Source organism: Rhodotorula paludigena, assembly GCF_050403205.1.
Source record: "Rhodotorula paludigena JCM10292 DNA, Rt_paludigena_JCM10292v1_ctg87, whole genome shotgun sequence".
NCBI classification, from domain to species: domain Eukaryota; kingdom Fungi; phylum Basidiomycota; class Microbotryomycetes; order Sporidiobolales; family Sporidiobolaceae; genus Rhodotorula; species Rhodotorula paludigena.
The window spans coordinates 1-55,139 of record NW_027481371.1 but is presented as its reverse complement, the minus strand read 5'-3'; the positions used below and the strand labels follow the sequence as shown (position 1 = coordinate 55,139).

Below are 55,139 nucleotides of genomic sequence, written 5' to 3'. Positions count from 1 at the left end.
CCTTGGTGGTTTTTTTTTCCCCCACAATTGGCCCAAATCGGGGGGGCAATGCCCCCGGTGGGCCCAACCCGCTGTGGGGGGCCTCCCCCCCCGGGGGTCCCCAAAACCCCCGGCCTCCCCCCCCCCCCCCCCCCCCCCCTCCCAGCTGACTTGCCCAACGGTATTGTTGCAGCATTGTTGCCGGTTGCACGCACAGCTACGAAGCGTGTGGGCAGCACGTCTTCATCTACAATCGCGACCGTCGTGCCAAAGCTGTCCGCGGCCGCATCCTCAACTCGCTCTTTGAGACGCACCCGACCTGCCCCTGGGAGTGCTTGAAGTCCAAGGCAATTTAGGCAACGGGCAACGTTGAGACGGACCGCGCGACTGCGTGTGCTACGTGTGCTCACTACCACGGGCACGCGGCAACAGCAGCCTCAAAGAAGACCACGCTCACGTGCGGCATCAGCAGCTGCAAGTGAGTGCGTCCTGTATGCTTCTGCAGGTTCTTCTCCCTTCTGAGCCGGCTGATTCCGACAGTGCCGGGCCGTTCAATGATCCCGCGGGCTACTTTGTCCACCTCAACTTGGCGCACCGCATCCCCGTCGGCAGCAAGAACCACGTGTCCAAGAGCCTCATTCTCTACTGCCGCAAGTGCAAGGAGTGGTCAGTCGTTTTCACGGGCCCGGCGGGCCTCTCCAGCGCGGCGCAAACTGACGCAATGGAAGCGCAGGGTGGAAGGTCACGGCGAGTCCGCGCAGCACCTCAACTTGCATGCCAGCCTTGTCCTGCAGCGCTTCTCACGTGGTCCCAATGCATCGCTGTGGCCAGAGACCCGCAGCGCTCTTTGCCAGCGCCCAGGCTACTGCCCGTGGTGCATTGTCAAGGAGGACCTCTTGCCCCTCTGTTGCTTCAACCAGTGCGCTCTTGTCTTCTGTGGTGGTGCTCGCAAATTGGCTGTTGACCCATCTCTGACAGGTTCCACAAGGCGGGCAAATTTTGCCATCACGCGCAAACCCACACGTCGTCACGCGACAAGCCTGACCGTCGTCACGCGACAAGCCTGACGCGCCCGTTTTGTGCCCGTTTTTGGCATGCACAGAACCCTTCTTGACGCGCGCCAAATTTGGCCGTCACTTTGTCTTTGACCATGGCTGCATGGCATGCCGGTCGTGAAGGGTTCAACAAAGCACAAGATCCTTGACTGGGACGGCACGCGCAAGGGTCTCAGCGGCGGGCGCAAGAGGGACCGCACCTCAGGCAAAACGGTGGACAGTGCCAACAGCAGCCGTTCCAACACAGGAAGCAAACTGGCAGATCAGCCGCGGCAAAGAAGAAAGCCTTGGAGCCCGCTCCTTCAACACTTGCAGCTGCGCAAGATGGTGCGCTTCCCTTCTTTGCTTGTCCAAATAGTCTTTGTGACCTCAAGCTGTGGCGTGCAAGCAGCTCACTGCACCATGGCAAGCCAGCTCTCCCGCCTCAAGATCTCAGACCTGCCTAAATTCTGCACAGAGGCCGGAATCCCGACCAAAAAGGTTCCAGAGCGCAAGTTTGCCGCAAAGCTGGACGCTTTTGTGCACTTGGCCTGCCATTTATCTGTTGTGCTTGCTTGAGAACTGATCCTATGTTGCTCCTGCAGTTCAACGGCGACAAGGACAACAGCGATGACTGACTCAATAGCCCTCTATCTGCATCTCCTGACGCTGCAGCGCTCTCCTTTGACCCTCCTGGCTTATGGAACTTGCATGGCTATGTCTGCGTGCACAGAAGAAAGCCAATGTCTTGAGTAGAAGAAGAAAAATGGAGCAAAAATAAAACACCGTGCTTGAAGCGAAAGCAAAGTCCAGTACTGTGGACTTCATGGTTTGAACCTGCGTCAGCCTTGTTTTTGTTTCAGTGCAACAGGTTTTGGCTCTTAGACTGCAACAAAGAAGACCTGGTAAGCCCCTGTGGCATCCAAACCTGCTGAGGAAAGCGTCAGTTGATGCATCTGTACACCCCGTCAAAAGAAGCCGGACTGTCTCTGTCTTTCCTCCTGTGCAACTGGCAGGAAGCTTGCGCATCTCTGAAGCAGTGCAAGCACACGTGAGGATGAAAACAAGCAAGCAGAAGCGAGAGAACCGGGCAAGGCAGAAAGCTGGAATTGCTAATGCTGAGCAGGCGGACAGGTTGGAGCAGCATCAGTACTCCAAGGAAGAGTGCAGCCGGTAGCGCATACTGGCTGCAGGAGTTCCTGTTGCGCAAAGGGAGCAAAGGAGTTAGCAGTCTGAGCAAGGTGTGGTTGCTGCGCTGAGCGCAAGAAGGTGGCCAGACTGCGTTGTGAGGGTAGAGCTGCACCACTTGTCAGCCATTGCATTCACCGTGTGGCTAGACCTATTTGGCCGGGACGCAGCTTTGCCTCTGTGATGCGTCAAGAGCCTTTGCGTCAGCAAAACAAATTCATCCGGTTCTTCCTGCTGCGCAGGCGTGCTTGAGCTTGCTTTGCACGTCTACAAGGTCTGTTTGCGCGCTCTGGGTGCAGGTAGAGATTGTCAAGTGCGCAAGGTGAGCAGACTCACACGTTGGGAAGGGTGGAAGGGTGCGCGTTGATTGGTGGCTGATGTCAGGGAGGCCAATTTGAGCAGCAAGCGCTTCAAACAGTGCAAGCCAGAGCAAGAAGAGCAAGGGAGATCAAGCCGCTCCTGTGTCCGCTTGGCTTGCCCGCAGGATGCTCTGCCTGGGCTGCTTTGAGAGCTGCGGATGCATGACTTTGTGCTTCATAGGGTATTAGGAGTGCTTCAATTTCACGCATCTCCAAAGCAGTACAAGCATGCGCAATGACGGTGTGTTCAGAGGCGGGCATGAGAATTGCGGCTGCTCCCAACTCTAGGCCTCTTGGTGGCGTTTGGTGTTCAACGCAAGGGCAGACGGAGTGAGTTTCCAAAGTGAAAACTGCAGGAAACTGCCAGCAAGCCTCCCTGCGCATTGGGAGACAAGTGTGCACCAACAACTTGGGACGGCTCCCTCCCGTTTTCTGCCTTGACTGGCTTTCTTGGCTGACTCACGTACTCGCCTTTCACAGTATGTGCTTTGCTGCTGTCTTCCCTGGCCAGCCCAAGCGCCAAGTGTCTGGTGCGCTTCCTGCCACGTGCATGCTCGCTAGCCACTTGCAACCCCAACTCCAGACTTTGTTGACCTGCTTCAACTTGCTGGCCTGGCCAGCAGGTCAAGACCAGCCTGCCTATTGTGCACACGGCGCGCACGGGTGCCACAGAGCTTTTTTCTGCAAAAAACCTGCTCAACTGCCCAATCTGCAACTGGGACAGCAAATGAAACCTGCAGGACCAGTCAACACACTGTGCATTGGGCCTGTCCTGATCCTCAATATTGGCAAATGGCCTGATATACCAGTCAATTCCCCAATGGTGTGGGTCCTGATGATGAGTCTAACAGCCTTATGCGCACGTCCTGGACCATGCTCTGCAACTCAATCTGGCCAACAAATGCTTAGGGCTGGTGCCTTTTGCTCTCAACAGCATCTCCTGAGGCGTACAGGGTGTTTGCAAAGGAATTGTCCTCCCTTGCCTTGCTCCACACAAGCATTGCAGTCCTCAGTCCTGACTCGCTCCCAAGTACCCAGACCATGCAAGCTTTTGCAGAGCAAGCCCTCCACGCAATATTGCATTGTTGTCTTTTGCACTGACTGCTGCTGGGTGCCGTCAACCTCATTGGCAAAGCAGATGCAGCAGGTGCAGTGAGTGCAGTGTTTGACGAGGTCCAGGCGCGCAAGTTCATGGATCTTGTGGAAGCGCGTGCAGTCCAAGCCCCAATGTTTGCCAGATTTTTGGGTCACCTGGCTGTGTCAGAGGAAACAGCTTGCAAGGGTGCAGCCATGCACCAGAAAGTGTCCTATTCTTTCTTGTTTTCTTTGTAGACTCTGTCAGTGGGGGAAAGGGCCAGAAGAGCAGCAGGACAAGGTTTGGAGAAGGAATTGGCAGAATCCTTTCTCTTACCCCGCATCCTGGCGCTCACTTTCTATGCACATCCTTTGCACTTCTATGTTGCCCTAGCTTCCCTGTTTCAGAAGCACTACCATTTCAGGCCTGTACAACCCCCTATCTGTGCCTACTATCTGCAGAGCCAGGCTTCAATCTGGCTTTTTCTGGCCAAGAAGGACATTGTGACCGGGAAACCCCATTTCCCAGCAAGAAACCCTGGCATGCAAATGGGTGTCCCTGGTCCTTGTCCTGGATCGAATGATGAGTTTGACAGCCTTACGTGCGCGTGTTGTTCGAGCAATCTGCAATGTAGTGGCTGAAGGCAGCTGTGCATGGGACAATCATTGACGTGACAGCAAACTCCTGTAATTATTGCCATTCATTGTTCAAAAGTTGCCTGCCCTTGCTCCCATCCCCGAATTGCAGTGAGGCGCTTGGTATGACACGAAAGGCCGGTGCACCAAACAATGCGCGCAACTGGATAGCCCACATTTTGTAATTGTTGGTGCCACAGAGTGCCACAGAGTTGTGAGCCACAAGGGAGGCAATTGGGCGTGGCAGGATGACAACGGTAGACACAAGCGCACCCTTGAGACTTTGCTGCACCTCCAGAGGCACAAGCATAAGCTGCCCTCCAGTTGTCCACTCCCATTCCCTGTGCTGATGGTGTGTCCTCTCTTTGCTGCTAGCGCCCCTCAAGACTAACAGCCCTCTCTCCCCTTGTTGCCCTCTCCTGTTAATTCAATTGCTCCCTCTCCCTTGCATGTCTCTTCCAACAGTGCCCAGGAGCAGCAAGCAAGAGCTCATAAGCCCAATCAAACTTTTGGCTGCCCACTGCACGCTCCCATTTCCCTGCTGCGCCTCTGGCTGAGATAGTGTCTATGCCTACAGACATCAAAGGTACGCTTGCTGGATCTGTTGTGCCATTGCGCTCAATGCCGCTGCCCCTAAATGGCACCTCCAGAGTGCAGACAATCTACAACTCCTGGCCAATCCAGATGCATGTGCTTATCTGCGCGCCTGCCTGCCGCCTCACGACAGGCGCAATGCCGCAATTTGCAGCTGGCGGCAAGGGAGAATGCCTGTCAATTGATCAGGGTCAAGGAGAAAAAATTTCCGCCTCATTGCCCAATTTTGGTCTCCCTGGCATCCCTCTGCGTTGCCGGAGGCGTAAGAGACCTTTGTAAAGGAGTACAAGGCGCACCAGGCAACAATCAAGGCGGCAACAATCACTGTGTCAAACCCATTCTCTCTCCTGAACAAGTGCACCATCCTTGAGCCTGTGCGCAACAAGATTCTCTGCACAAGCATCTTGTATCATTAATGTCATTGTCCAGATAATTGCTGCCTTTGTCTTGCCCCATCTGTCAAGGCAACCATTGGCGCCGCCGGTACCCTCAGCGCTCAAGCCGCCGCTGCTCCCGCCACCGGCCCCTCCGCCGGCCTTGCCTCCCTTGCATCCATCCTTGGGAGCAACAACGGCATCAAAGGCTGGCTCAGCGCTGTTTGCCCCGCTCCGCCCCTACCCTTGTCACGCTCAACAGCGGCGCAACGCACATTGAGTGCGGCAGCCCTTGCTTCTTCCTGTTGCTTGCAGTGTGCATGCCTACGCTTGAGGGGGAATTGACACACAAAGCGCTCTGCAGATGACGGCATGGGCTCGCTCCACCTCCAGCTGAAGGACGGCTTGCGCACCAACCCCAAGCGCGCACTCCTTGTGCCCGGCGTTACAGCAACACTCATCTTGGCGTTGCAGCTCTTTGACAACCACAGCATCAAACATGAGAGCCATCTTGGGCAAGGCGGCCCGCCTTATCTGCTACAACGGCCACCGGCTCGCGCACCCCTTTGGGACTATACACGCTTGATGGCGTTCTTACCGCGCCCGCACCCGGTGCGTCCATTATTGCTTTGCCCGCAATTGAGCTGACAATTTTGACCAACGTCTCGCCCATCTCTCTCCGCGTGCTATCACCTCGCTCAGTCAATCTGGGGAGGATGCCGTGGACGCAAGCACTTCCTTCCGAGTCGTCGGCTGACATCCTTGCGGCGTTTCAGCGCTCCAAGTCGCGCGCGGAACTCAAGTGCGGGCGCCCAATCGAGCGACTGCGGAGCGACAAAGATGACAGAGACACAAGCATCACCTTTTTCAACTACGCCGCTGAGCACGGCATCTTCTTCAAGCCGGCGCGCCGCTACTTGCCGCAGACCATTGCTGTTGCCAAGCGGGTCAATCGCACATTTGTTTGAGGGCGTCCCTGATTTCCTCAAGCACTTCTCCGCCCCTCGGCATCTAGGGGCTGAAGCAATTGCCGGCTTCACGTATGTGAAAAACCGGTCCCCCACACTGCCAAAGTAATTGTCTGAGTGGATCACTCCCAGGACTGGGGCTGCCGAGCGTGGCACACGGTCGGGCACGGCCGCGCCAACTTTGATGCGCTCGTATTTGTCAGGTACAACGGCGATACGGCGGGGTACCGGCTGTTTGAGCCGGGCAGCGGCCGCACGTTCCGGTTGCGGACTTCAGATTTGGCAAGCACCAGTTCCTTTTTGGGACCCCATACTGACGGCCGCTCTGAGTGCGTCACGGATGCCCTTGTTTTCTTGTCCGCAGACTTCCGCAACAAAGCGCAGCCCGCGCCGCCAGCAGCGGCCCCTGCAACGTGAACGCCGGTGCGCGCTCCGCAGCCTAGCGCAGCAGCACTGTTTGCCATGAAAACTTGCGTTGTGTCCGCCCGTGCACGTCCGTGCCCTCGCTCCGTCCCCACCGCCTGCAACGCTGCCGCCTGCCGCGCAGGACCCGCTGTCTTTGGCGGACCCGCTCAACTTCCTTTTCAATTTCTTCATCAATGTTGCCGCTCTCGGCCCGCTGCGGACGACGCATTCTCGCTTCAGACATCGGACCAACGCAGCCACGCTGAAGTGGTGCGCAACGTCGACGCCGCTTCCTGGTGGCAGGGCAAACACGACAAATTCACGTTGTTGCAAAACACGACCAGGTTGTTGACCGCAACTTGCTCCTGCATGGCACCAAACTTCCTAGAAACCGCTCTGCCTACCGCTGGAAGAAGGATCTGCACACTCAGGAAAATCTGCACAGCAAGGTCACCGGGCATAAGGTCCGCCCTGTCACTCTCCCCAGCAATCCAGCATTGGATTCCGCAAGACCTTTGCCTCAATTGCCTGAGTCACTTGATTTTCTTTCAGAATGCCTTTGTGGCGCGCAGGTGGTCTCCTGTGTTCAGACTGCTCCTCAGCAACAGAGACAATTGCTGACTCATATTGCGGAGATGCCGGACCAGACAGAGGAACACAACGGACCTGCTCCTCAGCAACGGAAATAATTGCTGAGGGGACTAGAGAGGCGCAAGCGCCCAATAGGCGAGCACCCGCCAGAGGAGAGGAAACAGGCAGAGAGAGTGACCAAAAGGAGAGAGACCAAAACAAGCGAGAGAGTCAGTCAAATTGGCAATTCAAATGCCACAGCTCAGTGGCTTCTTGACATGGGTGCAAAGCCGCTTGTCCGTGACTTGGAGGTGCATGCGCTGAGAGCAACTTCAGGTGTCACCGGCAACCTGTGATGCAATGACATCCTTGTCCACCAAACCGGCGTGGACAGGGCTCACATCCATGGCAAATGCAACAAAGAGCTCTACAACCCCAACAACCTTGGTGATCCATCGCTTGCAGGTAGAGTGCTCAAGCTCAACTGCGCGCTCTACGGCCTCAAGCAGACCGGCCGAATTTTGGAACCACCGCGTCCACAGCTTGCTCAAGCAGCTTGGTACAAGGGCACAACGTCTGATGCTAGCATTCACGTCTTCACCTTGCCGTTGTCTGTTGAGATCAAGTGAGTCAAAGAGGGGCACAGGGCTAAGTATGGAAGCAAGGACCTTGGCAAGGCCAAGTTCATCCTTAGCATCCCTGTCTTCCTGGCCCAGCGCGTGTACTCTTGAGGACGTCTTTGTGCGCCTCAGCCAATCCGGCTGTTTCGCGGTGCCTACGCTCATGGTTCCGAATCAGCAGCTCCGCCCTGCTGCCAAGGACTATTAGCTGCTGTCTGACCTCTGCCGCCGCTACCTGCAGGCTAGTGGTGTACGCCGCGCTGGGCACTTGCCTCAACCTTGCCCACATGATTGGCGTCCTTGGCTGCTACCCTGCACGCCTGAGCCAACATCATTGGGCGGCCGTTGTCCGCGTGTGCCAGAACATCAAGGGCACACTCGACTATGGTGTCAAGTCTGTCATGGACAACTTGCTCCTCCCCAGTATAAAGGCGTTGATTAGGGTGCTGCCCTGTGAACAATGTTGGGCTTCGTCTTCCTCCTCTGATCCTGCGCCTTCTTGTGGTCCTACCCACTCCAAAACCGTGCTACTGCCTGATCCATTAAAACCAAGTACATCAGGCTCCTGCACGCTGGCAAGGAGCTTGTCCTCACCACCTGATTGCTTGGCAAGCTTGGCCATCCCAACGCCGGTCTGCCCTGCCTGCTTGGTGACTATCAAGGCGCCAACGCCCTGGTGCACAACACCCAAATCCAGAAATGCCTGGCTCACCAAGCACTTTGTCCAGGAGATGGTCAACAACAGTGTCCTTGAGGTCATGTACATCCCCACCGCCAGCATTGTTGCCAATGCAGTGAGCAGAACGCTGCCACTCTCTGCCTTCCTGTCCGCGCTCCGCCATGGACGTCTGACTGTTGCAGGCAAGGGGAGGTGTTACTGCAGTTCCAAAGCCGCAGCCATGAGCTTGCCCTCCAGTTGTCCACTCCCTTTCCCTGTGCTGATGGTGCAGTGGTCTTTGCGCGGTAAGGCCGGCAGGGTACAATTCCCTGTGGAGAGTTCTGCAGCTTTACCTTTTGGTTGCAGGTTTGAGTCCTGCTACCTTTCCTCTTCTGCCACTAGCACCCCTCAAATTCTAGATTTTTACATCCACTTGTTGCCCTCTCTTGCCTAGGCGGACCTCCCTCTCTCCCTTGCGCTCCTTGTCTCTCTGCGCTTGGGAGCAGCAAGCTGATACAGTAGGGACTCTTTTTGCCTCATATCTTGAAGGACGGCTGCAGAGCTGAACAAGTGTGCCATGGACCTTGAGCAGGAATTGACTGGTGCGCTCCTTTGCAATGCTGCCCGGCCACCTTTGCAATTCTGCAACTCGCACCTGCAAGCCACGCTCCTGGGCAACAAGGCCGGTCCATTGCTTGTTCAGGGCACACTGCCTTTGCTTCAGCCCTTTGCACTGGCCTCTCTCTCCCGGCAATCAAAGCCATCTTCTCAGCGGCTCTCAAAGCTCTCAATGCACCACCAACAGTGCCTTGTCACTCAGCGTCAACTTGCAACTGAACAGCTCAAGGATGTTGTTGCATTACCGGTCACCGGTGACATCTGAAGTTGCTCGCAGCGCACGCACCCCCAAGCCACTTGGCTGTTCATATGGCTTTGCAGTCATGTCACAAAGCCACTTGGCTGTCTCTTTTAGGTTGCCGGTTTGATTCTCTTGTTTGTTTTGCTCTCTTTCCTTTTGTCACTCTCACTGCTTGTTTGCCCTCTTCCGGCAGGCGCTCGCTTACCGGGCTCTTGCGCCTTTCTCCTGTCCTCTGTCTCTGTCGCCAAGGAGCAGGTCCGTTGTGTCTGTCTGTCTAGCTTGGCATCTCCGCAATCTAACTCAGCAATTGTCTCTGTTGCCAAGGAGCGGCTCAAACAAAGGACTGGTCACGGCTCTTGGCCAAGTTGTCCCACTCATCCTGTCCAGCCTGTCTTCTACCTCATTCACTGCAACCTGGCTTGCCCGCTTTGTCACCAAGCCGCCGCATCGCTCAGTCAAAGGCTCTGTTGACAAGTCGCTGCTTGAGCAGTGTGCCGCAAACCTACACGAGAGAGTTGAAGAGCTTGCACGATTGAAAGGCGTGTCTGCTGGCAGCGTTCAGCAAGATTGCAGGCGGCAATGCAGTCTGCTCTCTAAGACTGTTGGCAAAGAGACGGTGGAGAATGCCAGCGCCGTCCAACCTGAACCACGCTTCTCCAAGTGCAGTTGCACCTGGTGTGATGCTGCTTATCTCTGATCTGGTGTGTCTTGCCCAGGTACTATACTACAACCACGTCTGATGCGTCTCACTTACTCTTCCCTAGACAAGGTGTCGCACCTGTATGTTCCACCTCAAGATGTCACGCGTCATATCGGCGCGCTTCTTATATACTGTGTTGCGCAAGCACCATTCTGATCTGCACCCATGGAGGAGGCCGTCTTGTCCACTCTTGTCGAGTTGCACTGCATATGTGTGCAGCTCATTTAAGGGGCAGAGAGGAGGGATGTTGTGTCCAAGTTGTGGCTTTTTGCCAAAAGTGCGTGGTGGTCCCTTGAAGCGGTCACGTCTGCTGGACTGATTGATGGCTGTCTCTGTAGCTTCCTTGGGTTGTTCAACGGGTGCAGAGTGTGCCAGGATAGCAGCAGGTAGGCCTGCACTGCTCTGACAAACCCATACTGCGGACCACTTCCTTTCCATAGCTGTGCCACCCACTGATGAGCGCGTTGAGGGCACTGCAAGAAAACAAGCAGGAGTCAAGCAAAGACATGCAGGTCAAAGGGTGCATCAGTCCTTCACCTCCACCTCTTCTTCACGCTGACCAGCTTTTGCAGGGCAACGAGCACCTTTGACTTGTTCATTGCCGTGCTCTGCCAGCATGAATTGATTGTGCCGGACAAGGGCGCTGCAATCTCACGGCAGCTCAATACAAGCGACGTTCAGCAATTTATGATACATTCTATCTCTGCATGGCTTCCTTTTGTGCTGTACCTGACCTCCTGCAACAGGCTTCCAGCTACTCCAGCCAACTGAGCGGCCCAATGATGTAAAACACCTGTTCAATGAGCTTCTCAGCTTGTATGCCTTGCAGCAGCCCATTGCCAAGGAGATCACTGAGGTGAGCAGGCAATTTCTCCTCAGCTGGTCTCTGTCATGGACAACTTTCTCACATAGAGCTTTGCATTGCAAGCAAAGCAAACTCAGACAGCCTACCAGGACTGGCAACTGGTTGGAACATGCTTGTTGAGCACAGGGATGCCCTTGCTGTCTTGCAGTTGCACATTAAGCCTGTTGAGCTTCTCAGCCCACTCTGCAGGCTGCTTGACTCAGTTGTCATATCTCAGGACTCCTTTGATGCATCTAGCGGCCCCAGTGTGGGCTCAACCAACCAGCTTATCCAGCTGGTTGAAAAGGCACAGTGACCTATCTAGTGTTTGAGTGATACAGCAGCCTGGTTTTGTTCCTGAAAATTGTTCTGCACCATCTCAAGGTGAGCCGGTCTAACTCTGTGTACACACATGGTTCCTTATTCTAAATTGCTGCAGCCACACACTGATCTTGCACGGCACCTCAGCCACTGAACAAGCTTGTTGCCTGCCTTGTTTCCTCTGCCCGCACTCAGCAACAACAAGTGAAGCACCATCAAAGGCTGGATCAGTGCCCTCCTCAGTGAAGGAGTCTCACATGATCTCATGCAGTACGCACGCTTACCTGCCTGTGAGTGTCTGACTTCTTGACCCTATGCACATGCAGCCAAACATGGCTGCACAATGCTCCAAGTTGCAACAACAGTCCTTGTGCACTTGTCTGTGGGGTGCCAAGCTGCAACTGTCATCCTCACCAGTATTTGCAGTACACTTGTGCAGTGCCGCGCAGCACATTGCCTGGTGTGTTCCCTGGCCAGGTATATTGCTTGTGATCATGGTGAAGATCACTGAGTTCTGTTCTACATCAATGCCAAAACGGCAAGGCACCGTGCAGGAGGTCCTGCAGAGGCTTGTCACATCTGCGGTTGTTAGCCAAGCTTGCCTCACAGCATGACCACATCCTCTCTCAGGCGTTTCCTCTCACCAGGCTCCTCCTTTCCTCCTCTCCTCCTCTCCTCATTTCCTCAGTCCTTGTGTGTTCTGGCTTTTGGTGACCAAGCCTCTTCCTCAATCTATTTCCAATTGAAGTTTGCCTGCAGCCACAAGATTTGCAAGCTGCTGGCACATCAAATCTTGGTGACTCCCTCCCCAGTGGATGGCTGCCCCTTTGATGCAAAGGTTGCAAAAGCAACCCCCTGCGCAATCTCTCAGCAGCAGGTGCAGCACACTGGCCACAAGAGTCAGGCACGCAGTAGCACCTGCCATTAATGATTGGCGGTGCTTCCCGCCCTCGCTATGCAACCCTGGCATTACTGTGACACGCTTTCAATTGTGTGCATCTCAGATACCGCTGCAGTACTCCTCAGTGCTGGCCATTTGAGTTTGGAAGTGCCAGAGATCTACCGGCAAGTCACTTTGTGAACAGCATTGGAGCTCTGCAGTTCTGCCCCCTTGTCCCCCCCTCCCGCTGTCCCTCATGCCGCCTTCCCAGGCTCAAACACTCTTAGGTGGCTGTTGCCTCCACCTTCTAAACGCATCCTTATCCCCTTGCTTGTGAATCTGATCACATTCAGTAATAGGCAGTTGATTGTCAATGCCTTTGCATGCAAGCGCCACTGCGTCCGGAAAAAATGCTTGCCTGCAGTACAAGGCTCTGCAAGTCTTGCAACTTCAGTCTAGTACACACTGCAGCTGCTCGCATTCAAAGGTGCGCGGGGGAAAGGACACCTTCTCAACTTTGCCAGCCATTTGCAGGTGCTTTGATGGCGCACAGCATAGCGTGGCAATGCAGACTTGGGCACGGGAAGAACAAGAGACAGTCAAGATGTACCAGGGACAAAGCTGCCTACCTCCGGAGCACAAGGACATGTAGCACGCAGCGGAAGGATTGCCACAAGTCGGTTGTCCGCTACTGAAGAAACCCTTGCAGCATGTCTGAGCCCATACAGAGCAGCACAACAGCATTGGACAGCGTTCTCCTGCCATCTACACCGCTCAGAGCTCTTCTCGTGCATCCCGAACCGTGTCCCGCCCCACCATCAGCACCTCTTCCACCTCGGCCTTCAGCCCCAGACTTCCGGCCGACATCATTTCCTGCTCTACAAGCTCCTTGATCCCTGTACCGCCACTCAAGCTGGGGAGGGACGCAGTTGACCGGTTCACCATCTCGAAGGACGAGTCGCCCGACGTTGTGGACGATGCATCGGCACCTGAATCGTATGAAGCTGTCGGTGAGGCAGGCTGAGGTGATTGCGGCAAGGGGCTCGTGGCAACGGCGGGGCGCGTAAAGTGGGACAAAGAAGCCGGCGGGTCAGAAGGGGTGGAAGAAGCCGAGGTGTGCGATGCGATCCAGGCGGCAATGGTGCGGAAGTAGTCGGGCTGAATGCACGTGTCATCTGGATGCGCAAGGCTGTCAGTCGACGGGCACTCTACCGGCCGTCCAGATCAAAGCGACGTGACATACTGTGCGTTCCGTTGGCAAATTCGCGCCAGGTGACTTCGCTGCTCCCACACGCCCGCCTCAAGCCCTTCATCTGCCCCGGCTCGACGAGCTCGTCCCTTTTGCCCGCAAGCATGAGGACGGGGAAGTCGGAGGGGAGACTTGCAATGGCTGATTCAGAGCGCCAGATCTGGTGCAGTAGGAAGGGGACGAAAGGGCGGACGAAGGGGAGGATGTGCGGGACAAGCTTTGGCTGTGACGTGCGCGTCAGTTCATCTCGGACCCCGAACCGCGCACACACAAGAAGCGGCTCAAAGACGAGCGAAAAGCGCACGAGGGATAGGAAAGTGTTCTCGATGATCAGACCTCGGACCTGCACGGCGCGGAATGGATGAGTTCGTTCACGCACAGATGCAGACGCAGTCGCAGTCGCGAAGCTGAACGCACCCGTTGAGCATTACAACTGGCGAGATGAATGGCGACGGCGCCACCGATGCTCTGGCCATACAGGAAGATGGGCGTCTTCTCGAGATCCGGGTGTGACAGCACGTAGTCGAGGGCAGTCTGCGCGTCGAGCTTGATGCCCTTTTCCGACGGTCTGCAAGTGACGCGAGCGTGAGCAAGGAGAGGCGAAGCAAGAGCGGGGACAGAACTTGCGAGCCCTCGCTGTGCCCGTAGCTGCGGTGCGGGCACGATCCATCAGCGGATGATCGGCATGAGAAGCCGTGCAGAGAGCAGCAGGGAATGGGCAGCAGCGCACCCTCGGTAAGACAGAGCGACAACGTTGCATTTCATGTCACGCCAGAAGACGCGTGCAATCGGCAGTCGATGACCCTGCGCGGGCGCAAGTAGCAATTAAACAGCCGCACATGGTCTGGAGAGCACTTGATAACGTAAAAAACGCACGACGTTGCCAGCGTTGGCGTGCAGGAGGAGAACGGTTGGCCGGTCGCTCGGTTTAACGCCATCGCGAGCGTACGGAATGACAAACGCCTTGATGCGGACCCCATCTGGCGCAGTCAGGTCGATCTCGTCGAAAGGAGTCATGCCGAACTCGTCGGGGCGAGGGACATTGGTGCGGGAGCCCGGCGGAAGGTTGGCCGGGTAGATGAGGCGAGACTGGAGCAAGTAGAGGGCCGTCCCGGAGGCGGTGAGGCCGACGAGCAGCGTTCCTGCGAGCCATTTGGCGACCGAGCGCATCGACGGGAGGTACGCTGACAGCATCGAGCACCGCGGGCCGGCCGGCAAGAAGGCGGTGAAGCGCGGGAAAGTTGCCGGTGGTCGTGCCACGCCGCTGCACGGTGCGAGGGAGTGTCAGCAGCTGCTGTGCATACTGCACGCGAGGCCAGACTACTGCTCATTCCGCTCGAGGATCTCTGATCGAGATGCGGCGGGCCAGCGATGAGCGCATGACCTCGTCTCTGCCTCGTCCGCCTGCAGCGGACCAGCGCGCATCACACTCTTATCTGAGCCTCGAACAGCCTTGCACGAGCGACCGGGGACTCACCAGGCAACGAGGCGGGTCGAGGACGTCGAGGTGGGGCCGTGCGGCAACGCGGGTCTTCGGGGCGAGGCAGCAGCGACGCCTTAGCACTTTGCTTGAAGAGACCAAGAGCCTGACACTGCAAGCGTCTCTGACCTACAAGGTGAACGGCACGACGACAATACAGTCGGAGAGCCCGGAAAGCGACGCGGTGAGCCAGTGCCTTGAGCGAGCGAGGCGGTAGCAACGAGACCTCACATCGCAGGTCCTGAGGGCCACTCGAGATCCAGCGCACACGGAATCGCTAGGAATTGTGTGAATGCAAAGATTGCGATACAGTTCCCCCCAGTTCGCCTCCAGCTCGCGCTCGCCATCCGCTCCCGTCTACCTGCGCTGCTTCTTGGCCGGACGCTTCTTCTCGTCGTCGTCGAGGTCGATCTCCTTCTTCGGGTCCTCGTCGTCCTCACTCTCGTCGTCCTCGAGCTCGTCGTCAAAGTCAAACTCGGCGCCAGACTCATCGTCGATCGATGCGAGGCCGGCAGCGTACCTGCACCCGGCATACAGCGTCAGCCCGTAGACCCGCAGCGTGCGTGCAGCAGTGGGTAGGAGGGAACGCACTCGGTCGCGTGCCCCCACCACTCGAGAAGGAGCTCGCCGAGCGTCGTGCGGTCCTCGCCAACCTCGTTGAACCAGTTGAAGAACGACCCGGCGCCGTCAAAGTCGTCGTACTCCTCCTTGCCCTCGACGTCCGCCGGCCGCGGCGCCTTCTTGGTCAGGTCGTGCTCGCTCGAGGTCCACTGAATCGACGTCTTCTCGGCGAGGTACACGGGCGCCTCGAGGTCGTACGGTGCAGGCTTCTCCGGCGCCGGCTCGAGGCCCTTGGGGGGCGTGAGCGTCACCTTCTTGACGAGAACCTGGTCCTTGAAGTAGGGGTTCTTGCCAAACGTGAACCGGACCTCGTACTCGCGCACGTCCGATGCTGAGTGCTCGATCCACACGTCCGTCAGGGCCTTGAGCGCGTCCTCGTCAACCGCGTCGATGAACTGGGCCGTCTGGCCGCAGTTCTGCAGCGACGTCGACCAGAACTTGGGGACCTTGGCCGCGAGCTCGGCGCGCTTCTTGAAGACGCTCTTCTGCTGCTCGAGCTTGAACTTGTCTGTACGGGCAGAGAAAGCATGCGTGGTCAGCTCGAAGTGACGTTCGTCGTGCGGATTGAGCCGGTGCGTTGATGGGCGCAGCGCAGCCTGCACGTGCAGGAGCGAGGGCGAGAGGGCCGGTTGACGGTGTGCGTAGCTCGTGCGTCGAGGCTGTCACGACGTGCCCTCGCAGAGTACTGCCTGACTGCATGCTCGCAGCGCCTCCGCCCATCCCGTCGAGGTCCCGTAACTTCATCGCGCAGGCGAGCCGATGAGGTCGAAAGCTGCCGTCGCGACCTCTTGAATGAGAGCGCAAGACCCACAAGCCTCGAAGTGTGCCTTAGAGACTGTGTGCAGGCATTCACAGAGCGTCAGCTGGGCGGACGGGGCGAATCGCGAGCTGCATGCTTCTTCGAGCTCGACGCACCATCCTCGAGATTGCTCTCGAACGCCTTGGCGTGTCCGCCAAATGCCTGCTCGAGGAACTGGAGACGCGTGGGCTGCTGGTCGTCGGACATGGTGCTGAGTGCGGAAGGGGATGAGAGCGAAAGCGGCGAGCTCACGAGGCGAAGGTGGTCACCCGCTCTCACTGGGGACCAGGACGGGCAGACTGAAGTAACTTGTTGCTCCGATGTGCCAACACGTGCTCTCTGCCTCACAAGGGGGCGTGGCGCCGGACTTGTCGCGCTTTCGTGCTTCCGCGAATTTTGGTGATCGAACGGAGGCGCTAGGAAGGCAGAGGAGGTTCGACGCAGGCACGAGTACAGTATTGCACACAACACGCGCGTACTTCCGAGTCCTGCGGTCCCCCTGAGCTGTTTGGCACGACCCGGCTTCGTCCAACCTTCGCGTCTTCTCCTTGCTCCGCGTCGCCCGCTCGCTCGCATCGATCGTGGTGCGCTGCCATGGCCGTGCTGCCTTCGTTCCCGCCTCTGCTCGGCTACGTGCCCCGCGAGCACCTCGCCTCGGGCGGTCAGTCGTCCGTCTATCGCGCCCTAAACGCCGACAGCGATCATCTCGCAGCCATCAAGGTTGTCCCATTGCGTCTACCAGCGGGCGGAGGTGCAGAGGAAGGGGCAGCGAGCATGGACCCGCAGGTCGCGGCCAAGGCAAAGCAGCTCGTGCGCGAGATGCGCATCCACGAGACCCTCCAGCATCGCAACATCCTGCGCCTCTTTGGCGGCGAGACCCGTGAGGAGTGCGCCGTGAAGGCCTACAGCGGCGGAGAGCAGCACTGGCCAGCCGGTTTGTACATGGTGCTCGACCTCGGTGCGTTTCAGGCCTGTCTTGCCGAGAAAGAGGCGGTGCTGCCCTCCCTCGAGTTGCTGCTGACCACTGTGAGCCTACAGCGGATGGTGGCGACCTCTTCGACAAGATCAGTAGGCTGCTCCCAGCTGCTCGATAAGCGCGCCTTAGTCTGACGTCCTTGTCGCACTGTGCAGCTCCTGATGTTGGCGTCGACGCCGAGATCGCGCATCTCTACTTCCGACAGCTCGTATCTGGTCTTGTGCGTCTGCTTTCTGAGTAAAACTCCTTCGCATGGTGGCCACTGCCTGCCCGGGAGGCAGGCGTGGGAGCGGACTGCCGTTGGTCCGCCGATGGATCCGCTGACCATCTCGCGCGACATCATTGCGGGTCCTTGCGGCCCGCAGAAGTACCTCAACCAGCATGGCATCTGCCACCGTGACGTGAAGCCCGAGAACTGCCTTCTTGACGGGCAAGGTGCGTGCACTTCCCACACTTGCAGTGCGCAGCCGCCTCTTGGGCTACCTGGAGTGGAGAGGACCTTCGTGTGGCCGAGAATCACATGTCTCAGCACTCGCACCGTTGTTGTGCCCGTGTGCAGGCAACCTCAAAGTCTCGGACTTTGGCCTCGCCACCGTCTTCAAGTACAAGGGCCAGGAACGTCTGCTCAAGGACCGCTGCGGTAGCCCGCCGTATGGTGAGTACCCTCTCTTCGCTGGATTATCTGAGTTGAGGCGAATATCCGTTCGTGGTGACACCTTCGTCCGTGTTAGCCTCGGCTGATCTCGACAATCCTGCTCGCACCTGCAGCCGCGCCCGAACTCGCCCGCGCACAACCGTACGCGGCAGAACCGATCGATGTTTGGAGTGCAGGCGTCGTCCTCTTTGCCCTGCTATTCGGCAGTGAGTCGTCTGAGTCTCGTTTCTGACAATCTTGCTCTCGAGCACTGCCATCAGACGCCAATCTTGAGCACTGCATGAGATACGCCACCCTGCGCTCAGCACCCGCTCGTGCAGTGCGCCGTGCTAGGGGCAGGCGGCTGACTACTGTCTTTTCTTCGCACATGCAGACACGCCTTGGGATGAGCCGACCTCCAACTCTCCCGAATTTGCGGCCTATGTCGCCGGGACAATCTTCACCTCGGACCCGTGGCGGCGGCTAGGCTCGGTGCGCGAGAGCGGCGTCGCGCAGCTGCTGCTGGCCATGCTCACGGTCGAGCCGGAACGGAGGCCAAGGCTGAGGGACATCGAGAGGATGGACTGGTACTGCCAGTGCGTTCGCCACTTGCGACCTCTTGCATCAGATACAGCGCAGGACTGTCTTGTTAAGGGCGCGAAGCTGATCGGATCACCACCCCTCTTATACCCGGCTGCCAGGCCCAACTCACTCTTCGACCCGGCGACCGGTCTCGTCGTCGATCCGCACGAGGTGATCCGCCGCCTGATGGCAACCCTGAGCGCACACGAATACCTCGGGCCACCAACAGAGGAGTTCGAAGAGCTGTGCGTCGAGCCCTTCCTGTCATTCGCCGTGTCCTTCGCGACACTTCAGCTGATCGGTCCGGCACGCAAACAGCATGCAAGCCTCGCAGTCGGCGACGCAACAGCACCTGCCAGCACTCAGTCAGAGAATGAGCCAGCGAGGCCTGGATCCGGGGCAGAGCTTCCGGAGCAGTCTGCAGCTCTACGTGCGTTGACCTCTCGATTGAGAGTCTGCAATGGCTCGCAGGCGTCTCGACTGACATGCCGGCCTGCTACAGTCCCGTCTGTCAATGGCGCCGACGCAACGTACCAACCCAAACCTCACCCGCTTCTTCACCACGCAACCGCTCCCCGTCCTCCTCTCGCTCCTTACGCGCGCTCTCACCTCGCTCTCCCTCCACCCCTCTTCAGCAAATGCCCAGCCATTCGAGCTCCTCTACGGCGACTCGCCGTCGACTCCCGCACCTTCCGTCGAGCAAGTAACCTCAGCCAGCCTCGGAACCCTTCTTGCGCGCTTCCGCATCCGGACCGTCGACCGGCGACAGCAGAATCTGTGGGCCGGACTTCACATCTCGAAGTCGCTCCTTCCGTCGGACGCGAATATGGGCGGCGCAATGGACGTCGACGGCGCCGAGGGGGACGGGCAGGAAGGGTTCGATGTCGTATGCCTCAAGCGCGAGGCCGACCCGCTAGAGATGAAGCGGCTGTGGCGGAAGGTTGTCGAGCGCATGCCTGAGGGCGTGATCGTCGCGGTGTGAGTATGCAGGCGTCGCTGTAGGTCCTGTGATTGTTGTCTCGCCTTATGCATTCGAGCATTGGTTTGCCACGCCATTCTTGCATTCAATTCGCTCAGATCTGTCACAGCGAGGCCAGGCCTCTGGAGGCTGCTGTTTACTAGCTTGAGGTCGGACGAAATGCTCAAGAACATCCAGTTTGCCTTGGAACTTTGCAGCGAAGCGCTTGCTGGGAGAGTGGGCGCGACCCGCTGTGCAGCAGACGGGTCAACACGGAGCTCGACAAAGATGTGTGGTCCACTCTTGCGAACGAGAGTGCGATTTGAGAGTCGGAAGAGAACGAACGAGGAGCTGCGGTTGCAATGCTGACATTCAAGGCTTTTGATCGTCCGCGGGAGGATGTGTACGAGTGGGGGCAAAGACCAAGAGTGGAGCCGATACGACTAAGATCGGTCTGGTCCCTCTACGGCTGGACGTTGGCGCGGACTGCAAGTTGAGAAGGTCAGCGACCAGGCTCTTGCAGGCTCCGAGATACCGCAGGCGGCAACACACAGTTCGAGGCCGGGTACTGTTACGCGGTGACAGAACCGAAGGGTGCGACGGGAAGAAACAAGTCAGCGGAGCAGCTCGCAAATTGCGAGAGGTGCCGAGCTGAGACGTACAACGTTGCCAGGCGGGTTGTACTCGCAAACGAGGTACTGTGTGACGCGCATCCGTCAGTACAGAGGCACGAAGCGACACAGAAATAAGTAACTAGAGCGGAATTACCGAGTTGACGCCGTACTGGGCCGGGAAGATAGACCCTGCAGGACACGAAACCTGCGCGCAGCCTGTTACGGGACCGGTCAAACGTGTCAGGAGACATCATCTCAGCTTCTACTGTCGAATCTAGCAAGAGACCAGAAAGAGCCCCGGAGGTCTGGTCGACCTTCCCGAATGCTCTTCCCGACTCGAAAGAGAACTGAGACATACCGAGCTGCGTCGTAGACTTCCAAACCACTACGAAGCACGGCTCAAGCGTCAGCCACAGACAACACGAGGCACACAGGCTTGCGGAAGGAACGCACTCTGCGTGAAGTGGCTGTAGACGGGGTTGTTCGGGTCGTACTCCGGTGCCTCGGCCTCCCAGGCGCGAATACCTTGGAGCGCAGTGTTGATGGTGACGCCGCTGCCGGCCGACGCAGCGAGGTTCTCACCGTACGGGCTACACGATAACCCGGGTCAGGTGGCAAGTCTGAATCCGCTTCGAACAGAAAGACTCACCCAACGGCTCCCTGCGAGTGCTGGAATACACATCTGCTTCCCCATTTGAGCGCTGCCTCGGCGAGCGTCGGCGACCACGAGAGCGGCGCCGCGCCGTGCTGGGCGCGGAACGTGTTGTGCTCGTTGAGGACGGCGTCGCGGATGTCAGCGCCGGCGGTCGAGACAGGCGCAGTGGAGGGTGCAGCGGTGGTAGGCAGCTGACCGGACTGAGTCGCGACGGCGGAACCGTCGACCACGACTGGGGTGGTCGCCGCGCGGCTGGGGAACGAGAAGTCAGACGTCAGAAAGGCATTACAATGCTGTAGAACAGGAGCAGGTCACCTGGTCGTCGTCGTCGGGCGAGCCGTTGTGGTCGTCGTGCGACGGGTCGTCGTGGTGGTCCTCCTCGTCGAAGAAGCGGCAGCTGCTGCGGACGATGCCGAGCGGAGCGCCGCCTGCGCCTCCTGCCACGTCAAGCGGCGGGTGGTCTGAGGCTCGGGCATAGCATCGCGCTTTGCGAAGTGCTCGATGTCCGGCCTGTCGCCGACCTTGATGATTGTGACGGGAACGTTGGCCGGAGCGGCGACGGCCGAAAGTGCGTAGAGGAAGGTCGCTGCCGCTGCGGAGAATATCGAAACCTTCATGTTGGTGAATAGGTGCAGGAAAGACGAGAGGAAACCGAGCAGGTGTAGGAGAAAGAAGAAGACTAAAGAGCGAGGCGCAAAGAGACTTTATACTCGCGGCGAGGCAAGCTAGTGGCGGTACGCAGACAGGATGATCGCATGCTCGAGATCAGGCGTGCCACGGCCGATGGCGAAGAACAGGTGGCGGCGTAATGAGCGGGCTTTCGAAGAACCCTCCAGCGACGAAAGGAACCCTGCGTCCCTGACTTGCTGGAACCCTAGTGCGAGCGCAGCACGAAGGGTAGGAATGCCCACTCGGCCGTCGCAGACAGACGGGCGCTAGCGCACAGCAATTCGTGCGCGCGTCGCACGACTCTCGCAAGCGAAGCCCAGTAGCACAGGTCGTCCGTGGTTGTTGCTGCCACTCAACAGCAGCTGCTGAGCAGTGAGAATCAACACAAGCACTTGCAAGCGCTCCCCGCGGCAAGAAGCACTAGGCAGCATCCGTCCTTCGCAGCCCGGATGAGGAAGGTGAGCTAGAAAACCAAAGCTCTGTTTGCTGTCATGCTCCGGCAAAACGGCGCAATACTGACCGGTCCAGTCCGCTCGTCGGCGTTCGCCCGTGCCAGCGATGAAAGAATGCGAGCCGAGCACGGCGAGATCGAGAGACTACCTCCCGCTCGAGGAGACGAGCGGTCCTGGGCGGTGTCATCACGCTTCGCTGACGGCACGGCTCGCTCGTCAGCGAGGACGAGAGCCTGCTTTGCGAGGTGCTGCGGTTGATCTCCTGGCGGTCTGAGGTTGCCGTCCGTTGGTGGGGCCGACACGATGAGGGGACGGTGATGAGGGCGAGACGAGGTGGCAACGACTAGCGGAGCTCAAGAGCCGCATGTGCACATATCTGCACTCTGCACACGACTGTGGAGCACTCGACGCCATTCGGGCTACACTCGGCGCGAGGTTGACGAGGCGCTCGTGCCCGACGTTCGCATCCTCGTTGCCGCCGCACTTTCGCTCCTCTCGTCTGCGTCGCTTTCTTGCCGAAGCCGCAACGCCAACTGCGATGCACCACAGGGCTCTCACGCATCTGCTTGCTCTGACTGGGCGCTCCGGCCGCGTGTCTCCAGCTGATCGCGTGACCTCGCCGACAAACGCCCTCTTCGCTGTCTTACGCTGCCCTCGCACGCCACCGCGCGCGAATGGACACCGTGAGCATTCCTTCGCTACGTGGGCTTCAGCCCGAAAGCGTGTCGTCTCCACGGCTGATTCTGCCAGCTCACCCTCGATGATCCCCCCTAATCGCTTTCAGCTCGTGCTCCGCTCGATGCTGGCTGGTCCGGTAGTGATCCCGCACGGCAAAGACACTGCTTCTGTGATACCACCGCCTGCTTGGTCGGTTGCTGTGTAAACAATGCGCAAGACCGGCTTACCCTTCTTCTCCGTGGACCCACATTCTGCTCGACTCCCCGTCGCGACTGCTACGCTGGTCTGCATCGGCACCGAAGTGGCCACATGCGTAGGTATGTAAGGCAGCGGGGCGCTCAGTAACCTATTCATGACGACTGGGCCACCGCCTTGACCATCGCACCTGATCCCCAATCACGGGTATCCTCCAGACCGTCTCGCGACTGCCTCTTCCTCTCCGCATTCGTCACCTTCGTCCACTGCAGAAGAAGACGACGTCCGAAGAAGGCTTCCCCGGGCGAAACGACGCTTATTTCACGCGGAACCGGTTCCCCGGTCTAGACCTCCGCACCGACCTCCGCAGTCGTTTCCAATCCTTGGGCGCTCGCGCCATTTTCCGTCGCTCTCTTCGCACCGACGCGCCTGTCTTCGCCGTCCTTTCGCCTCCTGTCCGCCTTCCGGCTGCGCAGTCGCTCGCGTGCTCGAGCCAGCAGCTTTCTCCAGCGGAACGCGCGCAGTCTCGCCTCTCTCGCCGTTATCTGGTCGCCGCCGCGTACCGCGTGTCGCCCGCTCACACGACTTGCCCGACCTCGGCATACCCTTCGCCCCTCGCCCTTGCCACACACGCCATGTCCGCCACCGCGACCATCTCGGCCGCTGCTCCCGCCGTCGTCGAGCACGCAATCAAGCTCCCTTCGGCCGCTCTCGCAGCTGCCGCGGGCATGCCGACGCCGCCTCCGACCGCCCCGGGCACACCCGCCCCCGGTGCGCGTCCGCGCCGCGAGCGCTACGCGCCGCCCGCAACCAACTACCTTTCGCGCGAGGCGTACCCGCGCCGCGAGTTGACGCCCGCACTTGGATTGCGCTTCGAGCGCGAGTTCCAGGTCCGCGACGTGCTCGCACTGCCCGAGGGCGACGAGCGTCGCGAGGCTATCCTTGAGGAGCTTGCCTACCTGAGTGCGTTCGCGTCCGTGTCCAGTATAGTGCGAGCGGATGTGCTGACACACCCTCGTTCAATTCACGTCGCCCTGCTTCCTCGACCTTCCTGACCCGCCTTGGCACAGTCTCGTTGCATGGCGTGTGCGCCTTTCCCGCGCAGCAGCTCACGCAGGAGGAGCTCGAGCAGTTCGCACTCGCGCTCGGCCGAGCCTCGGGCGCGCCCGCCGACTCGGAACTGCACATCCACCCGACTGCCGCGCTCGGCGAGGATGGCAGGCCCAAGGTCGGCACGATCAGCAACAAGGCGGGCGCGATGGGGCGCCAGATCAACTTCAAGGATGAGCGGAGCGAGCTGGCGAGCCAGGGAATCCACTCGGACATCTCGTGCGTTCCCTTCTGGGCGTTTCTTCGGGCTCATGCATGCGAACGCGTTTGCCCTATTCTGCACACGAAGCTGATCGTTTGTTCTCTGCAGGTTCGAGCCGCGTCCGGCGCGCTACTCCCTGCTGCGCATGCACACGCTTCCGCCGACGGGCGGCGACACGATGTTCTACTCGAGCTACGCGCACGCCGACATGCTCTCGAAGCCCATGTTTGAGATGCTCTCGCAGCTCAAGGCGCGCCACTCGGGCGCCATGTTCCGCCGGCAGGCAAAGCGCCACGGGTTTGACCTGCACCTCGGACCGCGCGGCGCGCCGGAGAACGTGGGGGACGAATTCGAGGCCGTCCGTGCGTCTCTCTCGCGTTGTTGCGACCGCTGCAAGCCATGACTGACCTCCACGTGCCCGAACAGACCCCGTCATTCGTACGAACGCCGTGACCGGCTTCCACTCGCTCTTCGTCAACCAGTGCTTCACCGAGCGTATTGAGGGCGTCACGTTCGACGAGAGCAAGGCACTCCTCGACTACCTGTACAAGGTGCAGGCGCAGGCGCACGACGCGCAGGTGCGCTACCACTGGGAGAAGGACGACCTGTGCGTCTGGGCGAACGATTGCGTCCTGCACGCCGCGACGTTCGACTTTGACGGCGCCGAGCGCAGCGGTGACCGCACTGTCTCGGTCGGCGAGATCCCCTACTTTGACGCCGAGTACGGCCGGAGCCGCAAGGCGACGCGCCGGTCGGTCGTCTAGCCTTTTTCTCGTGTTCGCATCCTCCGGTGTACCCGTCTTTGTTCTCCCTTTTCGTCCAGCAGTACCCCACCTTCTTACCCAGTCGTACCGTTCGTATCTTTCGTTGCCCCTTTACCCGCTCCCGACAAGAGTTAGTCCCTACTTGGTCGCTCGTTGCCCCAATACCCACTCCGCCTTCTTCGTTCCTCGTTTACGGCTCTCGCATCTTGCAATTTCTCGCTCTCGTTCCTCACAAAACTTACTCGAGATTGAGGGAACTAGCTGAGCAACGTGCACGTTGGTTGCCAGCTGAGCGCGCACGCGCACCTACTTCCCCTCGCCGCCCAGCAGCCTCCTCCTGATCTCGTCTCCGACGCGCTTCGCATCAGCCTTACCCCGCGAGCGCTTCATCGCCTCGCCGACGAGGCGCTGCACGACCTTTGCATTGCCCGCGCGGATCTTGGCCACCTCGTCCGGGTGCGACGCGACGAGGTCGTCGACGAGCGCTGCGAGCGCCGCTTCCGCCGCCGCCTCGGCGCCGCCGCCTGCGCCCGATTCGGCAGAAGAGGGCGCGGGCGCGGCGGCGAGGCGCTCGGCGAGCTGCGCGCGGAACGCCTCGACGTCACGCTGTGCAGCGGGGCGGGCGACAAATTCGCCGAGAAGCGTCTTGGCTTCGGTCCCCGTGAGGCGCTTGGCCGCGACGGCGTCGACGAGGGCGCCGAGGTCGGCGGGCGAGAGCGGCGAGCGCGCGAGCGAGAGGGACGCGCGCGAGAGGAGGCCGAGATAGGTGTGCAGGAGCCTGTGTTCACGCAACGCATGGGCAAGTCAGCGCATCCCCTTGCGAGTCCGGGTGACGACCGGGCAAACAGAGAGACACGCACCAGTTTGCGGCCGTCTTTGCGTCCCGCCCGCGTGCGAGGTCCTCGAACCACCGGACGCCCAAGCCCGGTTCTGCCGCCTCGCCCTCTCCGCCTCCGCCTCCGCCTTCGCCGCCGTCAGCGGCGGTGCCCGTCCCTTCCTCCCTCTGCTCGCCGAGCGCGACGAGCACGCCGGCCTCCCTCTTCCCGAGTCCGTACTCGCGGCAGAGTCGGCGCCGCGCGTCGTCGGGCAGTTCGGGCATGTCGCGGCGGAGGGCGTCGAGCGTTTGTTCGTCGACGACGAGGGCGCCGAGCTCTGGGTCGGGCATGTAGCGGTAGTCCGGGCTCGACTCTTTCGAGCGCAGGTGGAACGTCGACGACGTGAGGGCGTTGAAGCCGCGCGTCGACTGCGGGACGGGCTGCGACGACGAGAGGAGCGCGATCTGGCGGTGGATCTCTGACTCTGCTCGACGGCGTTCTCGTCAGGTCTCGACAGCAAGAGAGCAAAGGATGCAAGGAGAGGGCGCGCACCGATGGCGGCGGCGATGAAGCGCACGCCGTTGAGGTTCTTGACCTCGCACCTTGTCCCGCGCTCGCCCGTCTCGCGGCCGTCCGGACCGAGCCGCGCGACCGAGACGTTGACGTCGCAGCGGAGCTCTCCCTGCGCGTCCCCGCCGCCGCATGTCAGCTCCGTTGCGCGCGCACGGGAACGGAGCGACGAGGCGCGCGCACCTTGTCCATGTTGGCCGCGCTCGCGCCGACATGTCTGAGCGCGCTCTGGAGCGCCTTGACGAAGGCGGCGGCCTCCTCGGGCGAGCGCATGTCGGGGCGCGTGACGATCTCGACGAGGGCGGCGCCGGCGCGGTTCAGGTCGACGAGCGTGCCGCCGGCGGGGTCGAGGTGCGGGTCGTGAGAGGACTTGGCCGTGTCCTGTGTGCGGTAGCGGGACGCGGGAGGTCAGCACAGGCGCTCGGAGGAGAGGGCGCCGCACACGTGGAAGAGAGGCAGAGTCAGGACCAGACACGCACCTGCTCGAGCTGGATCTGCTCCAAGTGGACCTCGAAGTACTCGTCGTCATCCTCCGCGAGCGCCTGCTTCCCCTTGCCCTTGCTGCGGGCGCGCGGCATGGGTGGACGCGGGACGCGGACGACGCCGTCCTTTGCGAGCGGGTCTGCGAATGACGGACAAATTAGCACACCAGGAAGAAGCGAGGTTGCAGCAAGGGAACGGACGCACTGTACCGCTGGGTGACCTGGAAGCCCTGGGTGAGGTCGGGGTAGAAGTAGTGCTTGCGGTCAAAGGTGCTCCTCGGGTTGACGCGGGCGTCAAAGGCGAGGCAGGCGAGGAGGGCGAGGCGGACTGCGGGTGGGTGGAGGACCTGCGTGGGTGCGTAAGGGTGTTGGTGAGCGGGGAGAGGTGCGCGGAAGGGAATGCGAGGGGGGCGGGGATGGCTCACGGGGAGTGCGCCGGGGAGCGAGGCGTCAAAGGGGGCTACGTGGGTGTTTGGGCTGGCATCGTAGGTGGCAGTCTCGGCTGTGGGAGGGTGGGCGCTGTGAGTCTGGTCGGGGAAAGAGAGAGGAAGTGGGCTCACTCGAGAGGAGTTTTGGGTTGCCGGTGAGCTGTACGTGCAGTTCCAGTCCGACTGTGGGTCTCCAGCCTGGCCAGCGCGGGTCGTGAGGGTGCGGGTGCGGGTGCGAGTGCGAGTGAGCGAGGCGGTGCTGGTGGGTGCGGGCGAGGCGGGCGAGGGCGGGGCGGGCAGCGGGCGAGCACGAGCACGCTGCGAGCATGGCCAGCCGGGGGTTCAGGGCTGCTCCCACTTCACCCGAGAGTCTGCTCGCGAGTGTCGAGTCCGACCTGAATCCGCTCTCCGAACTGACTCGCCTCCTCGTCGCTCCTCTCCTCCCGCCGCCACGATTCTCCGTGCGGGTCGCGTGCTCGCAGAGGCCATGGCGCACAAGCTCGCGCCCTCGGCCCTCTACTGCTTCCAGCTGCCCCCCGCCCTCCTCGACGCCCTCCGCCCCCGCCAGCTCGTCCTCCCCGACGACCACCCGCTCAACGCCCGCCGCCAGCCCGAGAACGACCCTGCACACGAACCTGCACCCACCCCCGCCCCCGCCCGCGGGTCCTACACTTGCGCCCTCACCGGCGCCAGCTTCCCGACCCTCGACGGCCTCAAGCAGCACTACCACTCGGACTGGTACCGCTACAACGCAAAGCTCAAGCTCGAGGGCAAGCCCACCCCCGTCTCCGAGGACCACTTCAACCGCCTCATCGACAGTCCGTCCCGTCTCGTCCTCGCCTTCTCCTCGCACCCGCTGATGTCATTCCGTTCCTCGCACCCCTCTCCCGTGCACCACCAGACTTGACCGACTCGATCTCTGGCTCCGACTCGTCTTCGGACGGCGCCTCCTCCGCCTCGGCCTCGGACGCCGAGAGCGACACGAACCTCTCTCGCCTCCTGCGCAAGCAGCACCTCTCGTCCGCCTCGCGCCCTTCCCCCGGCACCGCCAACGCCGTCGCCGCAGACGACGACGAAGCCGACGAGCTGGACGCGGCAGCGCTCTCTGGCCCGCGCTCGTCCCTCCAGTGGTTCGAGGCGCCCGCCTACGCCCCCGAGACGCAGTACGGCCTCGCGCGCGCCGCCCTCCCCGCCGCCGGCGCACGCAGGCGCGCCCTCCCCGGCCCGGGCGAGGAAGGCCGCGCCGTCCTCGACGAGCTGCGCGAGCTGCAGCTCGCGCCTTCTCCCACACCCGGGGACGACGGCCGCGCGACCGAGCGAAAGTGGACGCTCCTCATGTTTGGCGGCGGCCACTTTGCCGGCATGGTCGTGCAGCTCCGCCCCAAGCTCGTCAGCCGCGGCAAGGGCAAGGACAAGGAGCGCGAGATTGTCGTGCTCGAGAAAAAGACGTTTCACCGGTACACGAGTGCGTTTCGGCGCGCTTTCCCCTCGCTAAAGACACCCGGTCGGGGCTCTCTGCGGAGTCTCTGCTCTGTCTACTGCGACATGAAAGGGCCCTGACACATCGAAAATTCTTGCAGCGCGTCGCAAGCAGGGTGGGTCGCAAGGCGCCAACGACTCGGCCAACGGCAAGGCAAAGTCGGCCGGCGCCATGATCCGTCGCTACAACGAGGCCATGCTCAACGATGTGCGTCACCCCGCGTCACTCGGCTCTTGCGCCCGCCTTGCGCGCCTGACGCTGATCTCGTCCTCCGACGACACACAGGAAGTACGCGCGCTCCTGTCCGACTGGCGCGACGACATTGCCGCATCCGAACTCGTCTTCCTCCGCTGCTCCAAGAACAACTATAAGACGTTCTTTGGCTACGCCGACGACGCGCCGCTCCAGAAGGGCGACCAGCGCGTGCGCGGGTTCGGGTTCCCGACCAAGCGTCCGGTGAGTGCCCGCCGCTGCAGGCTGTCGTCGGAGTCCGGAAGAAGTACAGAGACTGACTAAGGTTGGGTCGCCCTTCAGACCATCAACGAGCTCATGCGCTCCTTTATGGAGCTTACGCGCCTCAAGGTGTCGCACCTCTCGGCCGAGGCGCTCGCCCAGCTCGACGCCGACTACCTCGCCTCGATCACCCCCGCCGCTCCCGCTCCCAAGCCCGCTTCCACTGCCCCGCCTCCCTCTACCGCCCCCGCAACCCCCGCCCCGCCAAAGCTGAGCAAGCTCGAGGCACTCGAGCGCGACCGTTGGCTGCGCCTTGTCGACATGGTGCGCAAGGGGCGGCTCGACGCGCTCGTCGCCTTTCTCGACAAGTACGGACCCGAGCTCGAGTCGGGCGAGGGCTCGCCGTGGGGCTCGCTGCCGGCGTGGATGGACGACGCGCGCGCGCAGCCGACGCTGCTGCACGTCGCGAGCGCCGCCGACCAGCCGCGCGTCGTGCGCTACCTCCTCGAGGACAAGCGCGCCGACCCGTGCGCGCTCTCGGCTGCTGCTGCCCCCGCGGGCGGCGCCGCGGGGCGCACGCCGTACGAGCTCGCGGGCTCGCGCGCGACGCGCAACGAGTTCCGCTTCGTCGCGTTTGCGCACCCAGACTGGGTCGACTGGCTCGGCGGCGCGCGCGTCCCGAGCGGGCTCGACGAGCGCGTCGAGCGCGAAAAGGAGCGGCGCGAGGCCGAGCGGCGCGAAAAGGCGCGCGAGCGCGAGCGCGTGCGCGAAGAGGAGCGCGCGCGGGAGGACGAGCGCGTGCGCGAGGCGCAGGAGCGTGCGAGGGTCGACGAGCGCAACGCGGCGCTCCTCGCCGCGGGGTCGAGGGGCGGGCCGCAGCGCCTCGGAGGGGGCGCGCCGGCGCCGATCCGCGACAGAGACCGCGCGGGGCTCAGCGAGGAGCAGAAGATGCGCATCATGCGCGAGGAGAGGGCGAGGGCGGCCGAGGCGAGGTTGAAGCGATTGGGTGGGTAGGAGAGGTGCACTTGGAGATGCAACGCCACATAGAGCTTGCTCCGGCGCGGCGCAGAGAGAGGGCAAGACTATCTGCTGTCAGGACCGGTGCCATAGAGGTAAGAGAAGCTTGCGTTCCTCGCTCGTCGCAGGCTCGCGCAGCCGTCGAAGCATCAGTCGGCTTGTACAACACCTCGACTGCCGTATCTACACTACTCTTTCTGCGCGACCTTCCTCAGTGGTGATGCGCATGCTCTGCGGGCGGCGGCTGGATCACAGCGCCCTCCTTGAGCAGCGGGAAGCTCTGCTCGCCGTGCGGTTCTGCGAGTGGACAACTCGAGGATCAGCTTGCACATCCTTGGGAGGAGGAGCGCGCCGCCTCGAGCAAGCGCGACGCACCCGGCCTGTGCGGCTCGTCCTGCCCCTCTCCCGCCTGGGTACCCGCCGGACCCGCCGCTCCCGCCGCGTGACCCCTCACGGGCTGCGCCTCGTCGACGTGCCGGACGACGTGCGCGCGGAGCTCGGCCGACGAGGGGAAGGTCTCGGTGCAGAAGCGCCACTTGCAGCCGTAGGGGTTGGCGGTCTCGTGCGCGAGGGAACTGCGGGTACAGAGGAGGGAGAAGTGAGCTGAAGGCGAGGTGAGGGAGTGGAGCGGAGAGCGGACCTCATGGAGCTGTTTGGGCGACTAGAGATGGTCAAGCTTGCTCAATTGACCGGTCACTCGAGCGCATGCGCACCTCGAGGCAGTGCAGGTGCGAGAGAAGCGAGAAATCGAGAAGCGATTGATGAAAGTGCGTCACCGGTGAAGGTAGACGCGGTCTTTGCAGAGGATGCTGTGCCTGCGTAGAGGTGCACAAGGACTTGCTGCAGTCTTTCTGTAAAATCCGAAGGCGGTACGAGCAAGTGACGAGGCAGGAGAGACCGACCGCGAATCGCTTCCGTTCCGCGCGCTCGGCGTGACGATTTCGTAGCTTCCCGCTTGCAGGGCCGAGGGGACGAGGCGCGACACTCTTGACAATGGTGACGAGAAGCGAAAGACTCTACGGAAAGTCTACCAGACTAGCCCTGGATGCGCGACCTTCTGTCCGCTGACCGACTCTCTTCTTCTGCCAGTGCGTGTTGGGCCCCCGCTGAACATCCGCGAGCTCGCGCCCAACAACGAGCAGCTGGCCTGTATACCAGGCGCATTGCCCGCGCTACGATGCGCGCGGGCACGAGCTCGCGATAGATCAGGCGCGCGACCTCGCAAGGGGGTCTTGAGCGGGTCGGTGCGGCCGCCGGCGTTCTCGGGGGAGCGACGCGGCCTCGACGGGGTTTGCAGGAGCCTTGAAGTACCCGGCGTAACTTGTGCATTATAGTTGGCCACGGAAAAACAGAGAGGAGACCGAGAAGAACTCGTGTGCATCGAGGGGAGATGCGGCGGTGCAGCGTGTTGCGGGAAGGAGTGCGCCGCGGAGAGGAGAAGAGACACGAGGCGACAAGAGCGAGCGAGAGACAGGAATCGAGCGGAGCTGAAGCGAGGCGAGGGGGAGGCGGAAGCGCGACGGAGGTTCGCCCTTCCTGTTCAGAAACGCAGCGGCAGACACTGCCAGGCCCCAAGCCGCGCGTGTACCGAATCGTAGAGTTACAGCGTATGCCCGTCCGCGCCCTTTTGCGGGGGCAAGTACCCGAGTTCCCTCGCGCGGCTCGGGTCGTCGACGGCGACGGCGTCGACCGCCTCGATGCCGAGCTCGTAGCGGCCCTCTTTCGGGCCGAGGACCGAGATGCCGACGGTGCGGACGCGCGTGCGGAGCATGTCGAGCTGCTGCGCCGAGAGGTCGCCCGAGTTGGTGAGCGTGAAATCGGAAAAGGGGATGAGGACGTCGGTCCACTCGTGAGGCGCCGAGTCGGATGCCGGAGAAGGGAGCCACAGGCGGTGCTGGAAGAGGTCGGAGCGGACTGTGCGTGTGTACCGGGGTCAGCGCAAGTTGGAAGGGGAGGTGAGGCGAGGCAGCGGGCGCACCGGGCCCGTCGGTCTGGATGTTGACAAAGTAGCGCATGCCGTCGCCCGAGCTGCGCACGCGGAGGCGGAGAAAGTCGTGGAGGGACGTGTCCCAGGTCTGCGTGCCAAAGAGCGACGTGCGTTGCTGCGAGTGGACGAGCGAGGACGGGTCCGAGGTGGGGCGCGGTGCGGCGACGCGGAAGGATGGCGAGGGTGAGCGGGGGGCCTCACGAAGCAGGGCGCGGCACGACCCAGAGACGGACCTTGTTGCGGAAGCCGGCGTAGCCTCCGCGCTCGATGACGCCCTCCTTGCGCCTGCCCGGGTTGAGGTCGTTGGAGAGGGTGCCCCAGAAGCGGCCCTTTCCCTCGGGCCCGAGGTCGAGGTTGACCGAGCTGCGGCCGCCTGCGGGTGCTCGTCGCGGGTGAGCGGGCAGGATGCGTGCAGGAGAAAGAGACAGAGCGAGGGAGACGGACCGAGGTCAGCGTCGCATCCGAGGGCAAAGTTGGCGAGGTCGTCGGGGGAGCGGAGGGCGACGAGCGGGAGGGCGTCGCCGTGCTGTCCTCCTGTGGGGCTGGCGCGCATGACTGGAGCGGGAGCATGGTACGCGGGTCAGCGGGTGCGGAGGGAGGGAGAGGGAGGCGAGGGATGGACCCTGTTGCGAGGTGTTGCGGAGGTGCTCGACGGAGCGGGCGAGGTAGGCCTTCCACGGCGAGGCCATCGTGGGTGGGTTGCGTCGGAGCTGGTTGCGCGAGAGCGACAAGAAGCGTCGCCGTGTCCGTCTCCGTCTCCGAGGATCGCACCGAGTTGACCTCTGTCTCTCGCTCTCTGTCCCACCTGCACGTGCCCTGGGCTGACCGCGCACGATGCTCGCCGCCACGCCGCACCACGCGAGCCTCTCGCTCGTGCCCGCGCTCGCCGCCTTCCCCGCCGCCCTCCCCGCCAGCTTCGCCCCCGCCAGCCTCCAGCACTGGCACGCTCCCGCTCTCCTCCCTCAGAGCCAGCGAGCACGACTCACCCCCGAGCCCACAGGTACCTCGACCCGCGCACCGACCCGCTCCACCCGGCCATCCTCTTCTCCCTCGCCGCCTCTGCCTTCGTCTTTGTCGTCGGCGAACTCACCGGTGAGCACGCCACCCACGCCCTCTTCCCGGGCTGCGAGCTCGTTTCCGGCGTGCTGCAGAGTGCTCGAGGGCCCTGCACTCGCGATCGACACTCCAGCGCTTCCTGCTGCCACCCTCGCCATCCTCATCAACCAACCCGCCTCCCCATGACGTCGTCGGGTTGAACGACAGCCTGCAAGCACGCAGGCTGCTTACGAGGGCTCCCGTATGCCCTGGGGACACTATGTTCTCCCTCGGGCTGCACAGCAACTCGGTGAACCGCCCATCACCCACGCTGACCTTCGTCGCACGTGACTCGCAGGCAATGCCTCGCAGGTCGACCGCCTCTGGACCACCCTCCCGCTCATCTACTCGGCCCACTTCACCTTCTGGCCCTACCTCACCGGTACCGTCGCCCGCGTCGCCGACCTCGACCCGCGCATGCTCCTCGTCTTTGCCCTCCAGTGCTGCTGGAGCCTCCGCCTCACGTACCAGTCGTCCCGCCGCGGCTTCCTCGACCCGCGCAGCGAAGACTACCGCTGGCCCATCGTCCGCCGCGCCCTCCCCCGCTGGCTCTGGGTCCTCTTCGACCTCGCCTTCATCTCGCTCGCCCAGAACGTCCTCCTCCTCGCCGCCGAGCTCCCGCAGTACCTCCTCCTCTCCCACCATCTCGCCGCCTCGCGCTCCTCCCTCGCCTCCGCCGTCGGCAAGCTCGCACCGAAGCACGCCCAGACGTCCCCCGTCCCGCTCAACGTCGCCGACGCGCTCCTCGCGCTCGCCTTTGTCACGACGCTCGCGCTCGAGATGCGCGCCGACAACGAGCAGCAGCGCTTCCAGAACCTCAAGCACGCCGCGCTCGACAAGCAGCGCAGGGGGCAGCAGCTCTCGCTCCGGGAGCAAAAGGCCGTCGAGCGCGGGTTCGTCGCCGACGGCCTGTGGGCGTGGAGTCGCCACCCGGTGCGTTCCCGCGTACCCGGGGTCAGCAGGGATAGACCTGACCTGGACGCTTGCCGCAGAACTTTGCGTGCGAGCAGACGACGTGGTACATTCTGTACGCGTTTACCGTCCTCCCGTTCCTCCCGCTGTCGCAGTCGATCACGTCGCACCCGCTCTCGACGCTCTCGTCGGCCCTGACGCCCGCCGCGCTCCTCCCGACGGGCAAGAAGCTCGCGTACGACCTGTCGAACGCCGTGCCCTCGCTCGACGCCCTCCTCACGTCGCTCGAGCACCCGATCCTCTCGCTCCGCGCCGCGCTCGCCTCGACCTCGACCTCGTCGTTCTCGCTCGCCAACGCGCGCGCGCTCGCTGCCAAGGCCAAGCTGCACGCGCTCGTGTTCAAGCACGAACTGCAGCGCGACGAGGGCACGCTGTGGAACTACAGCGTCGTCGCGCCGCTGAGCATGAGCGCCCTCTTCCTCGGCTCGACCTGGCTCACCGAGAAGCTCTCGTGCGGAAAGTACCCGTAAGTCTCCGCGTCCTTCCTTTCGCCTTGGGGGAACCGCGCTGACATGCGGTTTTGTGCACGCGCGCACAGGCTCTACCCGACGTACCAGCGCCGCGTGGCCAAGTTCTGGCCCGTCCTCACGCCGCTCAAGGGCGCGTGGCTCGCGCTCTCGGGCGCGCGCAGGGGCAGGGCCGAGCGCGCCATCTGGGGCGCGGGCGAGGGCCGACAGGGAAAGTTAAAGCAGAAGTGAGCGCGTGGTGCGCGACGATTCAAAGTGAGGGGATGGGTAGGCGTGCGGAAAGGATGGAGGTGCGAGGAAGATGCGGGAGAGAGAGGAAGGAATCGAGTACATGCTGTTGTGTGTGCCGTGTGAAGCGGTGCTCTCCTCTCTGTACACTAACTTACCAGCTCTCGCTGCTAATGCGAGAGTGAAACCCTGTAACATGCATCGCTTGACCTTGACCTTGTCTGCCCGCAGGGTGGAGCAGAGTCGGACGAGGAGGCCGGCTCGTCTCGTCGCGGGCAAGGAGAGGCGAGCGTGACCCGATGATCTATTCCCTTGTTGCAAAATGTAAGCTACTAGTTTGCAACACACAATGTGAACCCGAATGAAAGGACTGGACAGCGAAAGAAGCGCGAACGAGAGGGAGAGCAAGTTGAGTGCAGTAGAGGAGGAGGGGCAGAGATGCGCGTCCCGCGTCCACCTCCGTATACGGTCCCAATTTATGTGGCCACTCAGTGCGAGTGCGAGTGGCCCCCGTGCGGCTTCGCGCCTCCGGCCGCGACCGCCGCGTACGACGACGACGACGGCGCGTCCCTCGCGTCCCTCGCGTCCGACGCGCTCGCCGTGACGGTCGCGCTCGCGGCCGCGAGCGCGGGCGGGCAGCACGAGTTGTCGGCGCAGCTGTCGTCGACGCACAGGACGGGGCAGCCCTCCTCCTCGAGGCCGCGCTCGGCCGCCGCGACTTCCGAGATGTGCGCGCCGCCGCCGTGCGCGGCCGAGGCGACAATCTCGGGCTGGATGGTGCTGCGGATTGAGGAGAAGGAAGTGAGCGTCAGCGAGCGCAGTGGAGGGGGCGTATCGGTGAATTGACGCACGACGAGTGGATGCCGAAGCGGTGGAAGCGGCGCTTGATCTCGCGGCTGACGCTGACGAGGTCCGGGCCCTTGACCATGATGTGCACTGACGCGACGATCTTGGACTCGGACAGCGACCAGACGTGCAGGTCTGCGTGATGAGGCGGGATCAGCTGCCTGCCACGGGTGCGAAAGTGCAGGTCCCGCAACGAACCGTGCACGTTGAGGACGCCCGGGACCGAGGCGATGCTGGAGCGAAGGCGGTCGAGTGGGACCGAAGAGGGCACGCCCTGGAGGAGGATGAACGAAGCCGACTTGACGAGCGGGAGCGCGCTCGAGAAGACTGTGCGGGTGCGAGTTCAGCTCGGTGTCTCGGTATGGAGATGTGCGGAGAAGGGCGCACTGATAATGGTGATGACGAGCGAGATGGCCGGGTCGCTGTACATGCGCCACCAGTAGTCGGTGAGCCAGATGAAGAGGCCGGCGGCAATGACGCCGACATTGCCAAGCTGCGTGCGGAACCTCCAGTCAGTCGTGTTCCTCTGCCCACAGCAGCAGAAGACGCACCGCATCGCCGAGCACATGGAGGAAGACGCCCTCCATGTTCATCGCCCCCTCGCTGCCGCCGTGCCCGCCATGCCCGCCGTGCCCCTCGTGCTCGTCGTGCGCGCCGCCGCCAAGCTGCCCCTCGAGGTCGCGCGCCGCGCCGCTCACGTGCGCAGCGCTCGAGACGCCCGTCGTCGCGCCGTAGCCGGCGTCGTGCGCCTTTTTGAGGACGTTGGCGCGGAGTTCGCCCGGGTGGACGAACAGCTCGTCCTCGGCGGTGACGGCGTCGGACTCGTCCTCGTCGAGCGCCGAGCCTGCGTCGGATGCAGCGTCGACCGCGGTGGACGAAGACGCCGAGAGGCCGCCGGCGGGCGAGCCGGAGCGGGCAGGGGTGCCCTTCGAGCCGCTGCCCTGGAGGAGCGGGGTGCGCTCCGCAGGCTCGTGCTCGCGCTCGTGCTCGTCGTGGTCGTGCGAGTGGCCGTGCGCCTTCTTGGCCGAGCTGCCACCGTGCGAGTGGCCGTGCCCGCCGCCGCCGTGCGAGTGCCCGCCATGGTCATGGAAGAGGAAGAGGCCGACAATGTTGGAGATGAGGCCAGCGACACCGACGGCAACGATGAGCTTGGGGTTTGTGACCTCTGCGAGTAGTCCTGAGTCAGCTAGATGCCGCGCGTCGAGCACAAGCCGACAAGACGAACCGGTGAAGTTGACGAAACGGGCGATGGCCTCCATTCCGATCGAAAAGCAGAGCGCGAGGAGGAAGACGCCGTTGATCAGGGCTGCAATCAGAGCGTCAGCGCGGTGTATAAGCCCACAAGCCCCGAGGTATAGCGCACCGCCGAGGACTTCTGCGCGCTGCCAGCCGTACGAGAGGGTCGCGGACGAGGACGAGTTCTCGGCGAGCTTGAGCGCTTGGAGGGCGACAATGAGACTGCACACATCGTTGAGCCTGTGTAGACAGCAGGGCGTCAGTCTGATGCACTCGGGGCGCGGCGAGTCGGTCCGCGTGTGTGAGGCGAGCTGACATGTGGAAGCTGTCGGCGACGAGGGCGAGACTGCCGACGACGGTGCCGACGCCGAGCTCGAGGAAGAGGAAGGCCGTGTCGACTGCATGGCGGCGCGCGGCGATGCGAGCGAGTTTCCGAGGGGAGGCGGTGAGGTCAGTGCGGAGGAGAGGGGAAGGAGGCGGCGAGGAGCGGACGCACTCGCGAGGAGCAGCTTGAGCTTGAACGCTCGCCCTTGGGACGACATGGCTGCGCTCGTGTGCGTGGCCCTGCCCTGCGCGTGTTGCGGTGCGAGGGCGACGCGCTGCGCCTGGCCGCTGCCGCTGCCGATGGCTCCCGGCTTCCGCGCTCGCGCTTGGTCGCCTTGGTCGGACGCATCTCGCTTGAATCCGCTCACCCTTTTCTCGGTCTTGAACGGTACTTCCTGCTCGTGTGGCTCGGCCTTGTCCTCGCAAAACTCTCCACGACTCACCGCATCCAGCCTCACCTCGGGCTGGACCATCGCCCCCAAGTTTCCGTTCTGCGGTTTCTCCAGTCTTGTCCCAATCTCCGCTCTTTGCAGGAGAGTGCGGAGCTCCTCTGTCTCGCCCATTCCCTTGCTCTTCCACTTGCGCCGCGTTCCCCCTCGCGCCGCGGAAGCCGCCGCCCTCGGCCGCGTCTTTTGTTCTCTGCCGACGCCGTGTCCGAGCCAAATTGCGCCACGCCAGCTTCTAGAGTCGCTTTCCCCATGGTGCTACACGACTCGTCTGCAGTTGCGGCTGGATACCCCGCGATGCCCCGACTTGCTGCTTGACGCACATTCCCGCTCGGCCGCGAGAAAGACGTTGAGCTCTCTTCGGAGCGACGGAGGCGAACAGGCCGACGTCTCCGCGGGCTTCATCTTTGTGTGATAAGCGGCCCATCCTTGGTCATGTCCGTTAGCGAACGACCCGGAGCTGCTCCGGGCGCAGCGCCGAACCCAGCGCTCTGCTCCCTTTGTGCGGCCAACGGCCTCCGGCTGATCTATCCCGGCCTCGTCAAGCACTGATCGCGGCTGCAGTCCGTTCCTTCGCGGGGTTCGTCTCGGCGCCAGCGCCGCCTGCAAGTCATTGATACGTTGCTCAGTCTTCTGCTTCTCCCCCTCCATCAACGCCGGCGTCGCGCTTCATTGTCTGTCTAGCCCTGCTATTGAGTCCGCTCCTGCCCACTCCTCGTCAACCCCTCGACATGCACGGCGACAAGGTCAGCCGATTCGGCACTGTGCAGCAGCTCCAGGCGGACAATGGTGCGCCAGCACCTCTTGCCCTCTGAGCTCCTTCTCGTCACGGCAGTCCGCTGACCGACTGCTCACCGCTGCGCATGCATTTCTGCAGACATTACGGTACCAGCGCCCGTTCCCTCTGCGCCGCCATCGCCGAATGGTGCGGCGCGGTCAGACCGCCCGCCGCGGCCGATGAACGCCTGGCTCCTCTTCCGCACATCGCAGCTACGCCAGATGCAGCACGACCAGCCCGACATGCGCAAATCGCAGGGAGAGCTCTCAAAGGTGCGCTGTCTGCGCCGCGATGGCGTCTTCAGCGCGGGAGGAGCAGGGTCCCCCTTCTCACGCTCATCAGACTGACCGCTCGCGTCCGCGCAGATCATCTCCGAGATGTGGCGCAACGCCGACCCAGACGTTTGCCTAGTCTGCACTGATCCGGATGGAATCGAGCTGATCGGGTTTGACATGTGCAGGTCAAGCAGGGCTACGAAGACTTGGCGAAGCAGCACAAGCTCGAGCACCAGCGAATGTACCCTGGTGGGTCATAGTCACTCTCTAGGATCTTGCCTCTGCTCTGACGCATCGACGCTGCAGACTACCGCTACTCGCCGGCGACCAAGCCCAAGTCATCGACTCGCCCGAAGCGCACCGCGTCGACCAGTTCGCGCTCCTCCCGCCCCGACTTGCGCCTTTCGTCCTCGCCCAATGCGCGCTCGGTGTCCTTCGACGAGGGCGAGTCGGCCTTTTTCGCCAGCGGGAGCGCCTCGCCCGCATCGTCGCGCAGGCCGTCCCCGCGGCTCGTGCAGCTCCCGACGCCAGCGACTGCGACATGGCGGATCGAGGCCGGCGAGTGGTCGCCGGACCTACCCGTGTACTCCCAAGACCAGCAGTCGCAGGACCCGCGCCTGCTGTGCGAGCCTTACACGGCGTCGCATCTGCCCGTCGCAGGCGGATTGCCAGCTTCCGCTCCCGCCACGATGGCGAGTTTCTCGAGTTCGCTCGGCCTGACCATCTCGCAACCGATGCCTGCCGATGCCCACACTGTGCGCTTCCCTGCACCTCTTACACTTGCTTCCGTATTCTGACGATGCGAGGTCAACAGGCCTACGATTCAACATGGCAGCAGGATGACTTGCATTACTGCCCGCACATCTCAGCCTCGGCATCGACAAACACAGGCTACTTCGGTTCGACGCAATACCTCTCGCCGCCCGCTACCGCGACGTACCCGTTGTCAACGTACGATGCGACGGCACACTACGTAAGCGAGTATTCGACAAATCAAACGGCGTATCTCGAACCAGCATGGGAAGGGCAGGTTGCAGCGCCTGCTCCTGCGCTGATTTCGCCGACGGCTCGCGAGCACCACCATCGAGCCAGCTCGGGATCGACCGTGCTCTCGCGTCACTCGTCCGTCTCGTACGGCGAGTCTTCGAGATACGAGAACGCAGTACCGCCGTCGTCATTGTACGGCGTGGTTGCGCCTCAGCCGCAGCGCCCGCACATGACGCGCCGAGCGACGACGAGCTGGGAGGAGTCGACGGCACGCGGGAACAGCCGTTCAGCAGTCGCAGGCCGGGAGCGTTCGCCCTCGCACCCGCACCTGACGACGCTCTCCACTCGCTCGGCACCGACGCAATACGCTTCGCTGCCCGTCGCGTGCGGACCTGTTGCGCCGCCGCCGTCGCTGCCACACTTTCACTCGGCAACGTACGAGCAGCAATTCTCGCAGGAGGACGAGGTGTACTATTGGGCCCGACGCACGGATCAGGTCGTGCCCGTAGAAGCGCCAGACTTTTCCCGCCACAGACATGCGGCGTCGTCTCTCGAGTACTTTGACCGCTCGCCGTCCGATTGCCGTCCTGCCGACTCGCATCACCCGCACGCCCTCCACTGATCAGATCCTGTCACGCTCAGAATGCCTGTACCCCATAGATTGTCCGTTCCCCTCCGGTCGTCCTGTCGCTCCCCTTGGCTAGCATACCCTTCTGCGTCTTGACTTCTGTGCCTCCGTGTCGTTCGAACCTCCGCAATACTGCATCGCGCTCGCCATCACGCCAGACCAGTTTGCGCCTAGTCCAGCAGGCTTTGCCGGAGAGTCGCAGGACATGCAGCCGTCAAAACAAAACCTTGTCAAGAAACGCAGCGTCAATCGCAGCAACGGATGGCTCGGTCGGCAACGATGTGCAGCGTGAGAGGCCGACGTCAGACAGCGAGCGGCGAGCGCCTTTGCATCGCCAGCAAGGCCGAGGCACAAGTTGGTTCGAGCGGCACGAGACTTGATCTCGCGAGCTCGGGCGACGCCACGCGCGCGTGCGGTCGGTGTCGAAAGGGAGCAAACTCTTGAGTAGTAGCTCCATCCGGGCTCGGGAACCGAGGTGCAGCTTTTTTGAGGGGAGAAAGCCCAGTAGAGATGGATGCCCATCTTCCACGCGCGCACGCTGCAGATCCTCCCGTTGAAGACTCGAAGCAATGAACGGCTTCATTCGATCCCCTGAGTTGGCTGCGGTGCGGGCACCCGGCTGACGATCGGCCGGACGGTCTGGGGCTCGATCACACGGCAAGCGCGAGGCAGAGCCCGTTCGAGAAGGTCCCGTGCTCGAGGCGAGGCACATGGGCGATGGCTCGCGACGGATCTTGTTGCTGCACAGTATGCGCCACGGTGGAGCAGGGGACAGGGAAGGGAGGAGACGAGACGCAAACAGCGCAGCGAAGGCGAGTGCGGTCCCGAAGTAAGGCCAAACGACAGGAGGAAGAGATCGAGGATGGCATCGGTGCACCATCGTACGCTCGCCGCGCGTTCCCGTCCAGAGCCTGGTACTTTCGAGCATCGAAGTGGGGCTCGGAGCGCACGCATCGTCGCCACGCTCGTCGCGCCTGCGTCGCCGCTGCTGCAGCTCGCCGGCTCGGCACGCGCACTGCACCGCTCGCATCGCCGCTGTCTCGTCTGGCCGCGCCCAGTTCGCACAGCGAAGTCGCTTCCCTCGCACTCGCTCCCGCCGTTTCCTGCGCAGAGCCGAGCTCGCCGTCGCCTGCACGTCGTCAGCTGCGCCTCGTCGGCGCCGCAGCGCTCCTTCGTCAGCCATGGGCGACGCCAGTCCGCAGGCATCCACATCACGCGAGCCACCCGCCGCATCCGACGCTGCGGCACCCTCGCCGACTTCGCCGCCACAGCCCGCGCGCTCGACGCGTAAGGGCTCAACTTCGAATGCGCAAGCTGTCGAGCAGCTTCGCGCGAGCGGGCCGGCGGGCGGCGCAGAAGCCGGCGCCTACTCGCGCGTCTTCCCGTTCACGCGCAACACCTCGCAGCCGGGTGGCAATCCTCCTGCGCCCGGTGCTGCAGCTGCTTTCCAAGAAGGCGCTCCTGGTGCAACCAGCCCACGGCCCAGCCTTGCAGGCATTTCGCGCCCTTCGTTCATCGCGCTTCCTCCCCGCACCGTGCAGCCCGGCCTGCAGTCGCCCGCAGGCGTCACCTCGCCCTCGGGCCGCCATTCAGTCTCGTCGGCCGAGTCGACAGGGAGCCGCATCGCGCCCGACCTCGGCGGCAGCAATGCGCGCTACTTTCCCATGCGCAGTGTCATGTATCCCTCGTCGTCCTCGGCGGGCAAGCGCGCCCGCTCGAGCGGCGCAGGGAGCAGCAGCGCAGGTGCCGGGCGGTCGACGGCTCCGCCAGGGTCTGCGGAACAAGTTCTGTCCGAGGAGGGCTTCCCGAGCGACGAGGGCGGCAGGAGCCCGAGGTCCGCCATGTCGCCCGGCGAGCTCAGGCAGGCCGCTAGTGACCTCGGCTTACTGAGCAGCGAGGCGGCGGGAAGAGGCGCGCGCTCCGCCGGCGGGCGCAGCGACAGCCGCAGCCGCGGAAGCTACGAGCGACCTCCGGGCGCACGACGCTTTAGCTCCCGTACCGAGGGCGATGGCTCGACCGAGCGCGCCGGCTCCAGTCCTAGCTCGAGCGAGCAGAAGCCCCCTTCCCTCGACCCATTCCTTCCCGAGCCGACTACTCACGCCAAGATCGACGACCCGTCTTCCGACGAGGGCGAGATGGACGACGACGGCCTGCACGAGCGCGAAGGCGAATCGGAGGTCGAGGAGCGCGATTTCGGCGACGAGGAAGCGCCGAAGTCGCCGCCCGAGCCACCTCAGGCGGATCCAGCGTCCTTGCGGCCACCTGCGCCGCCTGCACCACCAGGCCAGCCGTCGCAGCGCGAGGCGCGGCGTTCGGCCGGTCCGAGTTCGAGTCGGACTGGCATCAGCGAAATGCCGATGCTTATGACGTCGCGTTTCGAGCACAAAGTCGACGAGGCCGGCGGGGTGTACGTTTTGACCGGGCGAGAAGGCCACCTCGAGCGGTGCGAAGACGAGCCGATTCATGCGCCAGGCGCGGTACAAGGCTTCGGCGTGCTTATCGCTTTCGACTTTGAGGAGGACGAGCGCATGGTGGTCCAGCAGGTGTCTGAGGTGCGCGGCGATCGTTTCCGACTTGTCTTTCCGGCGCAGGACTGACTCTTCTCGAACTCGCAGAACTCGGGCTTCATCATCGGCCTGCCCCCGCGGATGCTCTTCAAGGCCAAGTGCCTGTCGCACCTGCTGTCGGAGGACGAGTCGGATGCGCTGCGAGATGCCATCGACGCCCTCGACGAGCGCGACGAGGACGAGTCGAACGAAGAGGTCGGACCCTACACCTTCTCGCTCTCTGGGCGCGGCGTTCCCGGCACCAGCAGCGACGATGCGCAGAGCCGCAAGCGGCTCGAGTGGACGTGCCACGCCGCGATTCACCGCCCCGACCGCGCACGACAGCCCAAGCGCGTCATCCTCGAACTCGAGCTCATGGACGACCAGTTCAACCCGCTGACGACCGTCTCGAGCGAGCCAATCTCATCCGACGAGCGCGGCGGCATGGGCAACCCGGAAGATTATGGCGAGAACGGAATCAACCCGACCGAGGCGGACCTCATCGAGTCGACCGTGTCGATCGCCAAGCCGTTACGCATGCTTGCGCGGCACAAGACGACCCGCACGCGCCGACGCAATCCGCAGCGTCGCAGTCTCGAGGAGATGGATGTGGTCGGGCTGCTGAGTCAAATCAACGATCAGCTCGCCAAGACGGATGACCTTGAGACGTTTCTGAAGATTACGGCGGGCGTCTTCAAGGAGCTCACCGAGTTCGACCGTGTCATGATTTACCAGTTCGACGAGGCGTGGAACGGGCGGGTCGTCGCCGAGCAGGTCGACTGGTCGCGCACGAAGGACCTCTTCCGCGGGCTCAACTTTCCCGCTTCCGACATACCCGCACAGGCTCGCGATCTGTACCGCATCAACAAAGTCCGCGTCTTGTACGACCGCGACCAGCCGACCGCGCGCCTGTGCTGCCGTACGATGGACGAGGTCGACGTCCCGCTCAACATGACGCACTGCCACCTGCGCGCCATGAGCCCGATCCACATCAAGTACCTCGGCAACATGGGTGTGCGCTCGTCCATGTCGATTTCGATCATGGCGTTCGGCGATTTGTGGGGGCTCATTGCGCTTCACACGTACGGCCGCTTCGGCCACCGCGTCTCGTTCTCCGTCCGCCAGCTGTGCAAGCTTCTCGGCCAGAGCATCTCGCGCAACATCGAGCGCATTTCCTTTGCGAGCCGGCTCCAGTCGCGCAAGCTCATCAACACGGCCGCATCGGATGCCAATCCGTCGGGCTACATCGTCGCGAAGGTGCGCCCCTCTCTTTCGTCTACGCACGCTCGGTCACTGACCGCTGTAAATTTCCGCCCCTGCAGGCCGAGGACCTGCTTGACCTGTTTCACGCCGACTTTGGCATGCTGAGCATCGGCGACGAGGCGAAGGTGCGTTCTACCTCGCAGTGTAGCCTCGGACCGTGACTCATTCATACGATGAACAGATCCTCGGTAACGTTTCCAACTCGCAAGAGCTGCTCGCCGTCCTTGAGTACTTCCGCATCCAGCGCTTCACTGGCCTCCGCTCGACGACCGACATCGCGTCCGAATTCCCCGACATCGACTACCCGAACGGCTTCAGCCTCATTGCAGGCCTGCTCTACGTCCCGCTCTCGTCGGAGGGCAAAGACTTTATCTTCTTCTGCCGCTCGCCCCAGCTGCACGAGGTCCACTGGGCCGGCAACCCGTACGCCAACAAGACGCAGGGCGAGGACTTTCGCCCGCTCGAGCCGCGCAAGTCGTTCAAGATTTGGTCCGAGACGGTCGTCGGCAAGTCGCGCGCGTGGACCGATGAGGAGAAGGAGACGGCGAGCGTCTTGTGCCTGGTCCGTCACAGTCGTCTGTCCTCTCGCGCCGATCGATCACGCTGACGTTGACACTCCCCTCTCCTCGCAGGTCTACGGTGCGCTTGGCTTGACTGTCACGCACCTCGTGTCGCCGCTCACCCCTTGCACTTTGCCCTGCAGGCAAGTTCATCGCTGTCTGGCGGGAAAAGGAGAGTGCGCTGGCGGCGAGTCAGCTCACCAATCTGCTCCTCGCGAATGCGAGTCACGAAGGTGCGGCGTCTTCCTCTCTTGCGGATCAACAGCTTGCTCATGCCCTGCCTTGCTTCTCCGCAGTTCGTACGCCACTCAACGCCATCATCAAGTGTGTTCGACTCTCTTGTACTTCACGTTGCGGCGATGCTGACGCGCGCGCGCGCGCTCGCAGCTATCTCGAGCTCGCACTCGACGGGCCGATCCAGGGAGAGGTTCGCGACAACCTCGTGCGCAGTCATGCAGCGTCCAAGTCGCTCATTCACGTCATCAACGACTTGCTCGTACGTGAATCCCTCGATGCTTCGCCGAACTCACAGCTCACGTACGGTTTGCGTTCGGCAGGATCTGACTCGCACAGAGAAGGGCAACGAGCTTTTCCTCACCGATCCTTTCAACATCGCCGACACGCTCAACGAGGCGCTTGCCCTGCACCGCGATGAGGCCGAGCGCCGCGGCCTCGCGCTCGAGATAGTCGAGACGCCTACGGGCACCCCGCCCACGGTTCTAGGTGATCGCGGCAAGATTCGCCAGATCATCACCAACGTCGTCGCCAACGCTCTGAAGCACACGGAGGAGGGTGGCGTGCTGATCGAGTGGGGCGAGGTGGTCGACCAGGACGTTGAGGATGCGCTGCGCGAGAAGCAGGACTCGATCCGGATCGGCATCAGCGTCACCGACACCGGGCACGGCATTCCCGAGAACAAGCTCGAGGCCATCTTCCGACAGTTTGAGCAGGTCAGCACGATCGGCGACAAGGAGCGGGAAGACCCGAAGCACTCGACGGAGCAGGCCGTCGGTCTGGGCCTCGCGGTCGTTGCCCGCATCGTGCGCAACCTCGATGGCCAGCTCCAGGTGGAGTCCAAGGTCGGCAAAGGCTCGAAGTTCACCTTTATATTCCCCTTCCGCTTGCCGGCAGTGGACGACGAGGATCGGCCGTCGTCGCCTTACCGCCTCACGGCTCCGGGGTCGCCGGAGCAGCATTCGGACGGAGGGCAAGTCGAGCACCAGACGACACGGCAGATCAGCCCACGGGCCGTGCGCGACCCGCTCGTGCGCCGTGGGAGCAAGAAGAGCGCTAGCTCGGCGGGCTCGCGCATGTCGCGCTCGTCCGGCCCATCCGACATCGATTCGCTCATCAACGCCATGTCGGGCTCGAGCTTGTCACCGGGCACCAATTCGCGCCGGCAGCAGCCGGTACCTGAAAAGGCGGGCTCGGCAGGCTCACGCTCGACCAACTCGGCTTCGGCCAGGTCGACACGCTCGTTCCGCACCGCCTTCAGCAACGCGCAATCAGTCTCCGACTCGAGTAGCAGGTCCGGGGCTCCGCTTGCGTCGTCGTCGACTCTGAATCCCGGCAGCATGAACATCACCGACGCCAAGGTCCCGCTTCGCGCAGCGCGCGTGCAGGCTTCGGCCGGCAGCGGCGACGCAGCGACTTCGCCTCTGTCGTCGCCGAACCACGGCAAGTATCCGTCCGGCATCAACCCTTACTTTGCGTCCGCACGCTGGCCGGTGGCTGTGCCTACCTCCGCCTCGAATGGACACCCGGCACAAGCGCTGGTCCGCACCGATTCGCAGATCTCCAGCGCTTCGGGCGCTTCGGGGGCGACCGAGCAGTCCTCGCGGCACACGGCGATCGAGAACACGCCACGACCTGCGTCGCCTGCTCCCAATTCGCAGCCTGCGCCTCGCGCGCGCCGCGAATCGCAGGTCTCGCAGCCGGCGGACTCGGGCGACAAGCCCAAGCACATCAGCCAATACCGCAAGTCATCGGTCGACGAGGCTGGCGAGTCAATCGCGCCAATGCGGGTGCTCGTCGTCGAGGATGAAGTCCGTTCGGTGTCGCCTCCTCGTGTCTGGCTCGCTGCTGACCTGCTCTCCCGCGTTGCAGATGGTGAACCGCCAGATTATCTCGATGCGCCTCAAGAAGGACGGTCACGACGTCGTTGTTGCGGAGCATGGCGGCGTTGCCGTGCGCAAGTTTGAGGAGGACCGCACCGGGTTCGACATAGTGCTCATGGACCTGCAGATGTGCGTGCCGGCTTCCTCAGCCCCTCCCGCTCGTATGACTGACGCGGCTGCATTTTCGCAGGCCCATCATGGGCGGCGTTGAAGCGAGTCGCAACATTCGCCGCCTCGAGCGGGACGAGCCCGTCCCCGTCGACAAGCAGCGCGAAACGTCGAGGCTCAACCGTGGCATCCCGATCCTCGCCGTCTCTGCGTCGCTTCCCGAGCGTGACCGGCCGACCATCGTCGACGCCGAGCTGGACGGCTGGCTTCTCAAGCCGATCGACTTCAAGCGCCTGCGCACCCTCATGCGCGGCGCGCTCGACCTCGAGGCGCGCGATGTAGAGGTGTACCGCCCCGGTCAGTGGGAGCGCGGAGGCTGGCTCTCAGCGTCGCCCACGTCATCGGGCCCGGCGTCGCCCAAGCCTGCCGATCAGGCGGGCCCGCCGCGGCGCTCGCGCTCTGGGCGTTCTGACCGCGGCTCGCACGAGGCGTAGGCTTGCGCCTGTGTCTCCCTTCTCCACATTCCTTGTCGTCGGTTCATACACGTTCTCCGCATCTTACTACCCGCATCGGCCTCGCTTGACGCGCCGTCGCTCATTTCGTCATACCCACCGCCTCTTTGCATTCTCCTCGGACCGCCTCAATCGTTGCCGCGCAAATGTCTTTCCCTGTTACTTTTAACCTACGCACGACGGCCGCCACGCCAAGGTCGACCTTTCTCGCCACCTTCTCATTGCATACACGATCTATTCAGAAGTTGTTCCAAAGGTTTTCCCCCATGTCGTCCCTCCTACACCCCCCGCCCCGCCCTCCGCCCTTTCCCGCTTTGTCCCTCGCGTGTTGTCTTTGTGCGCAGAGGGGTGGCCGCACCTTCGGCTGCTCCGCTCTCGCCGCCCTCGCTTGGCCGTGATCCTGGGTCTGTACTTCGCATGCCCCCTCGTCGTCACCGTCCTCGTCTGTTCCCCGTGTACGGCAATAGAAACTCCGAAGAGTGCCCTCTCACTGCGCATGTCACCGCTTCGTCTCTAGCCGAAGTGCCGGATCGTGCCCGTGCCAGCCGGGTTTGCCGTCTCTCGCTTTGAGCAAGGCGGACCTGCACGAGACGGAGTGTCGCGGGGCGGACCAGCTCGCTGCTGCGGCGGAGCGGGACGAAAGGCCAAGGACCAGCAAGGTTGCGCACGGGGCCGTAGGTGAGGAGCCACGCGCGCGGAAGAGAGCCGCTGTCACCTCTCCCTCGGCGTGCGGGCGCCCTGCTCGCGAAACGGCGAGGGACTGTGCGCATCAAGGAGACACGATGCAGGGACGGACTAGTGCGTCACGAAACGGCAAAGAGGGAAACGACGGGGAGACACAGGAGAGAAAGCGCTAGGGGGCGGGGCTGCGGCCGTCGTCACCCCGAGCCGGCAAACTCGCCCGTTGCTGACGAGGCGAGGAGCGAGGTGATGAGGCCAAACAGGCCGAGGATCCTGCGCGTCGGTCCGGCGGAAAGAGGTGAGCCCGGATGGCAGCGCCGAGACTAGAGACGTGGCACGCACGACGAGAAGATTTCGATGACGAGGACCTTGACAAAGAGCTGCGGGTCGGCGGCGTCTGCGATGGCGGCGTTCGAGCCCGAGATGCCGACGGCGACGCCGCACAAGAGATTGCACACGCCCGACGTGAGGCCGCCCCAGAAGAGGGCAAACGCGGTGAAGTAGTTGCGCGCCGTGTACAGTTCGGCCGCCTGCGGGACGGCGGCGAGTTTTGCGGAAAAGACGATCGAGATGATGACGCCGCTGTTACCGTGCGAGTATGAGGTCAGCTTCGGGTCAGAGAGAAAGCGAGGAGGACGACGAACTAGATGCCGACGACCTGGGCGGGGTGGGACAGCGAGAGGTCAGTAGCTTGTCTCTGCATGCTCGGTATTCAGTACACACCTCGCAGAAGATGATGCTGCGCGGACAGGGGATGCAATGGGTCAGCAAGAGGTGCGCAGGCGGCAGAAGCGATGAGGCGATGGACATACGAGATGAGGTTCTTTGTGCGGATGCGCGGGGTGCGCACGCTGCCTCCGAGGATGCTCGCGCCGGTGATCCAGATGCCCCTGTGTTTGCGCGGGTGTCAGCCGTGGTCTCGTCGCCGCGAATGCGCGCGCTCGAGGCGAGACGGACCAGCCTGCGCCGGCGACGCTGAGGCCGATGTTGAGGCCGATGCCGGCGAGGGCCCAGGCGTAGGGGCTGGTCTGCTCGATGAACGCGCCCGGGTTGAACTGGGTGCCCGAGCCCGTAAAGACGAGGTAGGCGGCGAACGAGGCGGCGAGGGCGGCCGTCGAGTAGGTCGCGAGCGAGGTCGTGTAGCCCATCCTGAGTGCGTGTGCGTTCTGCTGCTCGTCTCGGCGTGGCTGTCGCTGTGCACGGCAGTCCTGCGGCGTCAGCGTGCCGCGCTGGTGGTGGTCCTGAGCGACGAGGTGGGGTCGCGGCGAGTGAGAGGAGCGCACGCGGGGGTCTGGGTTGTCTGCGTGTGCTCGTGCTCTTCGTGTGCGCACGCTGTGCTCTCCTCTGCGCGACTCTGCTGCGACTTTGCGATGCGCGAGATGACGACGGACGCGAGCATCTCGTCGTCTCGCTCCGACCTTGCACTTCGGTTTGCCCAGCTTGGAGCGTGCCAGGACGAAGCGTATCGTGCTCGCTGCTGCTGGCTCTCACCCCTCGCATTCCCCGCTCAACCGCCTCTCCACTGCGCCCGTTCCGCTCCACGACCCTTGGCTGCATCGCGACACATCCGCGCCGGGCTATGCTTGCGGCAGGGGTCAGCAGTACTGACCCGCTCTGCAGGTTGAGGCACCGGTCCGTTCTGCAACGAGACCTCGGTAGCGCGACACATTCGGGCGAGCTATGCTCCTCGAGCGGCGAGCGCACCTCGTCGCGGCGCAGGAGCCTCTCCTCTCTGCGACACGCCGACTGCTGGTCCGGACTGCTGCTTCATCTGCGACTTCGGCCCATGGACGTGTAAGCCTTTGTCCGGGCTGCGTCGCCGCTTCGTCCCCTGCAAGTCCTTGATCGTCGTCGATACATTGTGCTTTTCCCGCCGCTCGCACGGCCCCTCTGTCTCTTCTGCCACCTGCTCCTGTTGTCGAGCTCCGGCGAGACGGAGTGGAGCGAGCGCCTCGCCTCGTACTCGACGCACCGTCTCGGATCTCCTGCAATCTCGGCGTCTCGAGGCGTCGCGGGCGCCTGGGAGTACCCCGGACGGCTGTAGCGGGCCACGCGCAATGGGTAGGCGCCAACGTGGGACACAGGGCGAGTGGGACAGGGGCGGGGGAGGACATCAAACGGGGTGGAGGGGCGGATTGTGCATTTCACACGTGCGTGAGAGGGGCCGAGGGGGTCATCGAGCTCAGGGAGTGGGCGGGCGCTGCAGAAGGATCTGTGGCTGCAATTCGCCGTGCAATGTGCGGCTGGCCAGAGTGCAACCGCAGCCTCCGAGAGAGCAAGACGCTCGACTTGCAGCGCCCAGACGAGACGACGACGAGACTGCCGAGGGCTGCCGCTGCCCGTGTCGCCGACTCGTGCGCGCGCTCAGGATGCTCGCGTGCGCGTGCTGAATGCTCTGTGCGCTCTCCTGCCCCGGCCCTCGCTGCAGCTCCCGCTGTCGCTCGTCGTGCGCTCATCGTGCTCCCGCTCGCAGCTGCCGTCTCTGCCCGCCTCGACCGCCTGCGAAGACCGCGAGCCGCCCAACACGCAAACTCGGACCTAGAACTACAGCCCCTACCGCACGCACCGCTACCACGACCACCCTCTGCCGCCGCCGCCGCCGCCGAGCAGCACCACTCGCGCCTCGTCTCGCTCGTCGCAACCTACAGCACCTGCGCACGCACGATGAAGTTCAGCCACTCGCTCCTCTTCAACGCCGTCCCCGAGTGGACCAACCACTACCTCGCGTCCGTCCCCCGCTTCTCGCGATCGCCCTCCCGCTAGTTGCCCCCCACTGACGCCCCCTCTCCCCCAGCTACGACGCCCTCAAGGCGCAGATCTACAAGTTCGAGAAGCAGGCCGTCCTCGGCTCGGGCCCCGCCCCGACCTCGTACCGCGACGACGACCCGGACGACCTCGAGGCGAGCGCCGGCGCGAGCCGCGAGACGGCGCGCCCCGGCACGAGCGCTCAGCTCGGCCGCGACTCGCAGAACGAGAAGACGTTCGTCCGCCTCCTCGACAAGGAACTCAACAAGATCACCGAGTTTTACGTCGAAAAGGGTGCGCTCTCCCGCTCTCCACCGCTGCATGCGTGCGCGCAAGCTGACCGCGACGGTCGCGTGCGCAGAACGCGAACTGCTCGGCGACCTCGTTCTCCTGAAAGAAGACCTCGAGCGCCTGCGCGAAGACGAGGAGGAGGCAGGCGAGTACACCGACTTTGACTACGATGACGACGCCGCCTCGCCCTCGCGCCCGCGTCGCGGGGTCGCGAGCCGCTCGCGGTCGACTCCTGTAGCTGCGGGCGGCGCAGCACTCGGTGCGACGGGTGGCGGCAGCGGCGGCGCGGCGGGGCTGCGGCACCAGCGGAGCCAGCACGCGCTCACCACCACGAGCGGCGGGAGCGACTCGGAGGAGGGCGAGGACGACGACGACGACGACGACCTCGACCTCGAGGCGGGCGTCGGCGCCGACCCGGACGCGCGCAAGAAGGGCGCGTTCGCCAAGTTGCTCAGCGACCCGCGCGAGTACTCCGAGGCGAGTCGCGCCGGGCGCAAGACGGGCCGTCGCAAGCGCGCGTCCTTCTCGGCCAAGGGCGCCACCGCGCCGGCGGGGCACAGGAAGCGGCTGTCGGCGTCGGTGAGCGAGACGGGCGACCTGCTCGGGCTCGCCGAGGACGAGGGCGAGGGTGCAGACCACGACGACGACGACGAGGGCGAGGAGGACTTTGAGGACGCAGAAGAGGAGCTGCGCAGCCGCCGCTCGGGCGGGAGGCGCTCGAGCCACTCGACGACGGGCGCGTCGGGGCGCAGGCGCTCGCTCGGAGGAGGAGGAGGAGGAGGAGGAGGAAAGGCCAGCGCCGTCTCGCCCGGGAGGAGGGGCTCGATCCGCCCTCTCATGGGCCGCCGCGCACTCAGCAACTCGCTCCTCACGACCGAGGAGGAGGGGCTCATGACCGCTGGCGCGGGCGTGTGGGACGGGCTGAGCGACTGGGCGATCGACACGCGCATCATGTACAAGCGCAGGCTTGCCGCGCTCTTCACGGTGCGCACTTGCCGTCACTTTTCTCGCTGCGGGGTTGGCTGACTGACGCGTTCCGTGCCGCGCACAGTCGCTGTCGGAGCTCAAGCAGTTTGTCGACCTGAACTACACGGGCCTGAGCAAGGTGCTGAAGAAGTGCGTGCCCCTCGTGCTTGCGTGTTCCTCCCCACATGCTGATGCGTCGCGCCCGCAGGTACGACAAGATCACCAACTCGTCGCTGCGGCAGCACTACATGACGACCGTCGTCGACCGCACGTTCCCGTTCGAGCGCACGACGCAGCAGCGCCTGCAAGCGGGCACGCAATCCATCATCCCACTGTACGCCGACCTCGCGACCGGCGGCGACATCGACCTCGCGCTCAAGCAGCTCAAGGCGCACCTCCGCGAGCACGTCGTGTGGGAGCGCAACACGGTCTGGCGCGAGATGATCGGCCTCGAGCGCCGCGGGTGGTCTGCATCGGGCGCAGGCGGGCGGCGAGGCGGCTCGGGCGGCGCAGGGACCGACCTCCCGCTCGTGCAGCCGGCGAGCCCGCCGTCGGGCCTCGAGCACAAGCCCGCCGAGCTCAAAACGCCGCTTGGCAGGGTCCGCCTCCCGAGCTGGATGACAGCGTCGGCCGTGACGGGCTGCGTCGCGCTCCTCCTCTTTGCGTACATCCTCTCGGCGCAGTGGTTCGACCGCGTCGAGGAGCAGAACTGCCTCGCCTTGCTCGTCGTCGTCACCATCTTCTGGGCCCTCGAGGTGCGTCGGTGTCGCGTCCGTCCTGCGGTTGTTGCCCTCCTGACCTTGTTCCGCATTCGCGCAGATCATGCCCCTCTTTGTCACGGCTCTCATGGTCCCCTTCCTCGTCGTCGTCCTGCGCGTACTGCGCTCGACCGACGGCGAGGACCGCCGTCTTTCGAGCGTCGAGGCGACCAAATACATCTTTGGCCAGATGCTCAGCCCGACCATCATGCTCCTCCTCGGCGGCTTTACGCTCGCCGCGGCACTGTCCAAGCAGAACATTGACAAGGTGCGTCGCCGCGCGTCCTTTCGCCCTGAAACATGACCGGAGCTGACACGCATGCGTCTCTGCGCAGGTCCTCGCCACCAAGGTCCTCTCGCTCGCCGGCACCAAGCCGCGCTCCGTCCTGTTCGCCTACATGCTCGTCGCGTGCTTCGCGAGCATGTGGATCTCGAACGTCGCGGCGCCCGTCCTCTGCTACTCGCTCATTCAGGTGCGTTCTCAACGGAATGTCCTTCTCAGCCTCGCGCTGACGTGCGCGCTTCGCAGCCCATCCTGCGCACGCTGCCGTCCAAGTCGCCGTTCTCCAAGGCGCTCATCCTCGGCATCGCCCTCGCGAGCAACATTGGCGGCATGGCGTCGCCCATCTCCTCGCCGCAGAATCTGATCGCGCTCGACTACATGAACCCGCCCATCAGCTGGCTCGGCTGGTTCAGCGTCTCGATCCCCGTCTCGTTCTCCTCGGTCGCCCTCATCTGGCTTATCCTTCTGTGGTCGTACCGCGCCGGATCGAGCCAGGTCGCGATCAACCCGGTCCGCGTCAACAAGGAGCCGTTCACCGCGACGCAGTGGTTTGTCTCGCTCGTCACCATCGCGACCATCATCCTGTGGTGTGTCGAGACCAAGCTCGCGTGGCTCTTTGGCGACATGGGCATCATCGCCATCCTTCCCATCGTTGCGTTCTACGGTTCTGGCGTGCTGCGCAAGGTGCGTCTCGCGTGGGTTTTCGAGTGAGTGTGGGCGCTGACTCGCGGCGCGTGCAGGCCGACTTTGATCACTCGCCGTGGTCCATCGTGTTCCTCGCCATGGGCGGCATCGCTCTCGGCAAGGCTGTGCTGTCTTCCGGCTTGCTCGACGACATGTGCGTGCGCTCGCGGGCTCCTCATGGGCCGGACTGACTCGGAGCGCATCCCGCAGCGACGACATCATCGAGCGAGTCGTCCTCGGGCTCGACATCTGGCCCATCCTCGCCCTCTTCTCGTGCATCGTTCTCGTCATCGGCACGTTTATCTCGCACACGTGCGTCCTCGCCCTAGTCTGGCTCGCGTTTGGTGAGCTGACCTGGCTTCCGCGTACTCCCAGTATCGCCGCTGTTCTCGTTGTCCCTATTGCCGCGCAGATCGGCGCCGCTATGGAGGTCCCGCACGAGCGCCTCCTCATCTTTGCGACATCGCTCATCTGCAGTGCGGGAATGGCGCTGCCCATCTCGAGCTTCCCAAACTTGCAGGTGCGTCCGGGCCATCTCTCGTGCTCTCGCTACAGTTGCTGACGGTTTCTGTTGGTCAACAGGCTATCAACCAGGAAGACGAGCTGGGCCAGCGGTGTGTTGCGTCGTTTCCTCACGCTTGTCGGCCGCGCTGAACCTCCGTTCCGCTCCCGCGCAGCTACCTCAACCCGTCCGATTTCTACAAGAACGGCATTCCTGCCTCGATCGGCGCCACAGTCATCGTCATCACCCTCGGCTACGCCATCATGCGGCTGCTGGGCCTGTAGGTGGCCGCCGTTAGACGCCGACCCTGCCTTCCGTAGAGCTCTCCCCCTCGCTGTTCTCGTCTCAGAGTTTTGTCCGTTCACCTGCAATGTCCTTGTCTGTCTTTGCTACCTCGTCGGACCGGCAGCCTCTTCGGTTCCGCGGCGGAAGTCGAGTCGAAAGTTGCTTGCAAGCTCGGGAGGAAGAAGCCGGTCTGAATACTCGACAGCCGGACGGCCCCAGCAGCTCGATAAAGCTGTAATGCGAGCCCTCAAGTGGCTCTGTCGAGCACCCTGCTGAGTAGAAGCATTTTTCCTGCGAGCTTCGGCGAAGGGCAGCAAACGTTATGTGAATGTAAGCTGCAGAGCCTGCAACATGCGCGGGGATCTAGCTCATCGGTAGAGCGCTCGCTTAGCACCTTATCAACAAGCAAGTGTGCGAGAGGCGCAGGGTTCGACTCCCTGGTTCTCCAGCTCTTCTTTTGCCCTTTTGAAGACTGCTATTTTTGCTTTGTAATGTAATTAGATACCCAGACTAGGGTAGGGGCCAGTCAGTCAGGGGGCCAGTTAGGGCACCATCAGACTCTGAAAAATGCACAATATCAGGTTCGGTTGCACATGCAAGCAGATCGGGAAGGTCAACTTGCA

General features: G+C 62.9%; 15 protein-coding genes across 15 annotated transcripts; 7 read left to right on the top strand and 8 right to left on the bottom strand.

Moving 5' to 3' along the window:
• Positions 1–12,837: 12,837 nt before the first annotated feature.
• Positions 12,838–14,506, bottom strand: JCM10292_006577 (uncharacterized protein; the record flags this gene model as incomplete). Its single annotated transcript, XM_076652717.1, has 7 exons — positions 12,838–13,238; positions 13,307–13,535; positions 13,617–13,655; positions 13,730–13,880; positions 13,940–13,960; positions 14,043–14,116; positions 14,189–14,506. 7 exons carry the CDS (start codon positions 14,504–14,506, stop codon positions 12,838–12,840), a joined length of 1,233 nt encoding a protein of 410 aa, XP_076501745.1.
• Positions 14,507–15,149: 643 nt separating this feature from the next.
• JCM10292_006576 (uncharacterized protein) lies at positions 15,150–16,419 on the bottom strand (the record flags this gene model as incomplete). The annotated part of the gene is made up of 4 exons (XM_076652716.1): positions 15,150–15,312; positions 15,384–15,921; positions 16,225–16,248; positions 16,329–16,419. The coding sequence occupies 4 exons, from the start codon at positions 16,417–16,419 to the stop codon at positions 15,150–15,152; spliced, it is 816 nt and encodes a 271-aa protein (XP_076501744.1).
• A 387-nt stretch (positions 16,420–16,806) lies between these two features.
• Positions 16,807–19,386, top strand: JCM10292_006575 (uncharacterized protein; the record flags this gene model as incomplete). Its single annotated transcript, XM_076652715.1, has 10 exons — positions 16,807–17,170; positions 17,251–17,280; positions 17,344–17,408; positions 17,554–17,623; positions 17,748–17,843; positions 17,957–18,049; positions 18,217–18,418; positions 18,524–18,649; positions 18,723–18,834; positions 18,907–19,386. The coding sequence occupies 10 exons, from the start codon at positions 16,807–16,809 to the stop codon at positions 19,384–19,386; spliced, it is 1,638 nt and encodes a 545-aa protein (XP_076501743.1).
• Positions 19,387–19,825: 439 nt separating this feature from the next.
• JCM10292_006574 (uncharacterized protein) lies at positions 19,826–21,248 on the bottom strand (the record flags this gene model as incomplete). Its single annotated transcript, XM_076652714.1, has 8 exons — positions 19,826–19,848; positions 19,915–19,930; positions 20,025–20,060; positions 20,131–20,192; positions 20,335–20,361; positions 20,430–20,566; positions 20,626–20,883; positions 20,947–21,248. The coding sequence occupies 8 exons, from the start codon at positions 21,246–21,248 to the stop codon at positions 19,826–19,828; spliced, it is 861 nt and encodes a 286-aa protein (XP_076501742.1).
• Positions 21,249–23,260: 2,012 nt separating this feature from the next.
• On the top strand, positions 23,261–24,701 carry JCM10292_006573 (TauD/TfdA dioxygenase family protein; the record flags this gene model as incomplete). The annotated part of the gene is made up of 4 exons (XM_076652713.1): positions 23,261–23,588; positions 23,696–23,954; positions 24,046–24,299; positions 24,364–24,701. The coding sequence occupies 4 exons, from the start codon at positions 23,261–23,263 to the stop codon at positions 24,699–24,701; spliced, it is 1,179 nt and encodes a 392-aa protein (XP_076501741.1).
• Positions 24,702–25,007: 306 nt separating this feature from the next.
• Positions 25,008–27,324, bottom strand: PET112 (glutamyl-tRNA(Gln) amidotransferase subunit PET112; the record flags this gene model as incomplete). The annotated part of the gene is made up of 8 exons (XM_076652712.1): positions 25,008–25,479; positions 25,562–26,000; positions 26,069–26,198; positions 26,270–26,467; positions 26,566–26,708; positions 26,774–26,915; positions 26,994–27,070; positions 27,129–27,324. The coding sequence occupies 8 exons, from the start codon at positions 27,322–27,324 to the stop codon at positions 25,008–25,010; spliced, it is 1,797 nt and encodes a 598-aa protein (XP_076501740.1).
• A 159-nt stretch (positions 27,325–27,483) lies between these two features.
• On the top strand, positions 27,484–29,943 carry VMS1 (Vms1p; the record flags this gene model as incomplete). The annotated part of the gene is made up of 5 exons (XM_076652711.1): positions 27,484–27,814; positions 27,898–28,461; positions 28,577–28,683; positions 28,762–28,932; positions 29,011–29,943. 5 exons carry the CDS (start codon positions 27,484–27,486, stop codon positions 29,941–29,943), a joined length of 2,106 nt encoding a protein of 701 aa, XP_076501739.1.
• Positions 29,944–30,157: 214 nt separating this feature from the next.
• Positions 30,158–30,591, bottom strand: JCM10292_006570 (uncharacterized protein; the record flags this gene model as incomplete). The annotated part of the gene is made up of 3 exons (XM_076652710.1): positions 30,158–30,243; positions 30,322–30,521; positions 30,587–30,591. The coding sequence occupies 3 exons, from the start codon at positions 30,589–30,591 to the stop codon at positions 30,158–30,160; spliced, it is 291 nt and encodes a 96-aa protein (XP_076501738.1).
• A 955-nt stretch (positions 30,592–31,546) lies between these two features.
• JCM10292_006569 (CIA30 family protein) lies at positions 31,547–32,622 on the bottom strand (the record flags this gene model as incomplete). The annotated part of the gene is made up of 5 exons (XM_076652709.1): positions 31,547–31,860; positions 31,925–32,048; positions 32,167–32,306; positions 32,378–32,488; positions 32,556–32,622. 5 exons carry the CDS (start codon positions 32,620–32,622, stop codon positions 31,547–31,549), a joined length of 756 nt encoding a protein of 251 aa, XP_076501737.1.
• Positions 32,623–32,767: 145 nt separating this feature from the next.
• On the top strand, positions 32,768–34,698 carry JCM10292_006568 (uncharacterized protein; the record flags this gene model as incomplete). The annotated part of the gene is made up of 5 exons (XM_076652708.1): positions 32,768–32,874; positions 32,934–33,025; positions 33,327–33,961; positions 34,021–34,466; positions 34,539–34,698. 5 exons carry the CDS (start codon positions 32,768–32,770, stop codon positions 34,696–34,698), a joined length of 1,440 nt encoding a protein of 479 aa, XP_076501736.1.
• A 485-nt stretch (positions 34,699–35,183) lies between these two features.
• JCM10292_006567 (cation diffusion facilitator family transporter) lies at positions 35,184–37,319 on the bottom strand (the record flags this gene model as incomplete). The annotated part of the gene is made up of 9 exons (XM_076652707.1): positions 35,184–35,475; positions 35,547–35,676; positions 35,740–35,868; positions 35,929–36,034; positions 36,093–36,706; positions 36,767–36,847; positions 36,905–37,017; positions 37,094–37,175; positions 37,274–37,319. 9 exons carry the CDS (start codon positions 37,317–37,319, stop codon positions 35,184–35,186), a joined length of 1,593 nt encoding a protein of 530 aa, XP_076501735.1.
• A 959-nt stretch (positions 37,320–38,278) lies between these two features.
• On the top strand, positions 38,279–40,209 carry JCM10292_006566 (HMG-box domain-containing protein; the record flags this gene model as incomplete). The annotated part of the gene is made up of 6 exons (XM_076652706.1): positions 38,279–38,336; positions 38,425–38,597; positions 38,691–38,726; positions 38,786–38,849; positions 38,907–39,355; positions 39,415–40,209. The coding sequence occupies 6 exons, from the start codon at positions 38,279–38,281 to the stop codon at positions 40,207–40,209; spliced, it is 1,575 nt and encodes a 524-aa protein (XP_076501734.1).
• Positions 40,210–41,396: 1,187 nt separating this feature from the next.
• JCM10292_006565 (uncharacterized protein) lies at positions 41,397–47,303 on the top strand (the record flags this gene model as incomplete). The annotated part of the gene is made up of 11 exons (XM_076652705.1): positions 41,397–42,767; positions 42,831–44,018; positions 44,084–44,149; positions 44,206–44,586; positions 44,657–44,663; positions 44,728–44,817; positions 44,881–44,908; positions 44,972–45,080; positions 45,142–46,629; positions 46,691–46,830; positions 46,892–47,303. The coding sequence occupies 11 exons, from the start codon at positions 41,397–41,399 to the stop codon at positions 47,301–47,303; spliced, it is 5,280 nt and encodes a 1,759-aa protein (XP_076501733.1).
• An 896-nt stretch (positions 47,304–48,199) lies between these two features.
• Positions 48,200–49,150, bottom strand: VMA16 (H(+)-transporting V0 sector ATPase subunit c''; the record flags this gene model as incomplete). Its single annotated transcript, XM_076652704.1, has 6 exons — positions 48,200–48,275; positions 48,345–48,584; positions 48,647–48,660; positions 48,726–48,741; positions 48,815–48,892; positions 48,960–49,150. The coding sequence occupies 6 exons, from the start codon at positions 49,148–49,150 to the stop codon at positions 48,200–48,202; spliced, it is 615 nt and encodes a 204-aa protein (XP_076501732.1).
• Positions 49,151–50,392: 1,242 nt separating this feature from the next.
• On the top strand, positions 50,393–54,515 carry JCM10292_006563 (uncharacterized protein; the record flags this gene model as incomplete). Its single annotated transcript, XM_076652703.1, has 14 exons — positions 50,393–50,399; positions 50,476–50,728; positions 50,797–51,041; positions 51,109–52,022; positions 52,090–52,154; positions 52,213–52,759; positions 52,824–53,030; positions 53,098–53,235; positions 53,292–53,729; positions 53,786–53,883; positions 53,940–54,041; positions 54,105–54,249; positions 54,312–54,343; positions 54,407–54,515. 14 exons carry the CDS (start codon positions 50,393–50,395, stop codon positions 54,513–54,515), a joined length of 3,300 nt encoding a protein of 1,099 aa, XP_076501731.1.
• Between the last annotated feature and the right edge of the window lie 624 nt (positions 54,516–55,139).